This window comes from Mustela nivalis (assembly GCF_964662115.1).
Source record: "Mustela nivalis genome assembly, chromosome: 10".
NCBI lineage: Eukaryota > Metazoa > Chordata > Mammalia > Carnivora > Mustelidae > Mustela > Mustela nivalis.
In genome coordinates, this window is record NC_139029.1 from 109,175,398 (window position 1) to 109,246,917 (window position 71,520).

General features: G+C 44.5%; 1 protein-coding gene, 2 long non-coding RNA genes and 1 pseudogene across 7 annotated transcripts; 2 read left to right on the forward strand and 2 right to left on the reverse strand.

Annotated features, from left to right (window-relative positions):
- Window positions 1-12,788: 12,788 nt before the first annotated feature.
- LOC309842016 lies at window positions 12,789-22,585 on the reverse strand. 3 transcript variants are annotated; one of them, XR_014299446.1, is made up of 4 exons: window positions 16,874-22,585; window positions 13,388-13,483; window positions 12,934-13,037; window positions 12,789-12,849 (listed from the first exon to the last, which is right to left on the reverse strand). It is a non-coding gene; the product is annotated as an uncharacterized lncRNA (long non-coding RNA). The 3 variants fall into 3 exon arrangements; XR_014299447.1 differs by having other exon boundaries at window positions 16,777-22,585; XR_014299448.1 differs by having other exon boundaries at window positions 16,546-22,585.
- Window positions 15,864-27,162, forward strand: S100A10 (S100 calcium binding protein A10). 2 transcript variants are annotated; one of them, XM_082685812.1, is made up of 3 exons: window positions 15,864-16,228; window positions 23,686-23,838; window positions 26,755-27,162. In XM_082685812.1, the coding sequence occupies exons 1-3, from the start codon at window positions 16,214-16,216 to the stop codon at window positions 26,914-26,916; spliced, it is 330 nt and encodes a 109-aa protein (XP_082541938.1). In that variant the 5' UTR covers window positions 15,864-16,213; the 3' UTR covers window positions 26,917-27,162. The 2 variants fall into 2 exon arrangements, with proteins under 2 accessions (XP_082541938.1, XP_082541939.1); XM_082685813.1 differs by having other exon boundaries at window positions 16,113-16,503.
- Window positions 27,163-31,993: 4,831 nt separating this feature from the next.
- Window positions 31,994-40,965, forward strand: LOC309842018. Its single transcript, XR_014299450.1, has 3 exons — window positions 31,994-33,352; window positions 34,012-34,157; window positions 40,512-40,965. It is a non-coding gene; the product is annotated as an uncharacterized lncRNA (long non-coding RNA).
- A 24,719-nt stretch (window positions 40,966-65,684) lies between these two features.
- LOC309842013 (zinc finger protein 277-like) lies at window positions 65,685-67,431 on the reverse strand (annotated as a pseudogene). Its single transcript has 2 exons — window positions 66,908-67,431; window positions 65,685-66,704 (listed from the first exon to the last, which is right to left on the reverse strand). The product of its transcript is annotated as a zinc finger protein 277-like (transcript).
- Between the last annotated feature and the right edge of the window lie 4,089 nt (window positions 67,432-71,520).

A 71,520-nucleotide genomic window follows, 5' to 3' on the forward strand; every position in this document is an offset into this window, starting at 1 on the left:
TGGGAGGGAAAGGCAAGTCTGCACTGGCTTGGAACTAACTGAGTTCACCTCGCAGGCAGTGAGGGCAGAGAGACACAGTGGTAATCTGGAGCCCGAGCCCCACCTCTCTCGGCAGAGAACTTGACCTTCCCAGAGAGAAGTGTTCCTGTTACCAGCTTCACATTTTATGCCCACAGCAGCTTAATGTCAACACCATCATTAACCATGATCCACAAAGTCACCAGGGCTCCTGGCAAGAATGCAAAACAAAGGCAACATTGCAAGTCCAGTCTGTAAAGAGATTAACTTTTGGCAAAGGAAGAAAACCAAATGTAAAAGTCAGGGAAGGTGTAAATTAAAATCAACCAGGCAGCAGAGGTTAGTTCATAAATGCTAATTCACCTGCTCTGCATTTCCTCACCACTGCACTTCCTCAACTCCCTTGCAATCTGGCTGTTTTCTCCTCTCCAGCGCTCCAATCTCTTCCCCCGGGGTCAGACAAATCCTTACTGAATTAGCAAATCCAGTAGCAGGCTCTTCACCTTCCCAGTCCTCCACTCACAGCAACACTGCTGCACACTGGAGCTGAAAATCAGCCCCTCCTGGATTCTTACCGCACCATGCAGTCTCCTTCCCTTGGTCTCAGAATATGTGAAGTCTGGTCTTAGACAACTGTGTGATCTTGAGCAAGTTCTCCAAGTCTCTCCCTCTTTAGCAGGAAAGTAGAGATGACACCACCTATCCAAACTTACTCCCACGTTGTGCTAAGACAGAAGGGAAATAGGAGTGTGAGAGTGCCCTTAAAGGAGAATGCTAGGTGGAGGCCTGGGTGTTCAGTCAGTTGAGCGTCGGCCTTGGGATCAGGTCCCGATCCCATGAACCCCCGGGATGGAGCCCCATATCCAGCTCTCTGCTCCTCCAGAAGTCTGCTTCTCTCTCTCCCTCTGCCTCCCATCACTGCCCTCGGTTGTGTGCTCGCTCTCTCTTGCTCTCTCTCTCTCCCCCCCCAAAATAAATAAAACCTGGGGTGTCTGGGTGGCTTAGTGGATTAAAGCCTCTGCCTTTGGCTCAGGTCATGATCCCAGAGTCCTGGGATCAAGCCCCATGTGGGGCTCTCTGCTCAGAGGGCAGCCTGCTTCCCCCTCTGCCTATCTCTGCCTACCTCTCTGCCTACTTGTGATCTCTGTCTGTCAAATAAAGAAAATCTTTTAAATAAATAAATAAATAAAACCGTTTAAAAAATAAAAAATATATATAATCAATATATACCTAAAAAAGTAACAAGAATTCCTTAATATAATGTTCAAATATTCTTCAATTATCTCCTAAAGGTATTTTCTTATAGTTTGTTTGCACAAACTAGAATAAAATAAGGTCCCCTTAGTGCAACTCATTGATATCTTACCGCTCTTTTACTCTGCAGTCTCTCTCCCTTTTCCTCCCTGTCCCTTGTTATTTATGTATTGAAGAAACAAGTTCATTTGTCTTGTGAGATTTCTCATAATTTTTTTGCTAATATATTTCTGTGTTCATGTTTAATGTGTCCTCTTCTCCTATACTTTCTAAAGATTAGAATCAGATCTGAAGATTGATCAGACTCAGGTTCAAGTTTTTGCTAAGAATACTTCAGCGCCTGTGTGTGCTTTCATCCTGCAGCATCTGTTTGCTTCTCCTTTTGTGAAGTCACCAATGTTCACTGATGCTCATTATCCCAATCCATTATTTCATTAGAAGTTGCAAAATCAAAATAGTTTTATTCTATTCATTTTTAGTTACGATGTTTTTCAAAAGAGAAACTCTTCATCAACTGTTTGATTATCCTAAAGAACAGTTTACAGAGGAAGAGCAGGGTAAATCTTGATTCTTTCCCTTTATTTTGAAAATATACAGTTTTCAAAGCAACAGTTGGCTTCCAAGTGTGATACTGTGATTTATAATAAGAAACATATATTTGGTCCTTATCCCCATTTCTGGCACAGAGTTCCTAAAACTCTTGGGATCAGTCTTTTGTTGTGTTAAGGAGGTGACTTTTGGAAAGCACCTGAGGTTGGGGCTAGTTACCAGGGGAACCAACCATGTGATGGAACAGCTGGAACTTTCAGTCCAGACCCCTGACTTCGAGGGATGGGACAGAAACTAGAGATTGAGATCAGTTACCAATGGCCAATGATTTAATCAGTCATGCCTATGTCATGAAACCTCCACAAAAACCCAGAAAGACAGGGTTCCGCCGAGAGCTTCAGGGTTGCTGAGCTCGTGCAGATGCAGGGAAAGTGACCTTCCAGAGAGCATGGAAGCTCCAAGTCTCTTCCCACATACTTTGCTGAATATGTCTCTGTCATCTAGATATTCCTGATTTACACCCTTTTATAATAAACCAGTGACCTAGTAAGTAAAATGTTTCTCTGAGTTCTGTGAGCCACTTTAGCAAAGTAATCAAACCTGGGGAGGGGACTATTGGAAATTCCAACCCACAGCCAGTTGGTCAGAAGCACAGGTGGCCCCCTGGGCTCTCAATTGGCTCTGAGGTTGGGGATGGGCAGTTTGGTAGGACTGAGGCATGAGCAGTAGGTCCCATGCTACCTCTAAGGAGACAGGGTCAGAATTCAGTTAAATTGTAGAACATCCAGCTAGTGTCAGAGAATTTCTTGATGGTATGGGAGAAAAAAAACGCACACATTGTGGCTGGTGTCAGGATCATTACCTAGCATTCTCTGAAACTGAGCAATGAGATCATTTTGTTATTTAGTTTCATTAGTAACTCACAGATTTAAGCATATTTAGTGTGTTTCAGTTGTGCTCTTGCTGCTCCTATTGCTCATGTTCAGCCCATGGAAGCTCTTTTGAGTTGGGTCCTAAGCCCTTTTGACATGACTCCACTAGTCTTTGAAAACTTCAGTGCTTTCCAAAATAAGGTGTTCCTGGCTCATCTTGTACATTTCCTGCACCAGATCTTTCTTCAAGGACCCCTTCTTCCTTGCAGCAACCCCTCTCACTCTTCGTTTCCTTTGCCAGCTCTTCTCCCTGTGCCTTAACTGTGTCCTCTTCTGTCCATCTCCGCTTGTGTCCCTTTAATCTCTCCCATCAGTGAAAGTCTAACCAGTAATGCTTCAACTAGCACTTCATGCTGGTCTATATTTTCACATTCCTAACAAGAATAAGTTCTTCAACCTGGCTTGACTTCCACTGCACCTTTGATGTTTCTTCCTTCATCTGGAATTCAGTTTGACATAATTCAGCTTAAATTTATTGAGTATCTTCTATGTCCCAAGTGTTGTATTCTCACTATTGATATTGGTAGTAATAACAGTAATAGCTAGTAACTTATGGAGTACTTATTACATGCCATACACTAAGAGTCTTATATACATTATCTATTATATTCTTTTACTAATCCTATAACATAAGCTCAATTATTAACCCCTATTTTACTGAGGTGGATACTAAGGCATAGAGAGAATCAGAACTTTTCCCAAGTCTCAAAGCAATTAGGGAAGAGACAAGGCCAGGTGGCCTGACTCCAGGTGATGGTTAATACTATGTGTCTGCTTGAGGGGTGCCTGGGTAGATCAGTGGGTTAAGCCTCTGTCTTCAGCTCAGGTCATGGTCCCAGGGTCCTGGGATCAAGCCCCACATCGGGCTCTCTGCTCAGTGGGGAGCCTGCTTCCCCCTCTCTCTCCCTGCCTTTCTGCCTACTTGTGATCTCTGCCTGTCAAATAAATAAATAAAATCTTTTTTTTTTTTAATGTTATGTGTCAACCTGACTTGGGGAAGGGATGCCCAGAGAGCTGGTAATACATGATTCTGTGTGTCTGTGAGCATATTTTTTTAAATCTCTCTTTTTTAAGATTTTATTTATTTATTTGACAGACAGAGATCACAAGTAGATAGAAAGGCAGGCAGTGAGAGAGGGAGGAAGCAGGCTTCCTCCCGATCAGAGTTCGATGCGGAGCTCGGAGCTCGATCCCAGGACCCTGAGATCATGACCTGAGCCAAAGGCAGAGGCTTTAACCCACTGAGCCACCCAGGCACCCTGTGTGAGCATATTTTCAGAAGAGATTAACATTTGAATTAATAGACTAAGTAAAAGCAAATGGTCCTTCCCAATGTGGGGTGGGCATCCTTTAATCTGATCCCAAATAGAACAAAAAGGCAGAGGAGGGGAGAATTTGTCCTCTGTCTGTTTGAACTGAAACTGCCATCTTCTCCTGCCCTTGGACATCGACACCTGCTTCTTGAGCTTTCGGACTCAGGTGGAGACTTACATCATCAGCCTTCCAGATTCTCAAGCCTTTGAACTTGTACTGAGTTATACCACCAGCTATCCTGGTTCCCCAGCTAGCAGACAGCAGGTACAGAGTCCGCTCGGCCTCCACCACCTCTTGAGCAGATTTCTACATTAAACCTCCTCTCTGTTCTCTTTCTCAGGAGAACCCTGATACTTTCCAAAATCCAATCTTGGCCACTATGCCATTCATCGTTTCTCTCCTCTCTGTGGGGCCTAATCCCACACATTCTACAGACTTTACCTCAGGTCTTACGTCTTCCAAAAGCCCCCACACCCACTCTGATCAGCAGGGCTCTCCCTCTCCTCTGAACTCCTGCACCACCAAGAAGCACCTGAGAACACACTGCCACGCATCTTTGTTCCACTCCAACTGCAGAGTCTGGTTTCCTGGGCCTGGGTACAGCCCAGGCTTCTGCCTTTCTAACAAGCTCCTGGGGGATGCCACTGCTGCTGGTCCACGAGCCACACTTTAAGTAGCCAGGGCTTAACAGATATATCCATATACCTTCATTGAGTATATTTTCCAAAATGTGATCAAGGGCTACCTCCCGATGCTACCCCTATTCTTTCTATTTCTGTATTTTCCATTTTCCTATCAATGGATACAGATCGCTCTTGTCATTAGGAAGACATAACTATTAAACTTTCAACATTCCTTATGATATTGAACATAAAGTTCAAGTTTCTTCCCTCAGCACTGGAGGCGCTTGATGATCTGGTCCTTCAAGGATTCCATGTCCTGATCTCCTACAACCTGCAAACACACAACCCACATAACCACCAAACCTTCCAGATCATCTATTATTTGTCCACATGCCTCTTCCTTACTCCCTCATTCACCCACCTTCCTAACCTGGATAGCTCAGACTCATCCTTCAGATTAGCCTCAAGGTGGCTCCTCCTGCAAGAAGCCTCCTCCATCTCCCCCACCTCTGCTCTCTGCTCTGCACTCCTGCAACAGCCAAAGGCATCTCGGCCATGATACTATTCACCTTTGCATGTAGTTTGGTCTGCCAGCCCTGCTGGACTGAGATCCCCGAAGACAGAGACAATGTCCTTATTTCTGGATCCAAAGCTTTTAGTGTCAGGCATAAAGTTGGTGCTCAACTTTCTACCTGAATATACCTAAACGATCTATAAAATGCAATGATTTTCCCAAATATTGGTTACTGTTATCCTCACTTTGAAGATAAGCAGCTTAAGAAAGGTGAAGTGACTTGCCCTAGTTCTCAAAGCTAGTAAGTGGGGAAACCTGAACTCAAACCTCATCTTTCTAATGCTCTTTCTACTTCACCACAGCTGCTACCATTAAATATTAACAAGGAAAAAACAATGTTAGCGTGGGTTGGGTCGAGTTGTCGGACAACTGTTTCATAGTGGAAGTATTTCTGTCATTAACAGACCTTGATGACACATCTACCATTAACTTTTAAGAACAGATCAAGCTGAGAAGCATGAATGTGTTTTAAAACATGAAGGGATTTAACTCGTATTTGCTAGAATAAGTGACAGATATTAAATCACGTTTTTCACAGAGAGAAGTTGGGCACAGTCAGGCTGAGCTCAGCTGTAGCTCTCCCCCCACTCCATTCTCAGGTATCCCAGCGGTTCTTAAGCAAAGGGTATGTGGCTCCAAGCCACAGCCGCTGTCCTCAGCAGCTCGTGTTGAACAGTGATTTACACTCTCTGCCAACATCCCCCACAGTCTGCTCAGAAGACACCACACACCAAGACAAATCTCTGTCCCCAGGAAACCTACAGGTTGTGAGGGAGACAAACAACTTCATAAGCAATTTCTACACCCCGTGATAAGGGCCATGAAGTACCAAGGGAGGCCCAAGGACTAATACCCAGCTCCAGTCTGGGAGGATTCAGGGAAGCTTCATGATGGAAACAACATCCGACCAGAACCTGAAAGGTGCCCAGCTCTGCAATCAGCTAATATTTACTTCCACCTCCTGATCTCCCTTCACTGTCTTCCCTCACAGCTTGTCTCCTCACCTGTAGCACAAATTCCTCTCAAGGACTCCATCCCAGCATTCCCTGAAGTGCCTTGCCCAGCAACTACAGCCTGCTTTCCAAATGCCTGTATGACATTCTCATCACTAGACGAGCCTGGCCAGGAAAACCTCTGTGGGCACTAGGCATCCTGCCAGGACCTCAGCCTGACCACCAACATGTGCAGGAAGCCACCAGGCCCTGTCCAGGGAAGCAGGCTCTGTATAGCATCAACTGGAAAAACCAGTGTCTACAAGCTCTCCCAAGTCACCATGCCCGGGGTAGGTCCAACAATTTGAGACTTATCACAAAGTAGGTCATTTCCACCTGGAATCCCACCAGCCCCTTGTTCAGCATCTTCCTGTGCCAACCAGGGTCTCCTCCCTGCATTTGGCAGGCACACAATGATAATAGGTGCCCTGGCTGGAAAATTCCAGGGGGTTGTGCTCCTTCCTCTTCCCCGTGTCCCCAGCTCAGTAGGAAAGCCCCGCAGATTCTCCTGAAGTTTGTTCTCAAACAGTGTGCACCCTCCTGCCCGTTGTCACCACTGTCATCTGAATTCAGGCCTCCATCATCCGAATTCAGGCCTATGTCATCCCCACCATCATCTACTGGCTCCCCCTCCCTGCTCGATTGGCGACTATCGCTTCTGTGGTTTAATTGTGTCCGCAGTTTAAATCTTTAGCACCCACCCAAGCCCTTTCTAGTTGCACTTACTGTTTCTCCAAATGTGTCCCAACATTCGCCCCTCTGTGGTTCTGTTCCTATTAACCCCCAAACTGCCCTCCTCTCTGTGAGTGTTCCACGTGTCACATCAATGTCTATCAAAGGGAAGAGCACCCAGCCTTCAAGGCTCACTGCAAACCCTGTGTCTCTCCCCTGAAGTTATTCCTAAGGGTCCTAGCCAATAGGGAGCCTATGCTCTGAATCCTCCTGGTCTACTGTCTACACTTGTGCAACACTGGCCACATATGGGACCTCCTATCAGAGCTGCTCATGTTTCTGCCTAGATTCTGGTTATAATCCGAGGCAGCTAGCTGTCCTCATTGTTGCTCTATCCAAAGAAAGGCAAAGAGGGGTGGTGGCAAGAGTGAGACTTTGAAACTAGGCTTAGTGTGGGTTCTGATAGGGCCATAATATGCCCTGAGGTAAATTACTTAATCTCTCTGAGCTTCTGCTTCTCCTCTGCAAACAGACTTAACCTCGATCATACATGCAATCTGGGAGACTAGAGATAATATATGGAAACCACAGTGATTTACAATGACCGTAACAATCAATCTGAAATACCTCTTGAGGTGACTACACAGAACAAATAAGTCAGAGTATTGCAGACTATAAAATTATCATGTCAATTTTTTTAAGATTTTATTTATTTATTTGTCAGAGAGAGAGAACATGAGCACGAGCACAAGCAAGGGGAGTAGCAAGCAGAGAGAGAAGCAGGCTCCCTGCCAAGCAAGTAGCCCAGTGCAGGACTCAATCCGAGGACGTGCTTCATGACCTGAGCTGAGGGCAGAAGCTTAACCGACTAAGATAGCAAGGCATCCCTATTATCAATTTTTAATACGTGGAATTTGGATTATATTTCTGTTCTTACAATAGGACTAGTATAGACCTCAAAGATGCCCCTATTGATTATCAGCAAACACATTCTCCAATAACTAGGCACTCTGAATTTCAACATATCTTGCTCAAAACTGTTAAAATGAATTTTCTTAAAAACCAACCAATAAAATTGGTTGAATTCTATGCCCTATTTGAGGTTTTGATCCCTATGGCACCAAGCACTACTTTAACCTAAATCTCTACTTTTGGGACACCTGACTGGCTCAGTCCATTAAGAGTCTGTCTCCAGCTTGGATTGTGATCCCAGGGTCCTGGGATCCAGTCCTTCATCAGGCTCCCTGCTAAGCAGGGAGAGTGCTTCTCCCTCTGCCTGCCACTTCCCCTGCTTGTGCTCATTCTCTCTCTCTCTGACAAATAAATACATAAAATCTTTTTTGTAAAATAAATATCTACTTTCATTTTTTGTCTGCTGTTTGTTTTTCTGGTTTTTTGCATCTTATACATGGAAAATTCCTGGAACCTGAGATATGCTACCAAAGGCATGGGCGAATAGGGCAGGGTGCCAACCTAAATCACAGCCTCCATCACAAACCAGCTAGGTAAATTTGCCTGCCCCATATTCACTCCTGGGGGCCCTGGAGCAAGGTTTCCTGACCATTAGTCTACTGGGGCCACGCCCAAGAAAACAACCTGCACAGCAGAGCTACTCACTCCGCAGCCACTAGAGGGTCCCACAGCATTAGGTAGGAAGCAAGGACACACCTTCTCCCTACTCAAATCGCTGAAGGCGCCTCTTGCGGCCCTTGCTTCCAGACCGGAAACAGGATTGCCAGGAAACCCCAGAGTTAGCTGCTGGCTGACGCTGTGGAGGTATCAGTTCTGACAAAGCAGCCCGCTCTTTTTCTTTTCTTTTCCTTTCTTTTTTTTTTTTTTTTTTTAAGATTTAAGATTTATTTATTTATTTGAAAGAGACTGAGAACTCACGCGGGGAGGGGCAGGGAGAAGGAGAGAGAAATTTTAGCAGACTTCTCAGCGGAGCTCTGAGCCTGAGGCCGGGCTCTATCTCACAACCTCTAGATCACATACGCCCACCCCCACCCCAGAGATCACTGACCTGAGCCAGCCGAAACCAAGCAGGTTTCCGACTGTGCCACCAGGAGCCCCCTCACTAAGCAGCCAGCTTTTTACAAAGGGTTTGACTCACGAGGGCCCCATAGGTCTGAGCCCTCCCAGCCACATTCCAGTGTCACCAATGAGCACAGTCTCTGTGGCTTAAACAACTTTTTTCTGTACAGCCCGCAGATTTTTTGCCTGCTCTCAAGGGTTAATAAAGGAAAAGGAACCACATGTGAGGCTGGCAGATTACAGCCCACAAGAAGCAGCTCCTCCCTGCAGAGTCTGCCCCCAGCACCAAGCATTCTTGGAGTTCAGACAAGCTGGTGTTCTATTACCTAACTCAAAGTGCACGGGTCTTTATTCTTCCTCTTTGCAAGAGACCAGGGAAATCGGGATCTCTGGTGATGAGAAAAATGGAGCTAAAGTTCCCAGATTTTTCTTTTTTAGCCACCTCAATCCATAACACAAATGGATTCACAAACTTTTTTTGGGGGGGGGGGATTTATTTGAGAGAGAAAAGGGGGAGAGGTACAGAGGAGAAAGAGAGAGAATCTTAAGCAGACTCTTCGCTGAGCCCAGAGCCTGACCTAGGGTTCGATCTCACCACCCTGAGCTCATGACCCTGAGATCACCACCTGAACCAAAACCAAGACTCAGAAGCCTAACCAACTGTGCCACACAGGTGCCCCAGATTCACAAACTTATAACAAATTTTCATTCAGGTTTTGATTATCTCTTTTGGAGCATTGCTAAGAGAGTAGAATATTCAGGAAAACATTTTTAAATAATTATAAGACCTGGGGCACCTAGGTGGCTCAGTGGATTAAGCATCTGCCTTTAACTCAGGTCATGATCTCGGGGTCTTGGGATGGAGCCCTTTGTCCAGCTCTCTGCTCTGCAAGGAGTCTGCTTCTCCCTCTCCCTCTGTGCTCACATATTCTCTATCTCTCTCTCTCTCTCTTTTTCAAATAAATAAAATCTTTTTAAAAAATAGTAATAAGTATAAGACCTTGAGGGGTTGGTTTCTACCATTAGGACGACTTCACATAAATCACCTCATATAATTTCCATAATAATTACCCCCCCCAGGATAGGAATTTAAGAAATTTTATAGATGAGGAAACAGAAAGCATAGAGACTTACCTGCCCATGGCACAAAGCAACCCAGCATAACCAGGATTCTATACAGGCTCATCCAGCCCAACCCACCAGCCACTTAATAATAATTATGGTTAATGTTAGTGTGGTACTTACTATATGTCAGGCACTCAGCTAAGCATTTGCAAGCATTTTTTCATTTATATTCATGACATCCCTGTGAGGCAGGTTCTAAGATCAAGTCCCTTCTCCAAATGAGAAAACTAAAGTTTGGAAAGGTTAGGTAACATGTGTGAGATCACATGGCTAAAGAGAGGCATAGAAACTAGGATTCACCTCAATTCTGTGCTCATAACCACCATGTTAAGACACAGCAGATTGTGCCTTCACCTCATGTCCTATCACTCTCCCCTCTGCTCCCCACCATGCTGCAAGCACACCCATGGCTTTTCAATTCCCCTGCCCACTTCCCAGTCTCTGCACTTGCTTTTCCCTCCACAGGGAAAGCTTCCTCCTAGCTCCTGTTCTATTTGCAACCCTAGTTCCTTCTCTTCCTCTATGTCTTCAGTATACTCTTCCATGACTTTTTTTTTTTTAAGATTTTATTTATTTGTCAGAGAGAGAGAGCAAGCGGGGGAGCTTCAGGAAGAGGGAGAAGCAGACTCTCCACTGAGCAAGGAGCCTGATAAGGGACTCCATCCCAGGGGCCTGGGATCATGACCTGAGCTGAAGCCAAACACTTAACCAAACTGAGCCACCCGGGTGTCCCTCTTCCCTGACTTTTTACCTAAAACATGTCCCCTTTAATCTTTCTCTCATTCAGACTCTTGTTTTTCCCATCATGTTCCTCATTACAACCTACCACAATTTTTATATTTGTTTAGTTTTCTCCTTTGCTTGTATTTTGTTTGTCTTTCCCACTAGAATGTAAAGCCTTGGAAATTTTTCTGTCTTGGTCATTGACATAGCCACAGTACCCAGACCATACCAGGTACCAGAAGGTGCTCAGTTAAAAGAAGAAGAGGTGGGGGAGGGGGGGGAGAAGAAGAAGAAGAAGGTGCTCAGTACATATCTGATTGAATATAACCATTAGAATGTGCAGTTCAGCTATAGAAGAAGCATGTAGTTTCCAAACCCAAGCTAAGAGTTCGGTGTCGTTGTTGTTGCTGTTTTTAAGATTTTATTTATTTGAGAGAGAGAGAAAGAAATAAAGAAAGAGGCAGACAGAGGGGAGAAACAGATCCCCCCACTAAACAGGGAGCTCGACATTAGGGCTCAAACCCAGGACCTTGGGGATCACAACCTGAGCCACAGGCAGACATGTAATCATCTGAGTCACCCAGGTGCCCCAAGAGTTCAGTGTTTAAAGGAAGGGAGGGAGGACGACAGACAAGCTACAGTCTTTCAACTTTTGCTGCCCCAGGAGACAGGTTAGCAGAGCAAATACAGCCTCTATTCAACCCTCAGGGGCCCTGGAGCGAAGCCTGCTCAAAGGCATTTGCCCACAGAACAGCCATGCTTGACCACCCGAGAGGTTCTGTCTCAAAGAGGGGGAACCACGCAGAAGCTAGATCCACTGTGCAGAACCTGCTGCCTGCTGGGCAGAGCTGGGTGCCTTCATGGTCACTCGCTGCTTCATTTTTTTTTCTGTCAACACAGAAGATCAGTGTCTATCCCTATTTTGCCCAGAGGGAGACTCAAGTTCACAGTGGTGTGATGATCCAGAGCCTGGTGCTAGAAAGTGGGATAGCAGCTCACACTCCTTTAACATTCTTCAGCAACTCCCTGTTACCTTCAAAAACAAGCTCCAAACCCCTTAGAAGAGTATCTCAGGCGCCCCAGGAAAGGCACCTCCTCTCAGGACTGGAGCAATTCCTAGGATAGAAGCACTCACTCCAGGATTCCATGCTCTAGCACATGCTTTTCCCTCCTGTCCGCACCCACACAATCTAAGCCCTACTTGTCCTTTAAGATTTCTGAGAGAAGGGACGCCTGGGTGGCTCAGTTGGTTAAGCAGCTGCCTTTGGCTCGGGTTGTGATCCCAGCGTCCTGGGATCGAGTCCCACATTGGGCTCCTTGCTCGGCGGGGAGCCTGCTTCTCCCTCTGCCTCTGCCTGCCATTCTGTCTGCCTGTGCTTGCTCTCTCCCCATCTCTCTCTGATAAATAAATAAAATCTTTAAAAAAAAAAAAAAAAAAGATTTCTGAGAGAAATCTATCCAAGCAAATAAACAGATGGGCAAAGGTATTTATTCAAAAATAGTCCTATTGTATATCATTATAATGTATGGCAGTTAAAAAAAAAAAAAAAAACTTGTAACAACCTAAATGTTCAAAAAATATGGAAAAGGTTTAATAAACTGCTTTGCAGTGTACCACACTTGGGGGGCTGTTGTTTTGTTTTGTTTTCTGGATTGCCATCAACCAATCTTGACCAGACAACTGTAAATCTGTGCTTTTCAACTGAAGTACCACGGACTGCGGAGACTCCTTACTAGAGCTCCCTCACTGACAGGTCAAATTTTCTTTTGCTACAACTATGATTCGCAACAGTAACAGAGTTTCCCTGCAAACAGCTAGGCTGCACATAGTTTCTGTGAGCTACAGGCACAACTTGATGCACATGAAGAGACAAAAAATGTGTATGTTTTTGCCAGACCTGGGAGCACCATGCCTTCTGAGGACCCAAGAGATTCTCAGGGAGGAGAGCCAGTTCCACGAAAACACACCACCATGCTGATGTGTGATCAGTTAACAGTGTAATTCTTCAACTCCCGACTTCATGAGCATGCTACCAAAATTTCTGGCACACAAAAGAATGCCATTCTATCTGTTAGGGTTATGTGGTAACAGGTAAACCCCCAAATTCCACAGTTTTCTTTCTCACCTACATAACTGTTCCAGTGAAGCTGGGCCTAGTTTGCAGGTGGTTTTCCTCCATTCAGTGATTCAGTAACTCAGGCTCCTTCCAACCCCCTAAAGCCTCAGCATCTAGCAAATGGGAAGAAAAAAATGTGGTAAAGTAACCTCTTAACTAATTTCGTCTGCAAGTGACACACATCACGGCCAGTTCCATTCAACAGGTGACTAATCAGAGTCCCACCTGAGTGCAACAGGTGCTGGGATCCCAATACCTGGCTGAGCAGCCACAGCCAGCTGACGGGAAGAACACATTTCTAGTGAACAGGCCACCCTCTGGGCTCTAACTACAAACCTCAAAAAGTTAAGAACGACCAAGTGACAGGTTTTGTTTCCACGCGGAGAAGAGGGACAACTCCCATTGCTGCCTCAGTGGTGGGACAATGCCCTCTGCTCCTAGCAAGTAGGATACTAGAACATACCATAGACCTGGTGAAGAGCTTCACCATTGCCTTCGGTTCACTCCAGGGACCACACTGAGTCAGGCCTCTGTTCCCATTCCTTGGATGGCTGTTAATCTAAAAAATAAAACTGCCAGTTATTTTACCAGCAAATATGGGTTTATTTGGGCACAGCAGAGAATTACAAACTGGGACAAGCAAACGTAGGCAAGTCAGAAGAACAAAGGAGGACTGCTCTTTTATAGAGGAAATTGGAAGTTCACAGGCACTGTTACAAACATCAAGTCCATTCAAGTAAAGTGAGAATGTGAAGGGTAGTGGCTTTTCATTGGCTGGGTTGTGACAGTCTCTCATTGGCTGGATTGTGCTAGAAAGCCTTCTCCCTCCCTCCTGAATAGTAAAGTAGTATCCACCTGGAACGTCCCTCTCTTCCTGTTGGGTCTGCCTTTGATGAGTGCTGAGCATGAGAGCTCCCCCTGCTGGCTTCCTGACTCCATTTGAAACAAGATTTTCTTTGATTTTCACAGGGCCATTCTGTCTTTTCCATTCTGCGCAGCTCCCCTTCCCGCTGCTACTCTACCATCCTGGCTGAGCAGCTCTGGCTCAGGCGCTGCTGCCTGATCCCGTTGGTTGTCACTAGGGAAACTGAGCTTGCGTCACTGTATGCATATGGTTTACAAGGCCTAACTACTTTCTCAAGAAAGAACTGTTTGGGGGCACCTGGGTGACTCATTCAGTTGGTTGTGCATCTGCCTGAATTCAGCTCAGGTCATGATCACAGTGTCCTGACTCAGGGGGTAGCTCAGGGGGTAGCCTGCTTCTCCCTCTCCCTCCGCTCCTCACTCCCCCACCCCCACCGCTTGTGTGTGCGCGTGCGCACTCGCGAGCGCGCTCTCTTTTTCTCTCTCTCTCTCTCTCTCCCTCCATCAAATAAATAAAATATTTAAAAGAAAAAAAAAAGAAAGAACTGCCTGGCACAACATCTTCTAGAGGGAGAATATAGGCATGGCAGACATTTGGGACTTTATGGACCTTCCAGTACAAAAACATAAGAAGCTGCACAAAGACAGATAGTGGCCATCCTGCTGACCATTTTCACCACTGCATTCTCAGCACTTCACAGGGTTTCAAAAACCCGGTTCCCTCCATCTTTGGAGCCAAAGCTACTAGGAACTGGAAGGCCTCAGCTTCTGGCACCAGCAACCAGAAGAAGAGAGTAGAGAAGCTACAGTGTAGACGAATAGGGATTAAAAAAAGAAAAGAAAAAAGAATGAGTAAATGAATGAGCATGTTCTTGATAAATAATGACAGAAAATAGTAAAAAGAAAAAGAAGAGAGAAGGAAGGAAGGAAGGAAGGAAAATAAAGTATTATGAAACAAAAATAGAACACATAATTCTATAATCAGTGTGATCACAATTTAGAAATCTCACATCAAAAGCAAAAAAAAAAATTTTTTTTTTTTTACTTATTTTTGACAATTTTCAGTGCTTCCTATCCCCTCACTAAATTACTACCACCCAACCCACCAATGCAGATTTAACAGCACTGTCACAATGGCTACCCTTTGCCAGTTCAGGCTGATGTCTGACAACTCTTCAAGGAAAAGTGAATGTGCTCCACTGGGGGGTAGAGAAAGCTTCGGAGTTCTTTCTTCTTGCATCTGGAGCTTCTTCTTTGCCACCTACTTCTTTGTTGAACAAGTTTTATGTTTGGGGAGAAATAGGAGAGAGAGCCTGGATCCAGATCCATTGCCTTTTTTCTGAATTTACTTTAGGGACCAAATTTGAGAATTTGGGTTCAATTTTTTTTAAGTCCCCCTCCCTTCCTGCAAATCCCCAACTTAGAAATGTGTGTGTGTATTTCTCCATTCTTGACTAAAACTTGGGGCCTGGGAAAAACTTAGAAAGTATATGGCAAAATTTTGAAGAACTCCCCCCTTGAACAGTCACCACCAGGGTTTCAGGAACCCAGTGTAAGTGAGAATTGAAATTCAAATTGAATTTTCCTAGCAAAAGCCAAGATGAGTCACATGGTAGCACTTGGAGGATTCCCCGAGTCTGTTCATTCCTTTAGGATCACTCACTCCACTCCTCCCAGGACCTCCCCTGGGAACAAAGGAAAACCCAGGACTTGGGACTAGGCCCTTTTCCACCAACAGCTGCTAGTAGTTTGCATTTAACCCTAAACAGCAGTTAAACGAAATGCGGGGAGGAGGAAAACACTGTGCATCCACTAGAAACCCTTGGGTTTTCTCTAAACTTCTTCCAAAAACTTCTTAAAGGGCTCCGAGAACCAAACAGGCAGATTACAGGACAAAAAGGAGGCTTAGAAACTTTGGTCTTAACAATGTCACCTACAACTGATACTCAACTATACACCACGTGAAGCCATACACACTAAGGGGTCAATCCCTTGTCCAACAAGGGGCCTGTGTGGGAGCCGACAAGCCAAAAGCACCCTCCATCCCCCACTCTGCAGGGCAGGCGCCCAGCAGAGAACCGGCTTCTCTGCCAGATGTGGGCTGCCAGGGGCACAGGCCAAGGAGACCCTCCGGACTGCAGTCCTGGGCCTAATCTGCGAATAAAACGCCTTGGCTGTCGTTTGGGCTCCACGTGCCCCTCCCTCCCTGCGGAACCATCTAGAAAGTAATTCCTAGACCTGTAGGTTACCGAAGAGCCGCCTACATCTGGTTCTGGGCCAGCGCACCCCACCCGCAGAACGGCTGGATTCTTTGATTTCCTCGCGCGCTCACTCTAAAACCAAACCCGAGAGGAAGGGCACGGCCCAGGGTGGGGATGCCCTGAACTATCCGAGAGCCCTCGAGTAGGAAGAGACGTTCACAAGAATGCTCTCAGGCGAGGTGAGAGCGGGCGGAGTCCAGGGCGCAGCGGCACCGCCGGGAGGGCGTGTGCCTGCGCCGGGTTGGGGTTGGGGGGTAACAGGAAGAGGAGGGCGGGGTGAGGGGGCGGGGTGAAGGGGTGGGGTGAGCGCGCCCGGGACACCGGCCCAGGCTCCTCCTGCCTCCCCCTCCCCCTTCCAACCTCCGCCCCTTACTAAGGCTCCCAGAGCGCCGCGTTCCGCTCACTGGCCGCGCGTCCCACCCAGCCAATCGTCCCTGCTGTGCCTCGGGCCAAGGTGAGTTCCGCCCGCCGCTCCCGGGCCGCCCCCAGCCCCGACCTGGCGCCCAGGGAAGCCCCCCGTCGGCTGTCGGGGCTCGCGCGGTGTTCCAGGCGCCGGCGGCTGCTAGCTGTCCACTTCTCAGCGCCCTGGGCCACACCCCGGCGAGGCGGGCAGCGCCCCTGCCCCGATCCTCACGGACTGGAGGAGGGGCGCCTGTCCTTTTTTCCCGGACCGCGGTGTGGGCGCCCTGGGGCCTCTGCCCTCTCCTCCCTTTCCATTGCTCCTTACTGCCACTTTTCCACCAGTCTCCCGAGTTATCCGAAATCCCGCTTCTCGCCCCTTCCTGGCTGACATGTTTCTCTGTGGGCTCGAGCTGCAGGCTGACCTCTGGCCAGATGTGTGTGGCCTCCTCCTCTGAACTACACGGAGCGAGCTGGACAGGTTGGCAGCTTCCTAAAGGGCACTGCTCAGTCCCTCGCCCAGATGCTGCTGGTTGGGCTTCCTGTTGTTTGTGTGTAGGTCTATTTGTTTTCGTAACAAAGCTTGGCTAGCTGGCGGGTGGTGGAGAGGAGAATATAGGAAGGGATTTCCCTACTGAAAGGATTCCCTTCTTGCAATCCTCATTAAACAAGTGGAACTATAAAGAAAGGAAGAGTGGCCTTGATGAAAGACCTTCCAGCCCAGATTAATCTGGCCCGGTGCATGAGCAGAGATAGACTTGCCCTTGGTACCGGGTCACAACTTGAGCTTTGCCAAAGGAATGCGGCTTCCTCCAGCCCTGGACACTGCTAACTGTCCATTAGACTCCACCTAATTGAAACCGGGACTCTGAAAGGTGGGTGGTTGGGGCTGGTGAGGAAAGCTAAGGAAAGCCGAGCAGCTACAAGCTAGACAGAGCAGAGCCCTAGGCCAGACTCTGAAATACATCAAGTCCACCTCCCCTTCTCTCTTGAGGGGAGCTGGGAGCATCCTGCAGGGCTGGTGAGCACAAAGGGCTCCCAGATTCTCCTAGAGCAGGCCCGTGACTCAGCTGTGAGACCATGCGGGTGTGGCCCCAGTGGTTCCAGATAGTCTGTGCAGATGATTCGGACAGAACACTTCCCGAAGAAGGGGAACTGTGCCATCTCAGAGGGCATTTTCCAAGAGGAAGTGAGTCACACCAGGACTGGCCAGCTATCTGAAGGAGAGGTTTCTGGACTGAACTGTGGGTGAGGGCAGCAACTGGATTGGCAAGGCCAAGGTGAGACGCACCCCTGTTGGGTGATTGGCCGGCATGCCTGCTGGCAGCCTGCCCCAGCTTTACTTGTGAGGTAGCTCTTCCCATTAAGATGTTTTTAGCAGCGGCTGCAGGTTTCCACCCCCCAGCTCTGCAGCTTGAGTTTCAGACTGCTGCAGTGGCTCTTTATACCCTGCACTTCAGAGGAGACCAGGCTCAAAAAACACCCAGACAGTGATCTTTGCCTCCACCATGTTCCAGCAGATTGCAAAAGATAATACCAGAGTCTGGGGCAAAAATGAGTTCATATAACTCATGGGAAATTTCTTCATCAGCCTGGCCCCCACAGATTCCTAACCCGTTTCTATTTCTTGTCTCTCCCAGATGGCATATATGCCTTCCTTGACAGCCAGAAACTACTTTCTTCATCGTGGTCCTTGACCCATTTGAAGTTTCTTATTTCAGTTCTTCACGTTTTCTTGAGGATATTCTGGCCATAAAGTGCGCTGATTTTTAGATGATGCTCTGCCCTGGCTTTTTTTGCAAACAATACAGGATGGGCCCTTTTCCTCCCAAGTCTGGCCTTTGACCAGCCCCTCAAGCAGCCGCCCCAGTGAAGTCAGCCCTTGGTCCTGGTGGAGCTAAGACTGGGTGCCTCCCTGCTTTCCAATGAGAGTTCCAAAAATGTGGCTTTTTTAGAGCACTGCCCACTTGGTTAAAGCACAATAGTTCAAAGTTGAGGGAAACAATGGAATCTTTTCAGGGTTTTGATGTGTAAGTTAGCACTCTGAGTGCTGGGAAAGCTGGAATGAAGGCTTAGCATCTTTCTTAAGCTTTTCATTTTCCTGAAGACTCAACAATTTAGGAATCTCATACCAAAAACAAAAAGAATGAATTTGCTTATTTTTTAACAATTTTCAGCACTTCCTACCCCTTCACTAAATAACTACCGTTCAGCCCACCAATGGTTTTTTTTCTTTCATTTATTTATTTTCAGCATAACAGTATCATTATTTTTTCACCACACCCAGTGCTCCATGCAATCCGTGCCCTCTATAATACCCACCACCTGGTACCCCGACCTCCCACCACCCCCCCCGCCACTTCAAACCCCTCAGATTGTTTTTCAGAGTCCATAGTCTCTCATGATTCACCTCCCCTTCCAATTTACCCCAACCCCCTTCTCTCTAACTCCATGTCCTCCATGCTTTTTGTTATGCTCCACAAATAACCCACCGATGGTTTTAACAGCACTGTCACAATGGCTACCCTTTACCAGTTCAGGCTGATGTCTTACAGATCTTCCAGGAAAAGTGAATGTGCTTCACTGGGGTAGAGAAGGCTTCTGAGTTCTTCTTGCATCTGGAGCTTTTTCTTCACTGCCCACGTTTTTGATGAGGAAGTTTTATGTTTGAGGAGAGGCAGGAGAGAGAGCCTGGATCCAGATCCGTTGCCTCAACTCATTTTTTCTGAATTCTTTTTAGGGATCAAATTCAAAAATACCTCTGTGTTAAATTAAAAAAAAAAAAAAAAGAAAGAAAGAAAGAAAGAGCAAGCTTTCTTTTCTTTTCAAAATCTCCAAGGCAGAAGGAAAGAAACCTCAAACACATTTTTTTAAATAACAGATGTTTGTTTTGACACACACCCTGCCAATTATTTTCTGGGTGGGCTGTAAGAAAACTAGGGTATGGACAAGACACAGAAGAGCAAAGTAAATCAGCCCTCTTGCTCTTTAGAAGTGTCCTTTTTGAAATTACGGTCTGGATCTGGGCATGGGTCCAGAGCAAACATTTGGGATCACTCAGGAATAGACACTTTTCTAAGGAGGCCTCATGCTCCCTGCTACTCCCAGGAGAACCAAAATGTACATTATTGTCACTCATTCTTACCACTCCATTGAGCAGGCTGTGGGAAGGCAGGCTGCTTAAGGAACCCACAATCTAGTGGGGAAAGAATCAGAAACACAATTAACTAGAATTCAGAATATATTTTTAAACATTATGCCATTAGCTGGTGAACTCCCCAGTGGCAAGCACCAGGGAGAGAGAGAGAGAGTGTGTGTGTGTGTGTGTGTGTGAATGTGCATACCAGCCTAACGTCAGGGACATGCACAGCAGGTGCTCAGTGTAGGAGGACCAGAAATGGAAAATGTAATTACCACCACTGTGACTAAATTTGGGGAGTCCAGGGTTCTTTTCTGTAGAGAGAACTGCACAGAGAAAAACTAGAGTTCTGAGCCTCCATCGTAAAGACCTCTTACCCAGGCAAACAGGTAGGGAGGACACACAGACATCAGAATAAAATGACTCAATAAAAAAATGCAAGAATGATGAGGTAGTTACAGCCTGTGGAGTGCACAGTGTGAACCAAAACACAAGAAAACAGCAGGAGTGAGAAGAGAAAGAGAAGTCATGTTCAGGGTCTGGCCAGACCTGTTTAGCAGGACACATTTTTTTTTCCCTGCGCTCACGGAATGTGCTTTTGTCTGTATCCTACTATTCCAACATTCACAGACAGCTCCTGTGGGCCGCTTCCCCACTTCACCCCAGCTTCACATCCTTCTGCCGAGCTCTGAACTACAAGGGTTTCAGTGCAAACCCGGGTGGTCACACGTGCACTTCAGGTCCTGCCAAGGGGCTTGTCTGATTGATTCATTCATTCATTTTGCAAACGCTTATCTTGCAGTTCATAGAACAGAATAATTCACAGTTCTTCCCCTGGAGGATCTTAAATCTGAGAGGGAGATAGGTGAAAGTTAAATGGATTGAGTGTTTCAGGTGCAGAACTAGGTTGTCCTGGGTACGCAGGATGCTGCCCCCTCTTAGCCCCAGTGAAAATGGAATGGAGTGTGTTGTGTGACTGGGGATATGGAAGCGCCAGATTCAGGTCCCTGAACTTGCTCCTCTAGTACCAATGGTCAGCCCTGCAGCCTGCCCCACCCAAGACAGGAGAGCTACTGACTCAGTGGGGCAGCAGCTGCATTGGGGAAGAAGAGCTCCGTGACTCATCCACTAGCTAAGAGAACAGTTCTAATCACAACTTTTGCCCCTTTTCCTTCATCTTACTTGAAAACCAATGCTCTGGCTCCTTTTTCAAAACAATAATTTGCTTGTAGCCTTGCTCAGTACTCTGGGCACTGGTTCCTGATGAGACCATGGGCATCTCCTCTGCTTATCAAAGCCATTCACCTCCATGAACTCAGATTCCTGGCTAGTCACTGTTCTGCGTTCTTATTTCAAAGGTCTACCTGACAAATAGGGAGTTGGCTGGCTGCTGTTCTTACTGCCCATTTGTTAAATAAAACAGCGATGGGGAGGGGAAGATGGGGGACACGTGGCTTCAGAGAAGAAAGCTTCATAATGAATGTGGACAAGTAGGAGTGGGACTGGAGTCCTCTGAGACCTGAGCGTTCACTCGAGTTAGACTGGCCTCACTCTCTCAAAGAAGATATTCAAGGGTCGCCAAGATTTCCTGTTTACAACTTATATTCCTTAGAAGTTCCTAAATTAGTCTGTTCTCCTTTCTATGCCATGTCCCCTTTCTTCTCTGGCTTTGCAGTGCACCTTCCCTCTGCTCTGTGCAGAAGGTGAGCTGGGTGTCTGGTGACCAGTACCAATTTCGGCACCTTTGCTAATCGGTTATGAAGAACCCTGCTGCTCTGAGCTTAGACACAGAGGGTTGTTTTGGGTTTTTTTTTTTTTTTTTTTTTTTTTTTGGTGTTTTTTTTTTTTAAATACCTCTGGTCACTGACTCCTTTTCTGAGTTATTTCAGACCTGGGTGGTATCCCACATCTTCTCTCCCCTGACTCGTTCAGCTCAGTTCTCTTAAATTGCTCAACTTCCAGAACAATCCAGGCAAGGGCAACTCTAAGCGCTGTGGGTTGCCATTGACAACCACTGGGGCTGTGTACGAAGGAGGAAAAGGGTGTGGTTCCCCTGGAATTCATCTCACAGTGGACCTTGAAGCATTAATTTGCTGATCTTTCCAAGAGAACTAACTGCCTTTTGGATGAATCACACCAGAATCTGGCGTGTAGCATTCTCTAGAGTAGCACATTCTTTAGCATGCTGGTTCCTGCACTTATCTGGGGATTAAAGGGGTAGAATTTACAATTCAGAAGTATAATTGCTCAGTCCCCGTGGTCACCAACTAGCTCTGCCTTCTCCTCTGTAAAAAATAGCATTTAGAAATCTGTGTTGAACACAGATCCGTCAGCAGCAGGAACCAGACCAAAATCATGTTTCTGGTTTCTTTGGGCACTCTAGCCAGGGAAGGTGCCAGCCTCTCCATCAATCTGTACTCAAAACCTGTTCTTGTGCCGTGGGGTCTGGGGGGGCTTACTTTTTTTTCTTTAAGATTTTACTTATTTGATAGAATGAGAAAGAGAGCACAAGTGAGGGGCGGCGGGGGAAGCAGCAGAGGGAGAGGGAGAAGCAGACTCCCTGTTCAGCCGGGAGTCCAATGTGGGGTTCAATCCTAGGACCCCGGGATCATGACCTGAGCTGAAGGCAGACACTTAACTGCTTAACCAACTGAGCCACTCAGGCTCCCCTTTGGGGGCTTTTTCTTTTGTTGTTGTTTGTTTTTGGAGTGGTATGCTGCAATCCCCATTCAGGTTCACCTGTTTCTGTCTCTCCACTAGTGTGATCTTAAGTGATGTTGGCCAAAACTACTCTGTTCTGACAAAACATTCCTTCCAATGAAGCCAAAATCCACTGAGTTTGTATTAAGCACCAGGCACCGGGTCTTGATGTGGCATATGCCCCCAGATCATTGTACCTGAACAGAATGATCTGACATGTCTCCTTTCCCTTCTTTTAAACACTTTCCAATGGAAAGGTTTTGCTTTCCCACTGTGCCCCAGAATCAGAGTGGTTCTTTTGTGCTTCCTGCCAAAAACTAGGTCCCCGAAGGAGTTGGGGATATACTGTTACTTGTTCCTTTTCAAGAAACTAGACAATGAGCTTTGAGTAGCTTTGAGAACCTGCATTTTACTACCAGAGATGCAAGCAATGTGTTGCAATCAATAACAAGTTCAGACCTTTAGAAAAGAATACACGTCCAGAAAACAAAATTTATTTGTAATCAGATTTGTATTTTTCTTTTTTCTTTTTTCTTTTTTTTTTTTTTCTTTTAAGACAGAGAGAGAGCACATGCATGGCGTTGGGGGTTGGGGAAGGCACACTGCAGAGGGAGAGGGAGAGAGAATGTCAAGAAGACTCTGCACGGGGGGTTCATTCGGTTAAGCATCTGCCTTTGGCTCAGGTCATGATCTCAACATACTGGGATCGAATTCTGCATTGAGCTTCCTGCTCAGTGGGGAGTCTGCTTCTCCCTCTCCCTCTGCTGCTCCCCCAGCTTGTGCCCTTTCTCCCTCTTTCTCTCTCTCAAATAAATAAATAAAATCTTTAAATTAAATACAATGAAGACTCCACACTGAGCAGGGCTTGATCTCATGACCCTGAGATCACAACCTGAACCAAAACCAAGAGTCGGACACTCAGCCACCTGTGCCACCCAGGTGCCTTTTTAGCAGAATTCTAAACCTAGACTTAAACTGAATCAGGTTACCTAGTTAAGCTTGGAGTATTAACCAGGCTTGACTGTGTGGGTTGTTGGTATTCAGACGTATCTAAGAGTCAGTCTCATGTACCAGTGGCAAGAGAAAAGATGAAATCTCTGCTCTTTCAGTAGATGCTTTGTCGGTTAAAAATAGGAATTGCTTTTCCAGATGATTAGTTTTTATTCTTCATTAGGTGATTGATGCAGACTTAGTGGGCAACTAGATAAATTCCTCATTTAGAGCACCAATACCTGAGGGGCCCATTTCCATCAGCAGGAGGCCCAACACCTGAGGTGCATGGGGCTAGAAAGGGTCACATGGATGACCTAATCCTTTTCCTTCCAGTTACCCACAGAAGACTGGCAATACATGTGTTTTAAAAGCTCATGTAAACTCTTTCTTTACATCTTTTAAAAGGTTTCAACAGACCTCACCAAAATGCCATCTCAAATGGAACATGCCATGGAAACCATGATGTTCACATTTCACAAGTTTGCTGGTGAAAAAGGCTACTTAACAAAGGAGGACCTGCGAGTACTCATGGAAAAGGAGTTCCCTGGATTTTTGGAAGTAAGTCCTGAAAGGCCCAGAAAGAACCAGGCATGAACACCGGGACTTCTAGTCTTGGTTGCTGTTCCTTCCACTTCCCATCCCTTCCCTGCGGAGGCCCCTAGTAGAAAAGTGTCTTTGTTCCTTTGCTTATTAAACATTATTGAGGGCCTATGGTTTGTAAGATGTCATAGGGGAAGCAAAAGGTAGAGAAGACACACTCCCTGCCCTCAAGGAGCTTACAGTATGAAGGTGAAATAAGGCTGCACACACAGAACCACAAGATGTCCATTGAGACAGAGACAGAGAAAAAGGGCCTCTCACGAGAGAGGCATCAAGCAGGAAGTGGCCACCTCGGGTCATAAACCTGGCATTGGAGATCCCACATTCTCTGGTCACATCCACTCTGAGCAATTCATGTCTCTTCTTAGATCCCTTCAGATAAAGGCTTTTTAAAAAATAAGTGTCCTGCTCTAATCTACAAAGGAATGGTGTCAAGCATTTTCTGAATGAGAGCCAAGTGTGACTCAGAGATCACTGCTTTCTGCACTGAAAATGCTCTGAGAACACAGCTTGAGTCCCACAGACAGAGGGGCCCATCAGGACTAGGAGAGGACTGTGCCATCAGCTCAGACACCTCACTCAGGACATTAGGCCACAAGGCATAGTTGTCCTTTTACATCGTAGCCCCTTAAGACGTGGCTGTGGTGTTTAACCGAAGGGGAAACATTGCTTGACAAAGTACTAGCATGAAATGCAAGCCCCTTTCTCCCTGCCACTCCTGTGGTCATTTGATAGGATCGTTACTGGGGCGCGTGGGTGGCTCCGTCAGTTAAGCAGCTGCCTTTGGCTCAGGTCATGGTCCCAGGGTCCTGGGATCAAGCTCCATGTTGAGCCCCATGTTGGGCTCTCTACTCAGCGGCAGCCTGCTACTCCCTCTACCTCTGCCTGCCACTCCCCCTGCTTATGCTCTCTCCCCCGCCCCCTTTCTCTGTCAAATAAATAAGTAAAATCTAAAAATAAAAAAAAGAGGAAAGGATTGTTTCTGTGCTTGGGGTAGAAAACTGCATTAGCCTCTAACAGGTGAAGGGAGCTGATGGTAAAGTGCTGAGTCCTGTGTCTTGTCAGCCCGGTGGTGAGCACATGAGTCGAGCCCCTGCCTCCTGAACCCATAAACATGGAGTTTTACAGTACGCTCTGATTCACATGTTATCCACGCCAGTTAAGTAAGTGGATAGGCAGAGCCTGACAGCAGGCTCACGATGCTAGCCCAGAAGGCTGCAGAATATGCCGCCACTCTGCTTTCACAGCCCCAGACCATGAATTAGATCTGGCTTTGTCCTCACACTAGCCAGGTGGCATTGGCTTCCGGGCCTCAGTTCTGGCCCCATACATGAGAGGGCTGGACACAGTCATCTCCACACTTCCGCTCTTGGGGATCCTCCCAGGCAAGCATAAAATGCAGGGGCATGTGTTCCTTGTAAACCTGCCCATCACTCAAAGGCATTCTCCGCATACTAACTCCTTGTTAATTGTGCTGTTGCATAAAATGAGAAGTGAAGATGAAAATCCTGTGAGACCCAGACTCTCCATCTGAAGGCTTGGTGGCACAAGAAATGTAAAGGACGTACAGACTCCGGAGTACAGAACGTGGCTGCGCCATTTATTCCAGGCACAGGTCCTAATTCCGGACACACCCACACTTGCTGCACTGATGGAGTATTTTGTTTCTAGAGTTGACCTCTGTGTCATCCAAATTTCACTCCTGACCGCAGCCAGGAAGCTGGGGGTGAGGCCAGAATTAACTGAAACCCACCAGAAGCGGAGGCAGCCACACAGAGTGAGTCGTAGGTGACAGCTTAGGGTGGAGTTTACAGTCCTCGAATGGGAAATGTTGCTGCTTTAGCATAGGGGGTTTCTGGGTGCAGTGTGGAAACATCCAGCACTCCTGAGACATTGCGCATGAGTTTCCTCACTCATATGCATAATCCGTGGAATTGCAGAGACTTCCCCTGAACACCTTTATACCTCCAGAGGGCCTCATTTCCCTCACTGGTTGATGGTCTGGCCCCTGGAAGAGCAGCCACACTACCACGTCTAACCATCCTCACCATCCTCACAAGGAGAAGGAGAGATCTGAAACTTACTGCCTTATATTATCTTACAAGATCTTTTCTTAAGGAGCTTCCTTTTTCAAGGATTTGACCACACTGTGAGAAACAAACACTTGTTAAGAGGATGTAGGCTGGGGCACCTGGATGGGTCAGTTGTTAAGCGTCTGCCTTCAGCTCAAGTCATGATCCCAGGGTCCTGGGGTCGAGACCCGCGTCCAGCTCCCTGCTTCGAGGGAAGCCTGCTTCTCCCTCTCCCACTCCCCCTACTTGTGTTCCCTATCTCGCTGTGTCTCTCTCTGTCAAATAAATAAACGAAATCGTAAAAAAAAAAAAAAATGTAAAGAGAATGTAGGCTGACACGCTGCAAAAAAAAATGGGAACTTTAGGGTGGTTCTCAGGCAGAATCCTGTGATCTTGAAAATTGTGGAATTGGCTGAGGTAGAAGGAGAGCAGATCAGAAGGTCATGCCAAGTTCACAGCGGTATGTATATGCAGTGGACTAAGAATTAGGAGGCCTGGTCTAGCTTCTCCGACATGAATCTCCTCTTCCTAGAAATAGGCAATTCCTAATATCTCTATAGTTCTATGAAAAGAGACCATGAAAACTTCTTTCCTAGCTTATGAATTGTATATGATTTTACTGAAATGCTCCCTCAAGGCAGAAAAATACATTTAGGTGACCTCCAAAAATCACTTACAACCTAAAACAAGAGTTCAGATAATTGGCAGATTATATTAATTAATGGTTCTCAGCAGAGCAAATCAGAGAAGGTTGGCACAGTAACCACTGACCAATATTTCTTGCCTTTGTTCTTTTTTTCAGAATCAGAAAGACCCTCTGGTCGTGGACAAAATAATGAAGGACCTCGACCAGTGCCGAGATGGCAAAGTGGGCTTCCAGAGCTTCTTCTCACTAATCGCAGGGCTCACCATTGCATGCAATGACTATTTTGTAGTACACATGAAGCAGAAGGGAAAGAAATAGGCGATATTGAGCACCACTCCTACCCAATGAGAGTTCTTCCGAAGGGTCTCTTAAGGAATCTGTCACACAGCTTCCCTCTGTATAAAGGATTCCATTGGCAGTTGGGGACCCTCAGAAAATTTACAAATAAAATCCAACCCCCATTTGAGAAGCAGAGAAAGAAAAGTCAGATAAGCTTTTGATTTTTATATTGTTTGCATCCTCTTGCCCTCAATAAACAAATTCCTTTTTTAGTTCCTCACTTGAGATGGATGGTTGTTCCTTCTTCAGAAATGCTTGGTCCCTGCTTCATTCCTGAAGAGCCTGCATGTCCTTGGGCAGCCTGCTTACTGCAGAGTGGGCAAAGTGGGAAAGCTGTCTCAGTTTAGCCTTAGGTCAGACTTCTCTGACTGATCTGCCCTTGGAGCTGTGTCTAGCTGAAGGACCAAAACTTCAAGGATTGAGAGAAGGCACTTCCAGAATATATCCTAATTTTATCATTGCTGAGCACCTTCTTGTCTAGTTAAGTCAGAGCCTTTCCAACAAGCACTTTGAATGTCTGAGATGTCAGAGTCCAATTTTCATTGTGGAGTTTCAGCAGTCTTGGGTAAAAATAAGCCTATAAGACAACTGATCAAAAAACAGAGTCTGGTGTGATGCTTCAGTAACAACACACTAACATATGTTGAGTTGTCACGGGATGTGTCCTGATTAGATTGTGATGGCAGGAAACAGGCCAGCACAACTTACAGAATGGGGTAGTCTTTTCTGCTGAAAATGAAGTGCTGGTACCAATGTCCTAAAAAGCAGCCAAATGCTTCTCCCAGCCCTGTCTGCCTACTGCAGGCTCCGGCATATGTGCATTGTGTGCTATATGCTTACTGATAACAATGCCCTGTTTTTATGGAGAGACGATGTATGAATTGGTATATGAAATTGCTCCAGTTAAATAGGTTGGTGAAGATGGAAACATTTGTTCTAACGACTGGACTCTTCAACAAAATTCTGGGGAAAAGCTCAGTATAAGGTCATCCATCCTCACAAGGAAAAATATGCAAAAGAGAACAGGGTAGTCCAAAACTAGCTTTGGGAAAAGGAAATCTGTAATTAAATCAAAGACACAATTCTACCATTTTATTTTGTCTCAACCGAGAAATGAGCAAGTTAAGATAACTCACAGCTTTGCAGCGATGGGATTAGATCAGGTTTACAAAGAGGGATTTATTACAAGGTATTAGAGGAAGGGTTGGCTAGCTGTAGAAACTGAGCCCAGGAATGCCATGTCACAGAACTGGGTCACTAAGGGGCCTGGACTGGGAAGCCCTTGCTACAGCGGGCAGCTCCAGAACGACGCCACCCAGATACCCGTTTCCCTGCCTCTTCCCACACAGGACTTGGCTCCCACCTGAGACTCAAGGAAGTATATCTAATGAGCAGAACTGCAATCCCATCAGAGCCTTAACTTCCAGGGAGCCTGGGAAGTAAGAGTTTCACATGTTCCAACCTCTGCACATTAGGAGTTGACCCATCCACCGTGTCTGCAACAGTGATGATTATTTAAAAAAAAAGGGGGGGGGCGGGCGCCTGGGTGGCTCAGTGGGTTAAGCCGCTCAGGTCATGATCTCAGGGTCCTGGGATCGAGTCCCATATCGGGCTCTCTGCTCAGCAGGGAGCCTGCTTCCTCCTCTCTCTCTCTCTGCCTGCCTATCTGCCTACTTGTGATCTCTCTCTATCAAATAAATAAATAAAATCTTTAAAAAAAAAAAAAAAGTGGGGGGGGCGCCTGGTGGCTCAGTGGGTTAAGTCTCTGCCTTCGGCTCAGGTCATGATCTCAGGGTCCTGGGATCGAGTCCTGTATCAGGTTCTCTGCTCAGCAGGGAGCCTGCTTTCTCCTTTCTCTCTCTCTCTGCCTGCCTCTCTGTCTACTTGTGATCTCTCTCTGTCAAATAAATAAATAAAATCTTAAAAAAAAAAAAAAAGAAAAGAAAAGAAAAATCTCAGTATTAAAAAAAAAGATTTTATTGATTTTTTTAAAGAGAGAGAGAGTGCATGTACATGAGCAGGGAGGCTGGGCTAGGGAAAAGCTGGCTCCCCACCCAGGACCCAGGGATCGATCATCACCTGAGCCAAAGGCAGACACTGCACCAACTGAGCCACCCAGGCACCCCAACCACAGTGATGATTCTTAATTCTAAGGGGACTCTTACAGCCTGTAAGTTAAAGACACCATGGCTCTAAGGAAGAAGGCTCCAAGAGATAACCTCTGACAGCTACAGGGAATGGAGAAGAAACTGACCCTTCACAAGCCAGCAAAATCTAGGTCTACAGGAATGTGTATCAGCCCAGTAGTACCCCCTCAGTTTATACCTCCTGCCTCCTGGGACAAATGTATTTGTTGAGTATTACAAAATTGGTGTTCAATTGGCAACTGGACAAGTGAAATTGTAACACGAGGGTGTTACTGTGGGCTCAGATGTCCCCAAATCCTCAGCAAACTTTCACACTCTAAATCTCTACCTGAAAACAGAAAGAGAACTAGCCCAGGAAAGATTCTGGGGTTAGGGCAGAGAAGTTTATATTCATGTTCACAGTGGGTATGTAGATCCCCCAAAATTCTAAAGAAATGTGTTATTCCTAGAAGATGACCCCAGACACTGGCGTTCAGAATAGTCCCCACTGCCAGGGAAGCCTCTGGGTGTGTGTGCATGTTGGAGCTGGCAGGGGAAGGGAGAATAGCACACTTTCCTTATGTTAACCCCATTGCTCGAAACATAGAGTTTTGAGCTAGTACAATAAAAATAAAAATGGTATTTATGGTTCAAAACTCTACATGACTTTCCATGCCAACCTAAACAATGGATCCTGCAATCTGACCTACCAAAACGGCCGTCTAGGCTTCTAGAGTCGCTGCCTAATGGCTCCCAGAGGGCAAAGCTGTGATTATGCCAACAGCTATCAAGAAGAACTTCTGGAAAATTCCACTCATTCTGCTACAGGGCTGAGTTGTAAAAGCAGATCCCGCCCCCCTCCACACCCAGTTCTGAAGGAAGAATGGATGGCAGCATGGAAATGCTGCGGAGCTGACCCTAAAACACACCTTTTCTCTCTTGGACCCCACGCCCTTGTCCAGGTTTCCTAAACATGAGCCAATTACCTGTGATTTAATATTTTTCTATTCAAATGTTTTAATATTTAAAATTTAATAAATTATCATTTTGATATTTAAATAAAATATCTAAAAATATTTCCTATTTTCCATTCTAAATCATCTCCATGAGAGAACAAGGGCAAGTATATAAACCTCTTTCTCTATCTGACCACTTGAGAGTGATTGTTCAGGTGCCTTCTCCAGCTCTTAACCTCAGAGGGATAGTTGTGAAGAGGAATTCATTCATCTAGCAATCATTTACAAAGGCTATCTATGGGAATAACTCTCAGCAAAGTTCTGTGGTGGTTGTAAAGAGGCAAATGTCCACAGCACCTGCTCAAGATTAGAATCTGGTTGAAAGATAATATACAAAGCAGACCAAAAAAATTAAATAACAACACAACAGAACATTGGCAAGAGTGATTTATGATGGGCACTCTTGGTCACTGTTAATATGAAAGTAATTTCTACAGCCTTTGGGGGAGGCACATTTGGCAGTGTGCACCAGCACCCTTCAACGCTTTGTTCTTGACCTAACGTCTCTATCCCGGGAGAATTTATCCTAACAAAGTAACAAAAGATCATTACAAAGATTCGTATACAAAGATATTTATTTGATGCATCCATTTTTAGAGTAGCTAAAACCTGGGGACATCTGGGTGGCTCAGTCGTTTAGCATCTCCCTTCAGTTCCCTGGAATCAAGCCCCATATCGGGCTCCCTACTCAGCAGGAAGCCTGCTTCTCCCTCTCCCCTCTCTCATTGTGTCTCTCTGTGTCAAATAAATAAAATCCTTAAACAAACAAACAAAAAAAAGAGTAGCTAAAACCTGAATACAACTTTAAGGTCCAACAATAGGATTAAATAAATTGAGTATAGGGACACCTGGGTGCCTCGGGCAGTTAGGCGTCTGCCTTTGGTTATGATCCCAGGACCCTGGGATCAAGTCCTTGCTTCTCCCCCTGCCTACCACTCTCCCCGCTCATGAGCTCTCTCTCTCTGACAAATAAATAAATACTTTTTGAAATAATAATATATAAACATATATATGTATTTTTAAATATTTTAGTTTTTTGACAGAAAGAGAGTGCACAAGCAGGGGGAGCAGCAGGCAGAAGGAGAGGGAGAAGCAGGCTCCCCACTGAGCAAAGAACCTGAAGCAGGGCTTGATCCCAGGACCCCAGGATCATGAGCTAAAGGCAGACACTCAACCAATTAAGCCACACAGGCGCCCTGGGATTCCTTTCTTTTTAAAATATGTGTGTCTGCACATGCATAAAAGACTAAAGGATATACATCCAGCTGTGTTTTAGTTTCTAAGGTAGGAGTTACTGGCTGGGGAAACTGTTGTCTCCAGGAAGAAGTTGATGAGATTATTTTAATTTCCTTTCTATACACTGCTATGTCATCTAAATTTTCTACAACGATTCTACTTTTAGAATCTGGAAAACAAAATTCTAGTGTTTTTTAAAAGAATGTGTGTATTTATTGAGGATCTATGAAGATCTGTATGAGATACCTCTTAAGAACTATCTTATTTAGCCCTTACAATAACCTTGTTAAGGTTTTATAACACCCATTTTACAGATGACAAAAATCAAGACTCTAGTAACTATCCCAAAGCCCCATAGTAAGTGGCAATATCAAGATGTGAACTTAGAGGCTGTGTTTCTTTCTTCCTATTCTGCAGTTGTCTCAAGGTGCTATTTGCATAAATTAAGTATCAAATATATTACACCATCAAAAGAGTGAGTGATCATCATGGGTGGGGCAAGACTAGGCAGAAAAGATTACAGGGTAATCTAGTCTTTAAAGATTAGAGGAAATTCAGATAATATTAATATAGCTAATAATTATATAATTATATAATATAGCTATATAATTAATATAGCTAATATTAATTGAGCTTTTACTATGTTCTAGTGCATTACAAATATTAAGTCATTTGCTCCTCCCAACAACCAGTGAGGTAGGTACTGTTGGTTTCCACTTTGCAGGTGATTTGACCAAGATATGGAGCTAATAAGTGGCGGAGGCAGAATTTGAACCTAAACCATCTATGGTTTTACATAGAGGTCACTCTTCCCTGCGGCCTTCCTGAACGTAGTAATGAGGGTACGGAGGAATGTCCAGGACACAGAGTCCTGGGAAGGTTAGAATGGAGTGTATTCATGTGAGAAAGGACATGAAGGTGAGACATGAAAGGTAGGTGATAAGTGAATGACAACTGGGAAATCGTAAATGATGTGTGAGCACTGATAGGGGAGGTCATTGGATTAAAAACACTACAAATCTAGGGTCTGGCTTATCGCTGCTCCTATAGGAGCCAGACCCTATTATCTAATAGGGAGTGATCGACAGTAAATATGTTCCTGTAGGGGTGTTAGGTGGCTCAGTCAATTATGCGTCTGGCTTTGGCTCAGGTCATGATCTCAGAGTCCTGGGATCGAGCCCCACATCGAGTGCCCAGTTCAGCAGACATCCTCCTTCTCCCTCTCCCTCTGCTCTTCCTCCCTATTTGTGCTCTCTCTCCTACTCTCTCTCTCTGTCAAATAAATAAATAACCAAAAATAAACAAAAAAACAAACAAATAAATAAATTCTTGTGAATGTGCTTCTCACTTTCCTCTAGCACTCACATCCCAATCACATTCCAGCATACAAAACATAAATCTATTTTATTTTATTTTATATCTATCTTTCTAAGAAGCACGGAGAACAGGGAAGAAAGGAAAACACTGATCTCTGCAAGTCAAGCCAAAATGAAGAGAGGGAGAAAATCAAGATGACAGGGCCACAGGGTCTGGACGAGGAAGATGCCTCCACGGAACACTAATCCTCATGTCCTACCGAGATTCCCACTTACCTGAAAAATGATATATTCACTCTGACTGAAGCTACCCTGTATATTTTTTACTGCATGAAAGTGGGCAAAGTCTGGAAGCAGTTATGTAAAAGTAAAAACGGTAATATCATTAATGTTTTCTTTAATGACGTTATATAATTTTTCCAGTAAGATTGACCAGAGGAGGAAGGATCATTTCAGTTAGCTCTCTGGACCACAGAACTTGTAGTGCATAATGCGAAAATCCTACCATGTTACCCAAGCAGCTAATCCATGAGCAGCCCCTGCATTGTGGCTTCTTCCTGCAAAGGCTCAACCTGTTCCCATCAACCTCTTCAGGCATATCCATCAAGGCTCTGGAGCAGTAACAGCACTTAGCCTCAAGCCTGTTTTTCTAGAAGGAGGAGGAGGAGGATTCAGCATTGGTCTCTGTAGAGGACTCTGTTCTACCCTACGTCCATTCGGGGTGAGTCAACGCACAAAAGGCGTTCTTGGCTTTCTTTCAAATTTTACAACCTATGAGATAGATAACAATGTGATGAACAAAGGCAAAAGGAAAAAAAAATTGAGCTTTCTTATAACTGACAGTCTATTGACAAGTACTTGAGACAGAGTGACCTTCCTCTAGAAACTCAACTGCCTCGATGTTAATACTTTGCTAGAAGTAAAAGGCAACGTTAGCTTGACATGAGCCTGACCTCCAAGATCCTATAAGTCTCCTTTAACACATAAAATCCCTTTGGATTTTAATCCTTTATCTCTACCTACCCCCTACCCAGGATATATGTTATCTGTCATCCCCTAAGCATACAGCCCACCTGTACACATCTATAGGGTCCCATAACTAAGGTTTTACTAGACAGTAGTAAATGACTTCATCCTAACAGCTGCTAGCCCCTCAAGGTCCTGGAAACCTTGCTTCCAAATTCCTTAGAGACTTTCGCTATCCCTAATCCCTCCCACCTCAGAATATACAATCAGCTGCTCCTCATGAGCCCAGTGCAGCTCTTTCTGCCTGTGGGCCCTGTCCCTGTGTTTCAATAAAATCACCTTTTTGCACTGAAGATGCCTCAAGAATTCTTTCTTGACCATTTGCTTCCAGACCCCAACATTTCCACTTTACAGGTGATTTCCTGTAATGAAATTTCCATTCAACAATGTGATTGCAAGCAGCACAGGAGTAGCGAATGACACAGAAAATGTGATCACTGGCCTGCATGGAGTCTGCAGGACAAGAGCTGCGCATATCAACAACACGTAGGTGACAGCAGGTAAGACAATGACGAAGTCTGAGTGCTGAGTGGTGGATGCCACCACCATTGCTGAGAGACCACAGTTTTGTGGAGAGAGGAGTCGGTAGAAAAGAATGGAGGGGAAGATCCACTTTGGGCAGGGCAGGGTGGGAAGAGCAGAGAGGAACAGAAAACACAGAGAAGGCAAGAATGAGCAGAGAAAGGCCGGGCCTGGCTGGGATGGGTGTGCTGTCAGATGCTGGAACGTGGGGGAGAGGGAGGACCGCATCACACCTGGCGGGGGAAAGCACATAGGTTTGACAAGGAAGTGATTTTTCAGCATAATTAATGTGACACAAATGACAGAGACACTAGAAAGAAGTCTGCCAATTAGGAGTCTGCTACTCAGGGGCACGTGGGTGTCTCAGTTGGTTAAGCGTCTGCCTTCAGCGAAGGTCATGATCTCAGGATCCTGGGATCAAGGCCCACATGGGGCTCTCTGTTCCGCGGGAAGCCTGCTTCTCCCTCTTCTTCCTGCAGCTCCCCCTGCTTGTGCTCTTTCTCTATCTCTCAAATAAATAAATAAAAATCTTTAAAAAAAAAAAAAAAAAAAGCCTGCTGCTCACTGGGCAGTCATGAAAAACAGCTGATCTCAATATGCTGATCTGTAATGATAAGGAGACATAATGTTAGAGCAAGTACAGGAGAGCGTTCATCTGTCTCTGTTAGTATGTCCATTAAACCACCATGTGGGGGGTAATGATAGTGGCGAATACCTGCCCATAATCACTTAAATATATATAAGAAACTGATAAAAACCAGATGCTTCCCAGAAAAAAAACAGAATGGCGGGGCAGGGTGGGGTGAGGGGAGCAGGAAATGGGAAGGAGAATATTTATGTGTCTCCTTTCATACCATTAGGATCTGAATTCATATACAAAATGAATCCATGTACAAAAGATTTAATAAAGTTTTACTTTAAAAAATAATTCAGGGACACCTGGGTGGCTCGGTTGGTTGGGCAACTGCCTTCAGCTCAGGTCATGATCCTGGAGTCCCGGGATCAAGTCGCGCATTGGGCTCCCTGCTCTGTGGGGTCTGCTTCTCCCTCTGACCTCTCTCCTCTCATGCCCTCTCTCTTTCTCTCTTTGTCTCTCAAATAAATAAATAAAATCTTTAAAAATAATAATAATTCATTGCTTTTTAAGAACTATCTTGTCTTTAATTAATATGTATTGTTTCAATAATTACATCACAATGTAGTTTTTTTCTAAGATTTTAACTGCACGTTGTAATAAGCCGAGTAAGAGAAGTGAGGTTTGGACGAGTACAGGAGGTAGGAAGGTAAGCATAGGGTGGAGCAAAATACCCCAGCCCCAGGTCCCTGAGCCTGTGCTTCCCCCACTGTGGCTTTTAGGGGGTGAGGTGAGGAGCAGTGACAGAGCCTACAGGTTACAGCATAAGTAGGAACACCCACTTTACTTGGTAATGTCCTCTCGAACAGTTTTCTATTAAAACAATCAGATCTTCAATACAAAACAGAAGACCTCAAAGAAAATTGAGGGTATTGCTTTTGGCTGCATTTTTTGGACACACTCCACTCCCCCCAACATGCACACACACGTACACGTGTTCACTTTCCTCCACAGCAAGCTGCACTGTGAGGGGCCCAGTTGAGAAGCCTGCTTTAAGCAATGGGGCTCATCCCATGCCACACAAATAGCCCCATGTGGTAAGTGCCCAACATCCTCCTCACACCCCCACCCTTGGACTCCCACCATTTACCCTGCCTTTGGGGCTGACTCTCGTGGCAGTCCCCATCCTGCCGGCATCTGATCACACTCTTATTTAGGGCCCTATTTCACCTTTAGTACCTGAAGCACACCCACAGTTTACCTGTGATGACCCTGACTTCTCTCCTTCACACAGAATCTTCCTAACCTATGCTTTCTCAGACCACCCTGGGAAATCAAGAACCTTTTACACTACTGCAGCCTTCTGAAGAACAGCACTCCCCACAGGCATTCTCAGGTCTCAAAATGAGGGGCCAGGGGGCGCCTGGGTGGCTCAGTGGGTTAAGCCGCTGCCTTCGGCTCAGGTCATGATCTCAGGGTCCTGGGATCGAGTCCCGCATCGGGCTCTCTGCTCGGCAGGAAGCCTGCTTCCTCCTCTCTCTCTCTGCTTGCCTCTCTGCCTACTTGTGATCTCTCTCTGTCAAATAAATAAATTAATAAATAATCTTAAAAAAAAAACAAATGAGGAGCCAGGACACAAAAACAGTTTCTTAAAAATGTAATAGGACTCAATGACTGATTAAAAATGGATGGAAAATAGGGGTGCTTGAGTGTCTCAGTCATTGAGTGTCTGCCTTCAGCTCAGGTCATGATCCCAGGGTTCTGGGATCGAGCCCCGCATTGGGCTCCCTCCTCTGCGGGAAGCCTGTTTCTCCCTCTCCTACTCCCCCTGCTTGTGTTTCCTCTCTCGCTGTGTCTCTCTCTGTCAAACGAATACATTAAAAATCTTTTCTAAAATGGATGGAAAATAGAAGTATTAGAAGCACCTTCAAGGGGCGCCTGGGTGGCTCAGTGGGTTAAAGCCTCTGCCTTCGGCTCAGGTCATGATCCCAGGGTCCTGGGATCGAGCCCCGCGTCGGACTCTCTGCTCAGCGGAGAGTCTGCTTCTCCCTCTTTCTCTCTGCCTGCCTCTCTGCCTACTTGTGATCTCTGTCTGTCAAATAAATAAAATAAAATCTTTAAAAAAAAAAAAAGAAGCACCTTCAAAATCTATGCAAGAATATCAAAATCTAACGCCTAGGGCTGGGGGCCAGAATGACAGACTTCCAAAAGAAGACCACCTGTAATGAATCATTCTATACAAGGATTTGTCTAAGTCAGACCCTAACTTGGCCATGACATTATCCCGTAGTCTTTGCACATTCCCGCTGGGAGCTGCCAGCAACACTGCAAGTCAGGCATGTGACCTCCCCTGGCCCTGGCTTCTTATCCCCACTTCTCTGGCCTCCGACTCCCAGTCTGGTCACTTCTAGCTTCTCAGCGCTAACTGCTGTCACAGTGGGTCAGGCAGAGGGAGGGTCAAAGGAGCCACCTGAGTGGACACTAACAGATCCACTGACATCAGGAAAGTCTACAAGAGGGGTCTGCCGAGCACCAGGATGGGGACACTTGGAGGTAACTGGTACAATAGGGGAAGTGGGGCTCTGGAGTCAAGTAAACCTATGCTCAAATCCTACTGGTTATTGTCAACTTCACGATGTATTGATAAGAATGGGTAACATCTATTACCCATTGTCTATTGTGCTGTGTTCCTGCCGAGCACATTTTTTATTTTGTTTTTAAGATTTATTTATTTATGTGAGAGAGAGAGAGAGAGAGAGAGAGAGAACACACAGATGGAGAAGGAGAGGGAGAAGCAGGCTCCCCACTGAGCAGGGAGCCGGATGTGTGGCTCGATTCCAGGACCCTGGGATCATGACCCGAGCTGAAGACAGATGCTTAACCGACTAAGCACCCAGGGGGCCCCTCTTGCCAAGCCCTTTACAGGCTTTGTCTTATTTAATCCTCATAGAGATTCTTTGAGTTATGTATTTACAGTGTCCCTGCATTATACACAACGAAACCAAATGGGTAGAGAAGGAAAGTAATTTGTCCAAGGTCATACAACTTTTTTTTTTAAGATTTTATTTATTTAATTGACAGAGATCACAAGTAGGCAGAGAGGCAGGCAGAGAGAGAGCAAGGGAAGCAGGCTCCCCGCTGAGCAGAGAGCCCAATGTGGGGCTCAATCCCAGGACCCTGAGATCATGACCTGATCCGAAGGCAGAGGCTTTAACCCACTGAGCCACCCAGGCGCCCCAAGGTCATACAACTTTAAGTGATAGAGCTGTGAGTCACATCCAGGTCAGACTCCAAAGTCTATGCCTCTAGTCAAATAACTAAACTGGGTAAAGAGGGAAGAAGTCAGAAAATCAGCTTTGAGAACCCAGTCTAGTTATTCTCCTCATTAGAGAGCAATAGTCCCTTCCTGTGAAGCAATAGCCCAAAATCAGGAGCCAGAGTTTCTGGGCTCTAATCCCAGCTTTGCTACTTAAAGGTTGTGTGACCTTGAATACGTTTGTGCCCCTCGGTGCCTCAGTTACTCCTATGTAAAATGGAGACAATAATAGAACCTATCTCACAGATTGCCCTGGGATTAATTTATTGCATCTACAACACCTGAAACAATACTTGGTATACGGTTGGCACTTATAATTCATCCCCAGCCAGAAGGTCTTTCCCTACTCCGACTCCTCAAGCTACATATAGCAAAGCTTTGTTGAAAGAGCAAGAGCTTTGGAGTCAGAAAGACTTGGATTCAGATTCTTCCTTTGCCATCTACTCTGTGGCCTTGGGCAAGCTACCTGACCTCTCTGAGCCTCAGTTCCCTCATCTACAACACAGACAAATTGTACCCATGTGGTGGTAATTGTTGGGAAAGAATGAATAAGTTATACAAGATACACATGTTAGGGCTTCTCAGCCACACAAAGAGCCAGAGCAAGGTTGTTTATTCTAGCAAAGTCTTATTCAGGAAGAAAAGTCAGACCTTTGGTATGGAGTTGGTCAAACATTAATTAAAGACTGCCTCTCTGGCTAGAGCTCTACCAAATGGCACTGCATGTTTGCGGCAGTAAAACTCTTCGTATCCTGGGTTATCAAGTCATGAAACAAGGACACAACTAGATTTCAGTCATTTTCAGGGCATTTCCCATGAGGCACTTAAGCTTTTAAAATATCAAAGGCGAATGAATATCACAGTTGCGATTCAAAGCAACCTTGGGATGGGAAAACCTAGGTTCTCCGCTGTGACTCTAGACAGATTACCTGACTTTTCCGGGCTTCTGTTACATCACTTGAAAACTGGGGAGGGCACCTGGGTGGCTCAGTGGTTTAGGCTGCTGCCTTCAGCTCAGGTCATGATCTCAGGGTCCTGGGATCGAGTCCTGCATCGGGCTTTCTGCTCAGCAGGGAGCCTGCTTCCCTCTCTCTCTCTCTCTGCCTGCCTCTCTGCCTACTTGTGATCTCTCTCTGTCAAATAAATAAAATCTTTAAGGGGCGCCTGGGTGGCTCAGTGGGTTAAGCCGCTGCCTTCGGTTCAGGTCATGATCTCAGGGTCCTGGGATCAAGCCCCACATCGGGCTTTCTGCTCAGCAGGTAGCCTGCTTCCCTTCCTCTCTCTCTGCTCGCCTCTCTGCCTACTTGTGATCTCTCACTGTCAAATAAATAAGTAAAATATTTTAAAAAAATAAAATAAAATAAAAAAATAAAATCTTTAAAAAAAAAATTGGGGAGAACGACATCTAGCCCCAGAGTTTTGTAAAGATTAAGACATAATATACAACCTACAGCATTCTTTCCTGCTTGTTTCTTGTCAAAATGGGCTAGACATCTCTCTTGCCTTCTAAGGTTAATCCCTCCTCCTGTGCTCTGGTTCTCACCTCCTCCCTGCCTTCTAAGAGATTTCCCTCCAGCAGTTACCTACCCTCCTCTGTATCTTCTTTCCAGCTCATTGCATTCATTCCCATCAACATATATATATGCCTAAATATCTCCTGCTAGAAGAAAAAGCACTCCCTCACATCTCAATTTCTTGAAAAAATTAATCTCACTTGCTCTCTCCATTTCCTCATCTTTTCCTTCTCATTTCTTTCTGACCCATATAAGGCCATACCACACCACTCAAAATGCTTTCATCCAAACCCAAAAAATCTCCCTCCAAGAAACAATCTTTACACCTTAATTTATCTGACCTTTCAGAAGCATTTACTCTTGTTAGCTATTCCCTCTTTTAAAACATTTCTTTCGGGATGCCTCGGTCCTGGGATTAAGCCCCATGTAGGGCTCTGTGTTCAGGGGGAAACCTGCTTGGGATTTTCTCTCTCCCTTTTCCTCTGCCCATCCCCGTGTGTTCACTTACACTCCTTCTCCCTCTGTCTTTCAAAATAAAGAAATAAATCTTTTAAAAAAAATTTCCTTAGGTTCCACGGGTCTCATTCTTCTTATTTTCCTCCTACCTCTCAGGTTCATTCTTATTCTGCCTTATTAACATTTCTTTTTTCTTCCTTAAATGTTGGTCTTTCTCAAGGACATTGCCTAGTTCTTCTCTTCCTACTTTAACTCTGTCCCTGGGTAATCTCATTTACCACCACCACCCCCCATTCAGGCATCGTTAGTAGAGTAACACCTCCACCTGGATGTTCCACAGGTCTCTTGAACTCAGCATAAAAACTACATCCTGGGTTTCTGGTCTAGCTTGTAAGTCACCACTTCATCCCAACAAGTGAAAAACTGAACAAACTAAAAAACCAACCACGCTTCTTAATATCCGTATCATCAGAGAAGTGAGGTCACAGGCAAACTGCTGCCCCCGCAAATGGAGAGATCAACAGGAAGATACACAAGTGGACCAGAAACCTCATGAATGTCAAGGTAGGGAAACCTGAAATGTACTGAGTGTCGGAGCCTCAGCACAGGTGAGTCTGAGAGAGAAAAGGTCCAGGGAGATTCAGTCCCTGGGAGCCTCTCACACTCCTGAAAGTTTTACCTCCTGAGCTCTATCAGGTTCTCTCAGTGAATATTAGAGAAAAATCCCCACGTGTTTCCAGCACAGGAAAGAGAAGGGGAATCATTCTGAAATACTCCAAGCATTCTATTCCTCTTAACGAGGTCTGCCCTCGGGAGAATCTATTAACCAGAGCCTAACCTCTGCCAGAAAGAGAGAGGAAATACGCAACTCCAGTCCACTCTAGGCATTCTGCCCCATGTGAGGGGGTAGGGGGATTGAGAACCTACAGGAAGTTCATAGTCTAAAGGCATAGGTTCACTGAGACTAATTGCATGCCCACAAAACACTCCTTCTCCCCTCACACCTTACCACTGTGTTATTAAAGACCTATTTACAGCAGTGCCTTTGACCCATTACATCATGCCTGGCTACCAAGAAGAAATTAAAAGACATACTAAAAGGCAAAAGAGGGGTGCCTGGGTGACTCAATTAGTTAAGCATCTGCCTTCGGTTCAGGTCATGATCCTAGGGTCCTGGAATTGAGCCTCATGGCTGGCTCCCTGTTCAGTGCGGCGCCTGCTTCCCCCTCTCCCTCTGTCTCCCAGCTCATGCTCACTCTATCCCCCAAAAATAAAATCTTAAAAAAGAAAAAAAAGTGAAAAGAAAGAAAGAAAGAAAAGAAAAGAAACAAAACAAAACAGAGCAAGCATTAGAACCAGATTCAGACAAAAGCGCCTGGGTTAAAACCTCTGCCTTCATCTCAGGTCATGATCCCAGGGTCCTGGAGTGGAGCCCCGCATCTGGTTCTCTGCTCAGCGGGGAGTCGGCTTCCCCTTCTGTCTCTGCCTGCCTCTCTATCTACTTGTGATCTCTGTCTGTCAAATAAATAAATAAAATCCTTAAAAAAATTATTTATTAAAAAAAAAAGAACCAGATTCAGACAAAACAGGGATGTTAGCATTACCAGACCAGGAATTTATTTTTTTTATTTATTCTTTTTTAATTTAAAATCAATTAATTAACATATAATGTATTATTGGTTTCAGAGGTTGAGTTCAGTGATTCATTCAGTTTTATATAATACCCAATGCTCATTATATCACAAGTTCTCCTTAATGCCCATCACCCAGCTACCCCATCCACCCATGCACCTCCCCTCCAGCAACTCTCTGTTTCCTGTGATTAAGAGTCTGTTATGTTTTGTCTCCCTCTCTGATTTTTATCGTGTTTTATTTTTCCATCCCTTCCCCTATGATCCTCTATTTTGTTTCTTAAATTCCACATATGAGTGAGATCACAAGATAACTGTCTTTCTCTGATGACTTTTTTGCTTAGCATAATACCCTTTAGTTCCATCCACACTGTTGCAAATGGCAACATTTCATTTTTGATGGCTGAGTAGTATTCGCGCGCGCGCGCGTGCATGTACGTGTGTGTGTGTGTGTGTGTGTGTGTGTACCACATCTTCTTTATCCATTGATCTGTCAGTGGACACCAGACTGGAAATTTAAAGCAACTGTGATTAGTATGCTAAGGGCTCCAGTGGGTAAAACAGACAGCATGTAAGAACAGATGGGCAGTATAAGCAGAGAGATGGGGATTCTAAGAACCCAAAAGAAATGTTAGAGATCAAAAAAACTTATAATAGGGGCACCTGGGTGGCTCAATGGGTTAAGCCTCTGCCTTCGGCTCAGGTCATGATTTCAGAGTCCTGGGATCGAGCCCCACATCAGGCTCTCTGCTCTGCAGGGACCCTGCTTCTCCTTCTCTTTGCCTGCCTCTCCACCTACTAGTGATCTCTCTCTCTGTCAAATAAATAATTTTTAAATCTTAAAAAAACAAAAAACCAAACACCTATACTAACAGAAATGAAAAATCCTCTAATGGGCTTAGTAGTAGCCTCGACACAGCTAAGGAAAGAATCTCTGGGCTCAAGGATAAGAATTACATTCAAATTCTCCTCAGAAACCATGCAACAAGGAAGAGAATGGAGTGAAATATTTAAAGTGTTCAGAGAAAAAAAAAAACCCAGCATCCTAGAATTCTGTACCCTGTGAAATTACCCTTCAAAAGCGTAGGAGAAATAAAGAGTTCTCAAACAAAAAAATGAGGAAATTTGTTGCCAATAGACCAGTCTTGCCAGAAATGTTAAAAGAAGTTCTTTGACACTCATGAAAAAAACTGAAGAAGACACGAAAAGATGGAAGACAATTTCATGCTCTTGGATCAGAAGAATAAACATTGTTCAAATGTCTATACTGCCTAGAGCAATCTATACTTTCAATGCCATTCTGATCCAAATTCTACTGGCATTTTTCAAAGAGCTGGAGCAAGTAATCCTAAAATTTGTATGGAATCAGAAGAGATCCCAAATTGCTAAGGAAATGTTGAAAAAGAAAAATGAAACTGAGGGCATCATGTTGATTGATTTCAAGCTTTACTACAAAGCTGTGATAACCAAGACAGCATGGGACTGGCATAAAAAACAGACACATAGACCAGTGAAACATAGTAGAGAGCCCAGATATGGACCCTTAACTCTATGGTCAAATAATCTTTGACAAAGCAGGAAAAAATATACAGTGGAAAAAAGACAGTCTTTTCAATAAATAGTGCTGGGGAAATTGGGCAGCTACGTGTAGAAGAATGAAACTCAGACATTCTCTTCTACCATACACAAAGATAAATTCAAAATGGATAAAAGACCTCAACATGAGTCAGGAATCCATCAGAATCCTAGAGGAGAACATAGGCAGTAACCTCTTCAACATTGGCCACAGCAACTTCTTTCAAGATATGTCTCCAAAGGCAAAGGAAACAAAAGCAAAAATAAACTTTTGTAACTTAATCAAGATGAAAAGCTTCTGCACAGCAAAGGAAACAGTCAACAAAACAAAGAGCAACCCACGGAATGGGAGAAGATTTTTGCAAATGACAATACAGACAAAGGTCTGATATCCAGGATCTATAAAGAACTCCTCAAACTCAACACCCAAAAAACAGATAATCATGTCAAAAAATGGGCAGAAGACATGAACAGACACTTCTCCAAAGAAGACATACAAATGGCTAACAGACACATGCAAAAATGTTCATCATCATTAGCCATCAGGGAGATTCAAACTAAAACCACATTGAGATACCACTTTATACTAGTTAGAATGGCCAAAACTAACAAGACAGTAAACAACGTGTGTTGAAGAGGATGTAGAGAAAGGGGAACCCTCTTACACTGTTGGTGGGAATGCAAGTTGGTGCAGCCACTTTGGAAAACTGTGGAGATTCCTCAAGAAATTAAAAACAGAGCTTCCCGGGGCGCCTGGGTGGCTCAGTGGTTAAGCCGCTGCCTTCGGCTCAGGTCATGATCTCAGGGTCCTGGGATCGAGTCCCGCATCGGGCTCTTTGCTCAGCAGGGAGCCTGCTTCCTCCTCTCTCTCTCTCTCTCTGCCTGCCTCTCTGCCTACTTGTGATTTCTCTGTCAAATAAATAAATAAAATCTTTAAAAAAAAAAAAAAAAAAAAACAGAGCTTCCCTATAACCCTGCAATTCCACTACTGGGTATTTTCCCCAAAGATAGAGATGTAGTGAAAAGAAGGGCCATCTGTACCCCAATGTTTATAGCAGCAATGGCCACAGTCGCCAAACTGTGGAAAGAACCAAGGTGCCCTTCAACGGACGAATGGATAAGGAAGATGTTGTCCATATACACTATGGAGTATTATGCCTCCATCAGAAAGGATGAATACCCAACTTTTGCATCAACATGGATGGGACTGGAAGAGATTATGCTGAGTGAAATGTCAAGCAGAGAGAGTTAATTATCATATGGTTTCACTTAATTGTGGAGCATAAGGAATAACATGGAAGACATGGGGAGCTGGAGAAGAGAAGGAAGTTGAGGGAAATTGGAGGGGGAGACAAACCATGAGAGACTGTGGACTCTGAAAAACAACCTGAGGGTTTTGGAGGGGTGAGGGGTGAGAGGCTGGGTGAGCCTGGTGGTGGGTTTTATGGAAGGCACGTATCGCATGGAGTACTGGGTGTGGTACATAAACAATTACTTCTGGAACACTGAAAAAAAAATTTAAAAAAATAAGTAAAAATTAAAAGAAAAAGAAGTTCTTTAGAGAGAAAGAAAAGGATGTAGGTTAGAAATGTGGATTTACATCAAGAAAGGAAGAGTTTCTGAAAAGGAATAAATAAAGGTAAAATTAAAACTTTTTTTTTCTTATTCTTAATTGATCTAACACATAGTAAATTGCTCAGAATAATAATAGTAATAATGTGGAGCACCTGGATGGCTCAGTCAGTTACACATCTGCTTTGGTTCAGGTCATGAACCCAGGACCCTGGGAGCAAGTCCTGCATTGGACTCCCTGCTCAGTGGAGAGCCTGCTTCTCCCTCTCGCTCTGCTGCTCCCCCTTCTTGTACTTGTGCGCTCTCTTTCTCTCTTTCTTTTTATAATAAATAAATAAAATCTATTTTAATAAAAAGTGATAATATACTGAATTATGTAACAGGAAGAAAATCGGTAAGGATATAGTTGAACTCAACAGCACCAACAATCAACTGGATATAATTGATATCTATAGACCACATCATCCCACAACAGCAGATTAAACATTCTTTTCAAGCCCACAGGAAGCATTCACCAAAAAAGACCACCTTCTGGACCATAAAGAACACCTTAACAAATGTAAAAGAATAGAAATCATATATTGTCTACTCTCAGACCACAGTGGAATTAAACTAGATACCAAAAACAGTAAGAGAGCTGGAAAATCCCCAAAGACTTGGAGATTAAACAATATACTTTTAACTAACACATGTGTCAAAGAAGAAATCTGAAGCAGAATCTTAAAGTATTATCAACTAAATGAAAATAAAAACACAACTTATTAAAATTTGTGGGATGCAGTGAAAACAGTGCTTAGAGGGAAATTCATGGCATTAAATGCATGTATTTAAAAAGACAAAAGATCTAAAATCAATCACTTAAATTTTCCAAACTAAGCTTGGCAGAATGGCTCCTACAAGGAAAGGTGTCAAGAAGAAGAGCCATCCTGCCATCAACGAGACAGTGACCAGGGAACAAACCATTAACATCACAGGTTGATCCATGGAGTGGGTTTCAAGAAGTGTGCCCCTTGGGTACTCAAAGAGATCTAGAAATTTTCCATGAAGGAGATGGGAACTCCAGATGTGCACATTGACACCAGGTTCAACAAAACTGTCTGGGCTAAATAAATATTCCATATTGTATCCATGTGTAGTTGTCCAGAAAAAGGACAAGAATAAAGATGCACCAAACAAACTCTATCATTGGTTACCTATGTACCTGGCTCCACTTTCAAAAGTCAACAGTTAATGTGGATGAGAACTAACCAGAATTGTCAAATAAATGTATAAAAGTGGAAAAAACTAAAAAAGAAAAAATAACCAAATCAAATCAATCATCTAAGCTTTCACTTTAGGAAAATAACAAAAAGAAAAGCATATCTGAGGTAGGCAGAAGAAAAGAAATAATATGAATTAGAGCAGAAAGCAATAAAACTGAAAACAGTATTATCAATCAAAAAAGCAAATGAGGGACGCCTGGGTGGTTCAGTTGGTTAAGCAGCTGCCTTCGGCTCAGGTCATGATCCCAGCGTCCTGGGATCAAGTCCCATATCAGGCTCCTTGCTCCGCAGGGAGCCTGCTTCTCCCTCTGACTCTGCCTGCCACTCTGTCTGCCTGTGCTCGCTCTCACTCGCTCTCTCTCTGACAAATAAATAAATAAAATCTTAAAAAAAAAAAAGCAAATGAAACCAAAAGCTAGTTCTTTGATAATACCAATAAAATAAAAAGGAGAGGTAATACAGATTACTAATATCAGAAAGAAATGAGGACCTCACTGTAGTTCCTAATCATCAAAAAGATAATAAAAAATTACTACAAGGAACTCTATGCCCACAAATTTGATAACCTAGATGAAATGGAACAATTTCTTGAAAGACACAATCTGCCGAAACTCACACAAGAAGAGAGATAGACAATCCAAGTAGTCCTGTATCTCTTTGTGAAATTGAATCAATAGTTAATAAGCTTCCAAAACAGAAAGCACTAGCCCCAGATGGGCTCACTGGTGAATTCTACCAAGCACTTAAGGAGAAATTATTCCAGTTTTATGTAATCTCTTTCAGAAGATAGAAGCAAAAGAAATACTTCCTAACCCATTCCATGAAGCCAGTATTGCCCTAATACCAAAACCAGACAAAAGCAAATGTTTACCAAAAAAAAAAAAAACCTACAGATCAATACCTGTCATGAACATAGATGCAAATCCTCAACAATATATTAACAAACCAAATCCAATAATGTGTGAAAAGAATTGTTTACCAGGCCCAGGTCAGATTTATCCCACATATCCAAGGCTGATTCAACATTCAAAAATCGGTTAATGTCATCCATCAAATCAGCAGGCTGACAAAGAAAAATCATTCAATTTGCAACAAGAACATCTGTCTGCACAAAAATGAATCTAGACACAGACCCTACACCCTTCACAAAAATCTACTCAAAATGATCACAGACCTAAATGTAAAATGCAAAACAATAAAATTCCTAGAAGACAACATAGGAGAAAATCTACGTGAACCTTAAGTTTAGCAGTGACTTTTTAGATACAACACCAAAGAAATGATTCATGAAAGGAAAAATTGATAAGCCAGACTTTACTAAAATTAGATTTTCAGCTTGGTCAAGAAAAGGAAAAGACAAGCCATGTACGGGGAAAGATACCTGCAAAAGACATACCTGACAAAGGACTGTTATCCAAAATATGCAAAGAACTTTAAAAACTCAACAATAAGAAAATAAATAAGCCATTACAAAAATGAGCTAAAGACATTAACAGTTATCTCACCAAAGTAGGTGTAGAGATGGCAAATAAGCCTATGAAAATACACTCCAAGGGTTCCTGAGGGGCTTAGTCAGCTGGGCAGCCAACTCTTGGTTTTGGCTCAGGTCCTGATTTCACGGTTCCTGGGATGGAGCCCCGCATCAGACTCTGCAATCCATGGAGAGTCTGCTTGAAGAAATTCTCTCCCTCTGTGCCTCCCCCCACTCGCTTGCGTGCTCTCTCTCTCTCTTTCTCTAAAATAAGCAAATAAATCTTTAAGAGGGAAGAAAAAAGAAATAAAGAAAAGAAAAGATACTCCACCTCACATATCATTAGGGAGATGCAAAATAAAACAAGGAAATATAGCACTATAACCTACTAGAATTGCCAAAATCCAGAACACAGGATATGAAGCAACAGGAACTCTTCATTCATTTCTGGTGGAAATGAAAAATGTTATAGCCACTTTGGAAGGCAGCTTGGGGACTTCTTACAAAATTAAGCCCATTGTTTTTTTTTTTTTTTAAGATTTTATTTATTTATTTGACAGACAGAGATCACAAGTAGGTTGAGAGGCAGGCCGTGGGTGGGAGGGAAGCAGGCTCACTACTGAGCAGAGAGCCCGATGCGGGGCTCGATTCCAGGACCCTGAGATCATGACCTGAGCCCAAGGCAGAGACTTAACCGAATGAACCACCTGAGCATCCCATATTATTTTTTAAATAAGGATTTTATTCATTTATTTGATGGAGAGAGAGAGAGCACAAGAGCAGGGGGAGTGAGAGAGGGAGAAGCAGGCTGAGCAGGGAGCAGCTCCTGGCTAAACAGGGAGTCCGACTCAGGGCTGGATCCCAGGACCCCTGGATCATAACCTGAGCCTAAGGCAGACACTCGACAAACCGAGCCACCCAGGCACCCCTAAATTAAGCATACTCTTGCCATACAATCCAGAAGTCACTCCTTGGTATTTCCCCAGAGGAGTTGAAAAAACTTATGTCCACATGTTAATAGCAGCTTTATTCATAATTTCCCAAACTTAGTAGCAACCAAGATGACCTTCAGTGTGGCTAAATAATGGCTAATAAATGGCTAAATAAACTGTGGTACATTCAAACAATGGAATATTATTCAGCTCTAAAAAGAAATGAGCTGCCAAGCCATTAAAAGACACAGGAAAGGGCGCCTGGGTGGCTCAGTGGGTTAAGCCACTGCCTTCGGCTCAGGTCATGATCTCAGGGTCCTGGGATCGAGTCCCACATCGGGCTCTCTGCTCAGCAGGGAGCCTGCTTCCTCCTCTCTCTCTCTGCCTGCCTCTCTGCCTGCTTGTGATCTCTGTCTGTCAAATAAATAAATAAAATCTTTAAAAAAAAAAAAAGACACAGGGAAAACCTAAATGCATGTTAGTAAGTGAAAAAAAAAACAGTCTGAAAAGGCTATGTGATGTATGATTCCAATTATAAGACAATCTGGAACAGACAAAACTATGGAGCCAGCAAAAAGATTAGTAGTCACCAGGAGTTGGGAAATTTGGAGGAATGAATAACTAGGCAGTGCACAAGAGATTTTTATGGCAGTGAAACAACTCTCTATGATACTAGAATGATGGATATGAGTCATTATACATGTCTCTAAACCCATAGAATACAGAACACCAAAAGTCCACTGTAATGCACTCTATGGACCCTGGGTGATAAAGATGCATCAGTGTACATTCATCACGTATAACAAATGGACCCTCCAGTGGGGGGGCTGCTGGTAACAGGGGAGGCAGCACATATGTGGGGGTATAAGGTGGGGGCATACAGGAAATCTCTGTACTTGCCACTCAGTTTCACCTAAAAATGCTCCAAATGGTCAAATCTATTAAAAAAACTGTTCATCATCTCCCCTCCTCTTCCTTCTCCCCTCCCCACACACAAATTATAAAGCTGACCTTTTCAGGGTTCTTGGTTTCAAACAAAATTCACTCAGGCTTATTCTAGCAGAAAGTAAATTTTATTAAAATAACTCTGAACTGGGGAGACTTGGTGGCTCAGTTGGTTAAGCACCTGCCTTCAGCTCAGGTCATAATCCTGGGGTCCTGGGATCGAGTCTCGTGGGGAGTCTGCTTCTCCCCCTGCCTACTGCTCCTGCTTGTGCTCCCTCTCTCTGTGTCATATAAATAAAATGAAAATAACTCAGGGGTGGCTGGGTGGCTCAGTGGGTTAAAGCCTCTGCCTTCAGCTCGGGTCGTGATCCCAGGGTCCTCGGATCAGGCCCCGCATCAGGCTCTCTGCTCGGCAGAGAGCCCGATTCCCCCTCTCTATCTACCTCACTTGTGATCTCTCTCTGTCAAATAAATAAATAAAATCTTTTTAAAATTTTAAAATAAAAAATAACTCTGAACTCATCTGTCTACTTCAGTTTTGCCCCATCAAATCCACCCTCTCCATTCAGCCAAGATCAGCTTTTTAAAATGCATTGTTAATGGGGCGCCTGGGTGGCTCAGTGGGTTAAACCTCTGCCTTCAGCTCAGGTCATGATCTCAGGGTCCCAGGATCAAGCCCCATATCTGCCTCTCTACTCAACAGGGTGCCTGCTTTCCCCCCCTCTGCTTGCCTCTCTGCCTGCTTCTGATTTCTCTGTCAAATACATAAATAAAATCTTAAAAAATAAAAAAAATTAATAAAATAAAATAAAATGCATTGTTAAACACCCTGCAGTAGATCCCATTTGTTCTTGGACAATGTTTGGACTTCTGGGAGATGCTGTCGGTGCTGTGCCACATCCCCACTGCCCACCCTGAATATCTGCTCCTGTTCACACAATGACTTCCAGAGGTCCTGTCTCTCAGCCTGCCATAAGTCGTACTCTGAGGAGCCAGGGACAGGCCAGAGTGGAAGGAACTAAGATTCCCAGGTGCAACCTCCAACCAATGAGGGGTGACAGTGCTGGATAAATGCCCCACCTCCTGGACCAGTGTGACCACTCAGAGGCATGTCACCACCCTCTCCAGTGTCTCCATGGCGCTGAGCTTTGGCTGTCCAGAGCCATACCCTGCTGGTTAACACTTTCTTCCCTTCTGCTTACTTCCCCATTCTTTCATTGTGTTTCTTGTAACCCACGTTCAAATAAACTACTTCTACTTGCCTTGGTTTCTGCTTTTTTTTTTAAAGCCCCCTTATGTGGCTTATAACCCCTTCATCATTAGGCCCTTGCTTCCTTTTCCAACATTAGCCTTTGCCGCTTCCCAGTTTGTACTCTGTTTTCAAGGGGCAAACAACTACTTTTAGCCTCCTTCTAGGCCTTTGCACATACTATCCTCTTAGAACTCTCTCTCTCCTACTCTTCGTCAGACCAAATCCTATTCAACCCTGATAGATCTGCTTAAACATCACTTCCTCCAGGAAGCCTTCCTGAATTTCCAGCCTCAGGTTTTATATTCCTTCCATTTGTTTTCTAGGCACTCTGCTCTCCCTCAAACACAGCACTTGTCATATCATTTTGAAAAGTTTCTTTAATTCTCTCCTGCCACCAGTACTCTATGTTTCAGTAGAGTAGAGACTGTGTCTTTCCTGTTCGTCATTGCACCAGAACAATCTAGCATAGTTGTAGGCCCAAAGTGAAACTTTATGAACAGGCCTGGCACATGACGGGTGCCAAAAAAAGTGTTTGTGGGAATGAAAAAGAAAGAAGAACCAAAATGGCACTCAAAACAAGGTGCAGCATAACTTGACTAAAAACTGACAGGCTGCCGCCCAGAGAGGGAACACGAGTGATAGATAGCCTCTGACTTCCACTGGCCTCCTGCCGGAGTCACTCTGTGGAACACAGAACGGACCCACCTCCAACTCCAGACATCATGGAGACAGCTTTCAATAAAAAGGACACAAACTACCTAGGTCTCTAGATAGTGTTGCTGTCAAAATAGTTCATAATCCCTGAACTGACTTAGAGTTAGCCTGAACAACTTAGCAGCAAGCCCACCAAGTCTAATAACACATTTCTATAATTTGGCAACAGAACAGACAGGCCATATCACAGCAGGCTCACTGCTGAGTCAACAGCACAAGAAAGTCCCGTCCTGTCCTGCCCCTTTCCTTCAAGTGGTGACAGGGACTGCCAGTCAGCAAGGCAGAAAAGGTGTAGAGTGGGGACAGAGACCTGATATTTAACCACCCTAGCCCTGAAGTTAACATATCCCTTCCTCACCTGAGAACTGGTTCCACAGGCCCACCAGGCTGCAGGGGCACACATGTCTTTGGGGGATCAGCCGGCAGCCTCTGCCACGCTGCCATAAGAGTTATCTTAGGAAACTGAAGTTATCTGAAGAGCACTGGGATTTCCTTATCAATACAGCTACAATAGGTAGGTAGCTTCATCATATCAAATGGAGATAGAGTCAAAGACGGACATCTCGATCCTCTCACTATCCTCTCAGTATCTGTGCGATATTCTCTGTCCTCGTTGGTTTCCCCATCTCTAAACTCACCCTGCTCCACCCTCAACCTCCACTTCCAACTGATCTTACAGTTTGCTTTCAGAATAACTGCTCTAGATTCAAACCTGCCCCATCAGTGGCCTCCACCACCTTTAGGGTGAAATGTACATTCCTCAGCGTGGCATGAAGGGCCCCCCAGGTTCTGACTTCACCGCCCTCCAACCTCGCTTCCTGACGCCCCCTCTCCTGCTCTGTGCTCCAAACTACCTGCGTTCCACACGGAGCCAGGCTACCTCATGCCTTCATGCCTGCGTACAGATCATTCCCCTATCTTCCTGGGGAGAGCCCGTGCTGTCCTTCCAGGTCTGACTCAAAGGTCTCTTCCTCCGCAAAGACTTCTTTGAATCCACTTCCACCATAACCACAGTTAAATATTTTGTCCTTTGTGCCCCCACTTGTCTTTGCACATACATTGATTATCACACTTGGCACAAAACACTACACTTACTTGTTTATAGTCTGTCTTACCTATTCTGTTAGACCAGTCTTTCCATCACTATGTTCTCAGAGGCTGATATAATATCCACTATGTCCTAGGAACTCAGAAATAGTTTTGATGAATGAATTAATGGGTGTAGATACTTGCAAAGGAAATCCTGAGAAGTGACATTCTTTTGCTGCTGATGGAAGCCAATGGAGAAAGATCGTATCTCCGAGCCAATAAATATGCCTCTGGGCTTCTAATTTCAATGCAGCTTGTAATAGAAAATTCATGACCAATTTCATTCTGATTTCAGATTGGGTTTGGGAGTCAAAACAGGATTTTCTCATTTCTACCTATCCTTCTTCACGTGTTCATAAGTTTAAACCGCAGATACAAAACTAACCCAGACCCCTGGATGCAGGAGCAAGTAAGAGCAGTCAACACAACAGAGAACGCACACAGCCTAAATAACTTTTCGTGGATGAAGATGAATCAAATTTAAAATTTTTTAATCTCCTCTTTATAACAAGAACCAGATAAAAACTGGTTAGTCGGTTTTATTAAAACTTTTTAGAAAAAAAGCTGAGTAGTCACACTTTTTCTAAATGAAAATGCCAATGCTGACACCAAAAGTAGAAGTTTTCTAAGTATCAGAAGATGATGAATTAATATAACTTTTCCTAGCCTGGTAAGTCTTTTATCTAAATCCTATGTCAAATTTTGATTCTTGAGTTTAACTATATATTTGCAGTCCCATCCTTCATGGCTCAGACCTGGCAATTTTATTAACCAGGAAGATGCCAGGAAGTAACATCAATTGATATATAATATGCATCAGGTATTATGTTGGATGCTTTACATATATTTATTTATTTATTTTCTATTTATATATAAATATATTTTATATTTATATCATATTAAATATATATTGTAAGGTTTTATAGGTGAGATAAACCCGACACCAGGCGAAGTGGGTGCAAGGGAAGATTTATTAAAGGCACTCTCCGGCGAAGTTTCAGTGCTCAGGAGAAGAGGAGCCAGGAAAGTTGCACCGGGAGGAGGTGGGCACTCAGGCGAGGTTCCGCAACTCTGGAAAGCAAGAGTTGGGGAAGTGGAGCTAGGAGGGAGTCCTTTATTGGTCTCCTGCATAGGTAACAGGTATCAGGTTACCTATGGAGACGTGACCTGGGCATGCATCCTTTTGACAGGAGAGTCAAGGGTTAAGGAGTGGGGGTGGGGGGTAGGCTGGAAGACAGCGGGACCCAGCCGCAGTGGTCATTTCCATTGCTCCTCCTGCACTCCGGGAGCCCGCCGACCCAACATATTATTTATTTATATCATAACTATATAATAATATATTATTATATTATATATATAATAATATAAGTATATAGCAATATAAATATATAATAGTATATTTATATAAATATAATTATATTACTATAAATATAATATTTAATATAAATATAATGTATAAATATAGTATAATATATTAATATAGAAATACATATTTATTTATACATATTTTTATATATATGGTATATATATCATTTTTTTTCTATTTTTAAAGATTTTTATTTATTTATTTAACAGACAGAGATCACAAGTAGGCAGAGAAGCAGGCAGAGAGAGAGGAGGAAGCAGGCTCCCAGCCGAGCAGAGAGCCCGATGCGGGCCTCGATCCCAGGACCCTGGGATCATGACCTGAGCCGAAGGCAGCGGTTTTAACCCACTGAGCCACCCAGGCGCCCATATATATCATTTTTTAAATCTCCCTTACAACTCGTAAGGAAGTGTGCTAGACCCTGGATGGGTTTTACGGTGCCCAGCATCTGAATCCCCTGCATATATTTTTCTTTTAAGATTTTATTTATTTATTTATTTGAAAGAGAGAGAATACCAGAACAGGGAGGATCAGAGGGAGAAGCAGACTCTCCCCTGAGCAGTGAGCCAGATGTGGGACTTGATTCCGGGATTCCAGGATCATGACCTGAGCCAAGGCAGTTGCTTAACCAACTGAGCCACCCAGGCGCCCCTCCCCCGCATACATTTGAGGAATTCCCTGTCCCATGAGTGTTGCTGGAAACAGTCTGCCAAGCCAGTTAATCACTTTCCAAGACCCGCCCCCCCTGCAACTGGAAGTTAGCAAGAGGCCCTGGGTCAGACTGTCAGACTGATGCAGACCTGAATCAGAAGCTAGTAACCCAGAGAGGCAGGAACTATAAAGAATCTCTGCTAATTAGATTCTTACCTATGTCCACATGGACTAGGAAACCCACTGAAGGGAAGATATCAGGGACGAAGAAGCCATAGACCAACATGGAATTCAGAACAAGGAATTCAAATACTGTGGAATGCAGTAGTTTCTTCTAATGTCAATGGACAGAATAAAGAAAGAACAATAAGCTCAAATTCTCACATTTTACCCTTACAACTGGACTAAAATCCAAGACTTTATATAACTTTAAAAATAAAGCTCTCTTATGTCTATTTTCCCACAATTAAAAAAAAAAAAAAAAACCTCGGGGCACCTGCCTTCGGCTCAGGTCATGATCCCAGGGTCCTAGGATCCCAGGGTCCTAGGATCAAGCCCCGCATCAGGCACTCTGCTCAATGGGGAGTCTGCTTTCCCGCCTCTCTCTCTGCCTCCCTCTCTGCCTACTTGTGATCTCTGTCAAATAAATAAATAAAATCTTAAAAAAAAAAACTCAAAAATTTGATTATGGGGCACCTGCATGACACAGTCCTTTGGGAGTCAGAGTCTTGGTTTCAGCTCAGGTCATGATCTCAGGGTCCTGCAATTGAGTGCTGCCTCAGGCTCCATACTCAGCACAGAGTCTGCTTGGGATTCTCTCTCCCTCTCCCTCTGCCCCTCCTGCTCAAGCTCCCTCTCTCTTGAATAAATAAATCTTAAAGAAAAAGGCTTGATTCTGTGGGTCACCAAATTAATTGTTGACTCCACAGTGTTGCAGAATCTTTTATGTGGGATTTAGGGTACTGAGCAGAAAGAATTTAACTCCAAGTGCTAGAATTTGGAAATACACCAGCATTTGGCTGACTCAGAGCACTCAAAAACCTCACTCTCACTGAGTCTTCCTCATCAACCAATCCCTTCTGGTCCAAAGAGATGTTCTCAGCCCATGATCTTGCAGCTGAAGGGAGGCATGGTGCAAGGGGAAACCAGGTCATTGCCCACAGCAATGCTCATTTTCTCTGAGTCTCTAACTATAGTAGATCTCAGATGCCCTAAAGAGCCAATTAACAGGTCAGTCTTCTGTGCAACCTGTGAAATAGGCTTTGTCCTATTTCAAGGACAAATAGGCTTTTGTCCTTGTTCCAGTGTCACAGATTGATTGATTCTGAATATCAAGAGGACAGAGGGAAGCTGCCACATAATGAGGCTGGGAACAGGCTGGCAGGATCCAGAAGCTCCTTGGGGTAAGTCCCAGTTATCCTTGGGTTAGGAGAGAGAGCATTCTAAATTATACAAAGTTTAGTTGCATTAGGTTGTGTAGGAGGAATTTTTTCTTTTGAAAGTATAAATATGGGAAAAAGGAATCAGGTCGATGTTAGACCATCAAAGGGAGGGACTCCAGCAGTTGTTTGGTTGGTTTGGCTAGCCGGCATCCGAACTTCTTTCTCTTGTTTGGAAATTCTCCAGTCCTAAAAGTTTTGGTGGATTGGAAGAACCCACTTCTCACTATAGAAGCTGAAATGCTACACACTTGCTTCCCCAGACCCCTTCACGGTTAGGGAATAGCAGGCGACTTAAGTTCTGTAAGCAGACACACCTTATCCCCATGGAATTAGAAATGAGTGATGCTAAATAGCCCAGACCATAGAGAATCTGCTGTATCGGCAGGCAGAGGGCGGCAATGTTGAGTTTCCATGACTAGGAGTGCCATCTGGCAGCCAGCATCCAACCCCTGAATCTTGTTATGTCCACCAGACTGTCTGTGTGACGTACTTGTGCTTCGATCCTGGCAGCGGCCTGACCTGCCTTGTTTGTACACACTTTGCTTTCTTGAGATATGCTAAGCTCTCCAAACCCTTTCTAATAAATTATTTTTCTGCTTCAGTGCACGAGGAAATGTGTAGTTGGTTCATTGTGATACACTAAGAACTCTGATGCAGGTGGTTATTATCTCCTGGGAATCAAAACTTGAGAGTGGTTAAATTGATGTGGGAGCACGGGGCTAGCTGAAGACCAAGCAAAAGCTGGCGCCTTGCACCCCCCTCTCCATCCGCTCCCCCTCTGTCCTGTGTGTAGCATCCCTCAGGCAGCCCTGACTGCCATGAACAATAAGCAAATAGTTAACTTGCAGAGCTCACAATCCTGCTAGACAGGAGTCTCCCTTGGCTTACAAATGTCCTAAATCTCACTAACAAAGACGATTTGGTGACACCCCACCAAAAAGTCTCCCAACGATCTTAATGTTAATGGCTTGTCTAAAGACAACATTGATCCAGCCGCAAGGGCAAGGCCTCCAGTAGGCCTAGACCCTCTTTAGCATATGAAAGCTCCATTGAAACCTCCCTTCCCCTCACCTTCCCCCAACAGCAGGGTACATAACCTGCCATCCCTTACAACCCGGGGCGGCAGCTCCTCCTGCCCACGGGTCCTGTCCTCGTGTTTTAATAAACCACCATTTTGCACCAAAGATGTCTCAAGAATTCTTTCTTGGTCATCGGCTCCAGACCTCAGCCCACCGAACCTCACCTAGGTTCTAGAACTTCATCAAAATGACCCACAAAAGAACTGAACCAGGGAGTGGCAGGGCTCCGTCTCTCTCGTCCATCTGTTTTCCATTCCAGCACACAGCAATATCCAGAACTGGAATGTTTCCCTCTGAAGAAAAACTGCTCGAATCAAAGATGCTGTCACATTAACATGGAGAAAAATCATTCACAACATTTTAAACGGGGGTTGGGGAAAAAATCATTTTTTTCCAGAAACGTTTCCCAAATCCTGCTTATCAGAATCCACCACAAGAATGGAAAGCACTGGAATGTAGTACTTCCATCCCTTTCAAAACAAAATCTGTTTCCTTTGTCTGCCACAGCATGCCAGGAAAAAAAATGTCCCTAAGAAAGCCTCGAAAAAGTCAAAGTGGTGTGGTTTGAAGGTTGGGTTCAGAGCTGACAACCAAGAAAGAATTCCTGAGGCGTCTCTGGTGCAAAAAGGTGGTTTAATTGAAGCACAGGGACAGGACCTAGGGGCAGAAAGGACTGCTGCCCTGGGGAATGTGAGGAACAACAGATTGTATAGTTTGGAGCTGGGGGAGATAGAGACAAAGGGAAGTTTCCAAAAGGACTTGCAGATGCCAAAGAAGACTCCCAGGACCTAGAGGCTGGGCTATTGTCAAGCTTAAGTTGTTTTTCCCTCCAGCAAAGCATTACTGCTAGGACAGTTGGAAGGAATGACATTCTGGAGCTAAGTCCTGCTCTGCCTGCCTCAAGTATTTGTAATTGGCTGCAGGTTTTAAGGAAATTTAATTTTACCTACATTTCTTTTGCCTTTGTTCCCCACATCAAAAGGACAGCACCTTTTTCCTCCTGCTACAAACTAGAAGCCATCTTTTGGATAATTAATTGACTAAAAGGACTTCACTCCAGGGACTGAAGTGAACCCCAAATTCACAAGAATTTGAAGTTAGCTTGATGACTGTTTTTGAATAAACAATGCCCAACCTCTTCGTCCCAAAAATCACTGGGCTAGTCACATCTTACACAGAGTAGGCCCTCCATAAATACTGAATGAATGACTACATCTTCGTCATTCCTGAATTAGGAGTTCAAGGGTGCTTGGGCAGTGTGGTCTCTTAAATATCTGACTCTTAGTTTCGGCTCAGTTGGTGATCTCAAGGTTGTGAGATCAAGCTCTGCGACGGGGGCTGGGTGCTCAGCATGGGTTCTGCTTGAGTCTTCTCTCTCTGCCCTTCCCACTGTGCTCTCACTCTCTCTCTAAAATAAATAAATCCAAAAAAAAAAAAAAAAAAGCTTTCAAAATGATGAAGTCCCAGAACCTAAGTCAGGTTCGGTGGGGTGAGGAGGTTCGGAGCTGACGACTAAAGAAAGAATTCTTAAGATGTCGTTGGTGCAAAAGGTGATTTATTAGAGCACGGGGACAGGGCCCGTGGGCAGGCGGAGATGCGGCTGCTCCAGGTTGTGAGGGGTGGTTGGTTATATACACAGGAGTTGGGTAGGTGAGGACAAAGGGGTGTCCAGAAGGGCTATTGGGGCAAAGAATACTATCAGGATATTGAAGCCTTAGTTGCTATCAAGTAAAGACAATTGGAAGTCTGGTGGAATGTTACATTCCTGCTATCAAGCATCCTTGTTAATGAGATTTAGGTTGAGAAGAAATTTAACTTTATTTACTTTTCCTTCTACTTCCACCTCCTTCGGTTTTTATGGAGGGAAGGGTGACATTAGGCTTGAGGAACTGAGTTCTGTGTCTTTGGAAATTGGGCTATTGATAAGGTAACTTCTTTGTTGTAATCTCAAGGACATTTGCAAACCAAGGGAGACTCCTGTCTTGCAGGATTGTGATCTCAGCAAGTTAACTATTTATCATTTTATGGCAGTCAGGGGTGCCTGAGGAATGCTACACAAATGGAGGGGAGCGGATGAAGGGGGGGGGTGCAAGGCGCCAGCTCTTGCTTTGTCCTCAGCCAGCCTCCTGCTCCCTCATCAAAAGCCCTGTAATTTGGAGTTCAGATCCTGTAGAGAGCAAAATGGAGTCCCTCATGTCAAGCAGCAGTCTGTATCAAGCAATGCTGCAAGCAGCTCAGGCACTGAGGCTGGGAGACATTGCTGGACCAACGTCAGCTGACTGCCCAGAACCAGAGGAGGTCTGCAGAGACCTGAAAATGATGCAATCCCTTTAAAAAGGAATGATTTGAGCAGCAAACCATCAGACTCTTCGGACCTGACACCTCTATATGTCTGACCACTTTAAAAAGGCAACTGCCCCCGAAGGTTCTGCCTGATGGATCTCCGGACAGAACTGAGATCCTTCCCTGCTTGAACATCAGAAGCAGTAAGGGCCAAGAGCCAACCCAGACCAGACTGAGTCCTCATCTCAGCTGCATGCCCACAGACTGACTTCTCGTTCAGTTCATTAACTTCCCACTTCTGTGAGCTTGTTTGTTGTATGGCTTGTGTTCTCTGCCTGAACATGAGCTGTGTAAGAAGCCAGGTCTAATCCCATGGTGAATGGTCACTGAGTTTGGAATCCTGAACCTGCTTTGTCATTACGATTTACCTTTGCTTTATGAGTGAGTAAAGCTGACACCGTGGAAAGACACAACTCATGTGTGCACCTTCATAGCATGCTCATGACAGGTCCTAAGTACATGAAGGATCTGAAAAACAGAAATTCTTTTCTTTTTTTTTGTATTTTTGCTGTCTTCTTCATTTCTTTTGTTAATGCCCCAATTCCATTCCCTGATGTTGCTAGTGCTGAAGAAGATGAACTGGGAGCAAATAAGACATGACCAACAAAGCCAGACTTTCTAAAGTATGCCTAGAAAAGCAGATAATTCCAGCGACAGGGATGAAAACCTCTGGCCCAGAAAGGAGGCTGTTTTCAACCATTGCTGATGGTTCTCAGAGAACATACACTAATAGAATTAGACATAATATTTTCTTATCCCTGAGCTGAAGAAAGGGAAGAGCCAGCACCCTCAGTGTCCAGGATTCCCCTCTACCTATTTGGGGTGGGGGTGGGGAATAATTTGTATCAGATAAATATTTACATTCTGTCCAAGATCAATATTCAGTGAGTCTGAAGATAAACCTAAGATCCACTCTGCACCACAATCTCCCACTCCTGTTTCGTATCCACCCCCACCCCCCTTCTGTTATTTAAAAAAAAAAAAAAAAAAAAGGCAAGCACCTTGGAGGCTCAGTTGTTAAGGTGTGGCTTCAGCTTGTTGCAGAACCTGGACTGGATCCTGGCAGAAGAATCAAGCAGCACTCGGAGACTTTGGGGGACCGGCAGTTTATTTAACACTGGTGGGCTCAGATGACATTGTTCTCCAAAGGTCTGAGCCTCAAGCACAAGCAGGGAGGGGGATTTATACCCTTCTACTTCTCATACTTGGTACTTTAGGCGCAGGCAGGAAATGGGGTAGGAAAGAAGTACCCAGACGGGCTTTGAGACAGGGACTGGAATTCCCTTGTTGGTTTGGTCAGCCATCTTAGAGTACAGTATTTTCCTATCATTCCCCGCTTTGATGTCCCTTTAAACACCTAGTTTGGAGGGCATCATTATCATCTATTACCATGGCCCTGCAAGGCTAGTATTTGGGCAGTGGCTCACCTGGTAATAATGTTTTCTATGAACTTAGCAATCTGTCTTAAGGCTCCTAAAGCTGCTCAATAAGCAATAACAAGTTTCTGGGAGAAAGTCCAGTCAGAAGGGAGAGCAATGTAAAGTCCAACTCCCGAGGTGAGGATGCGGTGTCATGCCAACAATAGCCAGGGACCACGGTGAACAGATGTCCATCAGTCGGTGGGGTCTCACCAAAGGTGGAGCTGGAACAGGTCCATAGGATCTGGTTGGGCTTCCCACTGTGTGATTCATCCAGCTGGTGAGGGTCTTCTTTACTCTAGAGTGGTGGACCCATTCGGTGACACCTAAGATCCTGAAGGCAGTAGAGGTGGTTAGAACAACAGTGTGGGGCCCAGTCCACCATGGTTTGAGTGGGTCCTGTCTAAAGCTTCTCAGGAGATGCGCATTTGAGTTTTTCCCAAAGCCTGGAGATGTTGGGACACCTCTAAGTTTCCAATCTGTTTGAGGTCTCCTCTAAGCCTACTTACTATGGGGGGGTGGCCTGCCATAGAGATTTTGAGGTGAATTATAGCTGTGGCAATCTTTTAAATCCAGTTAACTAGAATAAACGATATCAATGACCTCCAACAGTTATGCTCTACAGAAGTGTAACGTAACATTCAGGTCCAGGCATAAGGATAGCTGGATTTTAAAGTCTGACAGGTTTTAGGTATTATTTTTAGGTATTATTTAAGTATTATTTCAGACATCTCTATCAGTGTAGCCTGGTATTTAATAAGTTGGCCTCCATCATCCATTGGCGGCCTTTGGTTTCTAAGACAAATCTGGACCTGATGCAAAGTCATTACTGTCAGGGACTGTCCCATAGTGAAATCTGAGGCTCCTTTTACAAGGGCTGTTCTATGCTTAGCTAAAGACTTTGTTTGTGATTGTACCTCAATAGGGGTGGCTTCTAGGATAAATATGACTAAGAGATGAAACCATTAAGAAGCCCTTTTCCTGAGTGGTCCAGCCTTAATGATGAGGGAGCAGGAGGCTGGCTGAGGACAAAGCAAAAGCTGGCGCCTTGCACCCCCCCCCTTCATCCGCTCCCCTCCATATGTGTAGCATCCCTCAGGCAGCCCTGACTGCCATGAACAATAAGCAAATAGTTAACTTGCAGAGCTCACAATCCTGCTAGACCGGAGTCTCCCTTGGCTTACAAATGTTCTAAATCTCACTAACAAAGACGATTGATAGCAGGATTGTGACACCCCACCAAAAAGTCTCCCAAAGATCTTAATGTTAATGGCTGGTCTAAAGACCACATTGATCCAGCAGCAAGGGCAAGGCCTCAGGCAGGCCTGGAACATCCTGGCACCTTGTAGGCCCTCTTTAGCATATGAAAACTCCACTGAAACCTCCCTTCCCCTCACCTTCCCCCAACAGCAGGGTACATAACCTGCCATCCCTCACAACCCGGGGCAGCAGCTCTTCCTGCCCACGGGTCCTGTCCCCGTGCTTTAATAAACCACCATTTTGCACCAAAGATGTCTCAAGAATTCTTTCTTGGTCATCGGCTCCGGACCTCAGCCCACCAAACCTCACCTAGGTTCTAGAACTTCATCATATGGCGCCCAACGTGGGGCTGTGAGTCTTTACATTTGGACTCTGAGCTTCGGTGCAAAATTGGTGAGTACTTTCTTTCCATTTACTCTGATTTCAGGGGCTTTTCAAGGAGTATGGTCTTATTGGAACACTTGCATGTCAATTGCTCAGGCTGTAATCCTCTAGCCCGTGGCTACTCTATGGGGAGGAGAGCGTCTGCCTTTTGGCTGTAAGCTAGTACCCTGGCCGGAATGGCAATAAGACCCAGAAACTTGATGGCCTCACTCTATTCCTGTTCTTATAGAAAGTTGTCTCTCTTGGGCACGGGACAGCCAATTAAGTCACCAGGACGGCTGCCAATCTTAAGACTCCCGTGTGAGGTTTCCTCCTGAATGATCTAATGTGATCCCCTCCACATGCCCGGTCGGCTCCGGACCTCAGCCCACCAAACCTCACCTAGGTTCTAGAACTTCATCATTAACAATATCCTAATTACAAAGGATCACTGGCATGTGGGAGAAAACCTGTCAAGAGATAAGGGGAGTCCCACATGCATCATCCAATCCAATCATAAAGAAAGTGGAGTCATCTATTATCACCACAAGTCCCTAGTTAATCCTATGGGGTGGGTTATGCTTCTGGCTTTTAGTCAATATTATTATCCCAGCCACACAGAACTGGTCAAGGTGATAGTTAAGTTAAATAACTGTTGGGGAATCAATCCCATTTTCCAGTTGTTTTGTTGAGGAAAATCTGAGGTGACCGAGGAAAACTCAAACGCCACACGGGAGAGGAAGGAAAACGTAGCTTTATTAATGCTAGTGGGCTCAGCGGGATTCCTTCCCAAAGCACCCGACAGGGTTAGGAGTGAATTTTTATGATTACAGGTAATGGGGGATGGTAACAGGGTGTTTTCATGGTCTCTCAAGGCCCAGACGCTTTCCCAGTCTCTCAAGGCCAAATGGCCCCTTCATGTGGAAGTATCATCTATGTGGAGGTGTCTCAGGAGAGTGCTAAATCACTCCAGGGGACTGTTTCTTTTCTTTTTCTTATTCAAACAGGGTCGGGCATCTTGTCTTTTTCTTCTGTCTCAGCAGGAGCAATGACTTGTTATCTTATCTTAGTCAAATGGGGTGGCTATTTGGTCTTTTCTTGGCCTTAGCAGGCACAAAGGAGAACAAGGAACGGAAAGGGGCTGGAGCCGGTAGTCTCTATCAGCCTCAGTTTAATTATGTGCCAGGGAGTCCTGTTATTATCCCCACTGAATAAAAAGCAAGAAGATTGTCTAAATGAGCTATTGTGTAACTTCTCTGAAGTTTACCTCAAGTTGTCTAGGTTAGGTAAACAACATTAAAAGACAATCAAATCTAGAATCCACAAGGTATGTTATTAAAACATAATTCTTCAGGGGTGCTTACAGTTAAAGGGTTAAAGCTCAAAGGGTTAAAGCCTCTGCCTTCAGCTCAGGTCATGACCCCAGGTTGCTGGGATCCAGCCCCCACATCAGGCTCTCTGCTCAGCGGGGAGCCTGCTTCCCCTCCTCTCTCTGCCTACTTGTGATCTCTGTCAAATAAATAAATAAAACCTTAAAAAAAAAAAAAAACAATTTTTCTCTCTAAAATAACCCTCATTTCCAGAGACGGCCAAATCAGGACTAATTTATCTGAAAAACAAGTCCAGTTTAAACAGATTTGGCCTAATTATTTTCATAAGCTCAGCAAGAACAGTGAGTGATCATTATAGATCTTTTAGAATCTGCTTTGCTGGAACTTCTTATAAGGAATCTCTAGGTTGAACTTTTAGTAGCCTCTCCAAGCCAGAAGCCAAGCCAAGTACTTGCCATCAGACATGCCTGCAATACCTGTCAATTGGGGCAAATTCCTTTTCCTGAGGTTCCCATACCTGCCAGGAAGTGGCATTCTTTACTCACCTGGTGAGGCTGCTTGGAACTCTGTAAGCAAGGTATCAGACCAACAGTTCTAAGGGGCTTTATGGCTCCAGGTTTCATAAAGTCAACCTAAGTTCCTTAAAGTTGTCTGGTCATATCTGAGTTTATGAATGTCTTTCTCAAATATGACATTCCAGTCAAAGCTTTGGTAAAATAATCCATGTTTCCAATGGTGTCCTGTTACAAGGAGAACAGATTCTTATTGAACTTATGCAAATGACTGATTGCCATGGAACAAAGAATACTTACTGAGACCTCTGGAGTTTCAGAGGGTTCGGATAGAAAAGCTGAACACTTTGATTTGTTTACAAATGAATATTTTTGCATTTCTGTAAGTCACAGATAACTTAAGTAAAATTTTTCTTAGTCTGGAAGAGCAAACATTAGAGCACGAGCAATGTCTAAAATAAGATACATAACACTATAAATCTTTTAGTTCATTTAGTCCCATGTTACTAATTCTGGTTTAGTTTGAATACAGCTTTAGTTAGTTCTGAAATTTCTTACTCATTTCAGTTCTGATCTTAAAGGTATTGAGTACCTGTGTTGTCCTAAAAGTCCTTTTTATGAATCTCCTTTATCATAAAATAAAACTCATTTGGGCGCCTGGGTGGCTCAGTGGGTTAAGCTGCTGCCTTCGGCTTAGGTCATGATCTCAGGGTCCTGGGATCGAGTCCTGCATTGGGGTCTCTGCTCAGCAGGGAGTCTGCTTCCTCCTCTCTCTCTCTCTGCCTGCCTCTCTGCCTACTTGTGATCTCTCTCTGTCAAATAAATAAATAAAATCTTTTAAAAAAAATAAATAAATAAAATAAAACTCATTTTATGGGTGAATTAGAACAATTATAAATGACAAAAAAACTCAGAAATGGGCATTGTTAATTATCTGATTCGAAAGTTCACTATGATACTGTAGACAAAGAAACTCAAGTTATCCTGCGACCCATTGACACATAACAGTTCAATAATTACAATATCAAATGATGATCTATCAAAACTTAAAACTTTGGGAAATGTATAGAATCTCTAGAATAGTTATAGCACTTACCCAGATGTAGCCCAGAGTTTATCATTTGTTTAGCAGTACTTTCTGAGTAACTTAACATACCAAGGAAAAGCCTAATAAGTTAAAGAGATTTCATTTACAATTTATTTTTGTGTGTGTGTGATTTACATGTCCCCTTTATTTAAAAAAGGAAAAAAAAATTTACAGCAATCTTTTCACCTCATGTGGGGCTCAAACTCATGACCCCTGAGATCAAGAGTCACATGCTCCATCAGCTGAGCCAGCCAGGTGTCCCATATGTCTTCCATATTATAGATAATTGAGCCTAATGAAATGAGATCATTTATAATGATTACATAGTAAAACTTTATAGCCAAAAATTTAAAAAGTCCTCATTTTATTTTTTGCAAAGTACTTCTTAAATTTTTATTTCACCAAGGACTAATCCTTATTTTTCTGAGTTTGTCTCATAAGAGAAAAACATGAGAAGTTGCATTTTCTTCTAGTTTTTCTGTGGCATTTTCTTCTAGTTTTTCAAGCCCTCGTGTAGTAGCAACTGGTTCAAAATATTGCTTTGTTTCAAAGCACGCAGTTTAGATATATCTTCACTGATGATGGTAATATTTCCATTTTGTTCTGGAGATGTCAGGTCACTTTCACTGTCAGACAGTGTACACAGTAGAGCGTCATTTTCATAGGTTGGAAAATAATACTCTGGTTGATCCCATGTCTTTCTTTCAGGAAGAAGTGATGTATGTTTAGCTTCTTCCATATGAGTCCTTAACTCTGCTTTGGATTTGAATTTCACATGGCAGCCATAACATCTACATTGGTGAATTTGTCTCCAGATGAAATTGACCAGTTTCACTTGCTGGTAGAAGTTTAATCCAAGTTCTGACTTTATTTTGAGGAGATCAAACTCGTGAGCATCCTCCATGTGGACACATAATTTCTCAATGGTTTTTGCTTGCTTTTCACAAAATAGGCAGCAGAGTCAGGGTGTTCTTCCCAGTCAGACCAGCCATCTTCCTGATGGTCTAGCAACTCCTGGTCATCTTCCAGTTGAACTTCCTCCCACAATTTTCCAAGTTCCAAATAACTAATGACATAAAATCGGTCATATTCTCTGATCTTAAGATTAATCCTCCGATGCTGTTTTTTTCTCATATGATCTTTAAGTGTATTTTTGTCCCCGAAGGTCTTCTCACAGTACCCGCACTGCAAGTTGTCCAGCTTTTTCTGTAATGTTCATAGAAATTGCAGTTTACAATGTTGTCTGGCAATCCAATGTTGAAAGCATGTTCTCTGGCCAGGTGGTTCAAAAGAACAGATCTGTTCCTGAAAAATTCCTCACTGCAAAACATACAAATACCATGAAAATGGTTATCGTTTCTTTCTTGCTGCTGTTGTTCCATGATTTCTTTTTTTTTCTTTTTTTTTTTAAGATTTTATTTATTTATTTGACAGAGAGAGATCACAAGCAGGCAGAGATGCAGGCAGAGAGAGAGGAGGAAGGAGGCTCCCTGCTGAGTAGAGAGCCCGATGCGGGGCTCGATCCCCGGACTCTGAGATCATGACCTGAGCCGAAGGCAGCGGCTTAACCCACTGAGCCACCCAGGTGCCCCTGTTCCATAATTTCTTTCAGTCTCTGTTTCTGAAGTCCTTCTCTAAGTAGTCGATCTTCTGGTAAAACATCACATAACAAAAAGTAATTGTCTTGTTCTTCAAGGGGAGCTCTGGAATTGATTCTTATCACACTACAAAAATCTGTAATGTGCTGTTCAGTAAACCTTTTCCTCCAATATAAAATGTACCTTTGGAAATCAGCAACCAACTTGACATCAGCTATGACCATCTTATGTTCAATAATCATGTGTTTCAGAATTTGTCTTGTTCATCCAAGGAAAATATCCTTCACAGAAAATACAGGGCACAGATGGAGAACCTTCTAAGGCAGTGGTGCCACCTGGACTTTCTGGCAGGGAAAGAGGCTCCAGGATACAATCCTTACTGTCCTCATAACTGACACCCCCAACTTTGCTATGATTGCCCTCCTCCCCTCCGGCAGCAACCCTCTGGGTCTCAGGGGCAGCCATTACTCAGCAGAAGAGAAAAAGGAGGGCCTCCAGGCAGGTCCAGAACCAATGGAAATGTGTCTGGACTTCATTTATAATTTAAATCTTGTCAACACTTGTTAAAATCTTAGAAAGTTTTAAAGCACATGCCTAAATATAATTAGGGATATTTATAAAGACCCAATATAGGCAAAATATAAAAAATGTTTTTTCTGGACAGACAAAGAGGAAACAACTGTTTGCATTTTCTTCTTAAAAGCAGATCAGTTAACCTAAGAAGACTTTGTCCTTGAACAGAGAGAAAACCAGCTTTCCATACCAGTGTCTTTTTAAAATTCATTTCAATCTTAGTCCATCATGACCACACTTTAAAAATTCTTTTTCTGAATATTTCCTTTCACAAACCTTTTACAACTTTCCTTTGCATTTAGGCTTTGTCCCAAGTCATTTCCTTCCAAACAACCATCTCACTTAGGACAAAATTACCTTCTTCTCCTTCAACAAAATGCATTCCCATCCCTTATATCTTTCTTACATATCTCCTACTTTTCCACATACAGGGTTATTTCCCTTACTTCCATCAGTCTTAGTTACAGTTAGCAGAATTTTGTACTCTTAGAAATACCTAGGGGCACCTGGGTGGCTCAGTGCGTTAGAGCCTCTGCCTTCAGCTCTGGTCATGACCCCAGGGTCCTGGAATCGAGCCCCACATCAGGCTCTCTGCTCAGCAGGGAGCCTGCTTCCTCCTCTCTCTCTGCCTACTTGTGATCTCTGTCTCTCAAATAAATAAATAAAATCTTAAAAAAAAAAAAAAAAAAGGAAAGAAAGACCTTGACATCTAGTGATGGCTAAGTATTAACCATTGTGAACTGTTACAACCGAATTCTTTAGAAGACATGTTTACCAACAGATTTAAATATTCTTAGTTTCTTTGCAGTAAGTCAAAGCACAAACCTATGTCCAGTAATTAATGACTTAGCATTTTTTCCTATTTGAAAGATCTACATATCCAACGAATTTAATTCCATTTGTCACTCAACCAAAACTTTAAAGTTTCAGGTTACCAAAGACTTTGAAAGCTATATTAACAATTACCCATGAAAACTTTGAGACAATTAACCATAAGTTTAGTCATCACTTTGCTAACAAACTTCAACAGAGATAACAAGCTTATTTGACCTTGATTCTTGATAGAATAAAAGTTTCACATTTACCACTGATACATCTGTCTGAACTAAACCAACAAACTTAGTTTAAATGCTGAAATATGTTCCACCAGGATCTTTCCCATGGTCAATTTTCACCTGACATGTGGGGAAATCTGGAGTGGGTGGTGGTAGGTCCAATGGGTGCTCTTCTTGCTCCTTGACAGTTGTGCCTGAGGCCCTGAGGATGGTCTAGAAGCCAGTAATGTAGGCCCCACCCAAGGTGGTGCAGAAACAGGAAAAAGGGAGATGGGGAGGCATAAGAGACAAAGTGCTGCCAGAGGGCAGAGAAAGGGTTCCCGGTTCAGATGATCATCAGCTCCAGAGGAGCAGATGCCATGTTTTCCCGACAACAAGGGTGGGGATAGACAATCCATATTGGGCCACAGAAGACAGGGAATTTTCCCAAAACAAAGGAGGTTTGGCGGCTGCTTGGGAATATTCCTTAAAGTCCCCATCCTGAAGGACACCTGGGATCCTGACCTGAGTGGAAGGCAGACGCTTTAACCCATTGAGCCACCCAGATGCCTCTCCCACTTTCTCTTAAAGGTAAATATGAGAGCCTCTGTTATTTTACATTCTGTTTCTGTCTGGATCAAGTTTCCTGTGGGCTATCAGAGCCCCTATACATGCCAATTACAAAAAACAGGAGCACTCTCTTCCTGCAGCTCAGCTTTAGGCCCCTGGTCAGAGGAGGATTGTGGTCCCCACAATTTCCAACAGATTTGTCCTTGTCCAGAGTTCATCTGCTTTGCTGCCCCTGATGCCCCTGGGCAGGGCCTCCCTGATATGATAGGCTTTGCCTCCTTGCAGCCTTTGGGCTCTTCTACTTGGGTTACAAATGTCCTACTTTGGTCCTTCCTATTAACACAGAATTGGACCCATGGGGGCAGAGTTTGGGCTACCTGAAGCCAAGAATCAATATATAGGAATTGTCAGGGTGTCTGGGAGCCCCGACCATAATTTTGTAAATGATCTGGACAGTGGGTAGGTCTTAGGGCCCCTCAGAGGGCCAGTTGACCCCAAAGGTGGCCCATTCCAATTCATAGTCTGAGTGGCCCTAAACTGCTTCCGTGATGACTTGTTTTGATCCCATAATCTTTTGAGAATTGCTTCTTAAAATTTTGAGCATACAGTCTAAGACTATAGGTTTTGAAGAGTTTTCCACCATGGTGAGCAGGGAGGCTCTCTTGGCCACCCTGTGTGTTCGGCATGAAGACTACAAAGGGTGGGTGTTCCTCCAAAGGAGAGACCAGTCAGATGCCCCTCTGTCTGCCATCCCAGAGGACAGACACTTGGGTGCCTCTTAGCCTTAGCGAGTCTATACAAACCCTAGACTGGCACCCCAAAGGGGCTCACCTTAGACCCTATGAGGTCACCACGGAAGCAGTTTAGGGCCACTCAGACTCCATAGGCTTCTGGGGACCCTAAGGGTGCCTGTCTGTGGAGCCACAGAATCAGTGTGCCCAACAAGCTAGGTCAAACTGCACCTTCACTCACACATTCACACTGAAGTTATTACAGTTCCTCCCCTCCAGGAGGCCCTGACCTGTGGAATTCCTTCTGGAAATTCCTTCCTGTCCTCCCTTATGGTGGGGGGGTGCAGTTCCTGACCTGAAGGACCTCCCCCCTGGGAGGCCCTACCTGTGAAGACCACTAAGAGGTCTCTGGAAAGTGATCAGTCTTCCTTTCCACCCTCAGGGGTAGGCCTCACTGTGTCCTGGGGCCCCAGGTCTTACCAGAATCCGACATTGGGACCAGGTCCTCACCTGCCAAGTCTCCTTTGAATCTGGGTGGGAACAGGAGGTGCGGGTGTGGGTGGGGGTTAAGGCAACTGGGCAGGAGACTGCGGAAGATTAGGTAGGCCGTGCCTTCTCCCTTACAATCCCTTGTTCAGTCACTGCCCTGTCCTTGCCCCAAACCAGTGGCAACAATGGTTCCTGGTCAGGGAACCAAATGTTGCGGAACCTGGACTGGATCCTGGCTGAAGAACCAAGTGGCACTCAGGGACTCTGGAGGATCAGAGGTTTATTTAACACCAGTGGGCTCAGAGGGTGTTGTTCTCCAAAGGTCTGAGCCCCAAGCTCAAGCAGGGAGGGGAATTTATACCCTTCTTCTTCTGCATACTTGGTGCTTTTGGTGCACTCAGGAAATGGGGTAGGAAAGAAGAACCTGGAAGGGGTTTGAGACAGGGACTGGAATTCCCTTGTTGATTTGGTCAACCATCTTAGAGCACAGTTTTTCCCTGTCGGGCTCAGGTCATGATCGCAGGGTCAGAGCATCGGGCTCCCTGCTCAGTGGGAAACCTGCTTCTCCATCCCTTAGTCCCCCTGCTTGTGTTCCTGCACTCGCTTTCTCTTTCTGTGAAATAAATAGAACATTTTTAAAAATATAAATAAATAGGGGTGCCTGGGTGGCTCAGTGGGTTAAGCCTCTGCCTTTGGCTCAGGTCATGATCTCAGAGTCCTGGGATCAAGCCCAGCATCGGGCTCTCTGCTTGGCAGGAAGACTGCTTCCCCCTCTCTGCCTGCCTCTCTGCCTACTTGTGATCTCTCTGTCAAATAAATAAATAAAATCTTAAAAATATATATGTATATATATGCATATGTATATTTGTTTATTTTTTAAAATTAATAAAAAGGGGAAAAAAAACAACTACCTACCTGGAGGCCAGTGTAGGCAGAATAATACTTTCCTCCCCTGCACTGCCAGGCCCTCATCCTAATCCTTGGAACCTGTGAATCCTACCCTGCCAGAGACTTTGCAGATGGGATTAAGATTAAGGGCCTCGGGGCACCTGGGTGGCTCAGTGGGTTAAGCCTCTGCCTTCTGCCAAGGTCATGATCCCAGGGTCCTGGGATCGAGCTCCGCGTCGGACTCTCTGTTCAGGAGGGAGCCTGCTTCCCCTCCTCTCTCTCTACCTGCCTCTCTGCCTACTT

Bases quoted from the DNA above. Each gene is read 5' to 3' on its own strand.
- S100A10 (XM_082685812.1), top strand. The intron at 23,839-26,754 runs GTAAGTCCTGAA...TCTTTTTTTCAG, and splicing joins AGTTCCCTGGATTTTTGGAA to AATCAGAAAGACCCTCTGGT.